Below are 72,089 nucleotides of genomic sequence, written 5' to 3' on the forward strand. Positions count from 1 at the left end.
GGTGATATAAACTGCTAGGTAACCGTCTAGCCTCACGCCCTTCCTGCTCCCATCCAAGCCAGCTCTATTACTTGCAAATTAATCCGCTCCCCAATAATTGGTTCATCACAGGTATTTAACGAATACACTGTCAACCAAACGGTTGACTAGGAATAACAATTTCAAGACAATAATGAAGATAACAACAAAGTAATGTATGCAATACAATGCTAATGCACAACCATGTTCATCACCCTCAACCTCAAGTTGAGTACACCACCACGAAGGTATATAAACGGTGTCTGCCAGAGTAAATCCAAATACATCACCAGAAGGCTTTACCACAACGTTTGCCAGTAAGTTTATTATCCACCACCCGAAGGCTCTAACCATGGTGTCTGCCAGTAAGTTTGTAATACATCACCCGAAGGCTTTTACCATGATGTCTGCCAGTAAGCTTATAATACATCACTCGAAGGCTCTTACCATGATGTCTGCCGGTAACTCAAATGACCAACGCTTATGCCAATGAATGCAACCATGATAATAATCATTAACCAATCATAAATAATAATAATAATCTATCCATCCAATGATCAAATATGCATAAGCTTATATAATCAAATGGAACCATTAAGACAGTCAAGTAGAATTGTTATCCTACCTTTTCAGCAATCCAATAAAGCAAGCAATCCAATATAATCAACTAAAAGCACTCTTCCGTAAATCCGTCACCTAATACAAACAATAACTATAATTACTAATTATTCAATTCATTTAAATACTTCAACTAATTATAATTTAATTACGTTAATTATATTTTCCGTTTAATATTAATAATACACAACCCGTTTTAAAATCAAAACCCAAATAACCCATTAAAACCATCTCAACCCGTCAACACAAAACCCACAACACCCATACCGATCACGGGTTGATTCCGTGTCCAACCAACCCTTCAAAACCCGTGTTATCTGACACCCTAGGCCATCACTATCACCACCCAACACATCCACTGCAAGCCACCAACACCACGCTCCCATACGTACCCCAATCACCAGTCTACCCACCACCGACAACCCACATTCACACACCCTAACCACCCTATTCACCCGACACCAACAACACCCTAATTCCCCTAAAACTGCCACCACGGACAACCAATGGCCACCACCGTGGTCTCCCTTGATTCACGGTTTTCCTACCTGCTGCCGTCAGCCTTGGGTCAAGCCACGGTCAAGACATAACAACCCTATACACGATTTTAAGACAACATAACACAAACACGAACAATAATTCAATTCTCCGGCAACCACCGTGCAAGGTGTCGACTTTAACCACCCTACCACCACCACTCCGGTCGCCCAACCACCAGGAGACTACCCTACCATACACAAGTCAAGTCGAAACAAACAAGGGTAAAAAACCCATCTTACCTATTCTCGGCTTCAACCCAACAACCCCAATAAAACAACCCAAAAGCCAAGCCCACGGTGGTCAACGACGGTCAAGGGTAGTCCCACTAGGGTCATGGTGGTCCACGGCAGGTCCAAGGTCAACAACACTGTCAATGGCAGGTCATACGATGATTTATAGGACGATTAAATTAAATAGAACGAGATAGATTATATTATAAGATAGTCTTGCCTTGAGGCGAAAATATGTTATGAAATTCCTCCACTTTCTCCCTTTAGTGACCACTGTTATGGCAGGTTCAGGACGAGCCCCTCCTTGCCCTATTTATAAAATTTGTGGGAAAGCTGCTCGAACAAGCAACAGATTGATGGTAGGCTGTTTTGCTCGTTGGAAAAGAAAAGGCGGGTTGCCCCTCCCCTCATTAAGGCAATAAATGACTGGCCAAAGACAGGTCAAAAGTGACAGTTTCTCGAGGATTTTCTGCATAAAGTGATTTTATTAGTGAATTGGGATTTTAAAATTTATTTTTTTTTATCAAAACCCGCGATTTTTCAACAAGATCTCTTCTCCCTTTATGTTTAGTGAATTATTGTGTTTATGATTGTATATGGTTTATGTGGTAGGTCTACCTTGTATATATAGTAGTAGAAAGGAAAGTGGAAGGAAACTTCCTATTTCAAATTACATTTATTATTATTGCATATTACTATTATTTACATATTATTATTAGTATCGTATTATTGTATTACCGTCACTATATACCCAAGTTACACGTGAGTCACACGTGAGCCACAACAAATCCTGACTCATTATTATTTAATTATTCTATTTCCGTCTCACAACATAATTATATAATTAATATAATTATTAAATACCTTTTAAAATACATTTTAATATAATTCCACCGCCTCACTAACCATTAATACTCGATGAACCGGCAAAACTGGGGTACTCGGTCGAGTATTGGAACTTAGCAATTACACACGCCTACTTCAACTTGATTGCACATAATATATCGTATCTCCATTAAAATCTATTCACAACTATCATATCACGTACACACATTACTACTCAGACTTGAATAAATTATCAATGATATCATATGCATATAAGTATTCACTCAATCACTCTATGGAACAATACCACATATCATTCACGCATATTATAGACACACCATGCATCAACCGTTGACATCCTCTAGCGACACTTATACCATACCATCACGCATAGATCTCAAAACTAACCACGCAAGCTCGTTTACGTGCACATTCACATATCATTCCCGTGTATCATAAGCGTTCCAACTTTCATACCAAAATACAATATAAAGACCAAAATGACCTCACATCACACAACCAACACAGACACATACACAAACACACACACACACACACACACACACACACACACACACACACACACACACACACACACACACACACACACACACACACACACACACACACACACACACACACACACACACACACACACACACACACACACACACACACACACACACAATCCCGCACTTTTACCCGACTCGGAGTTGCTGGCTTAAGCATGTTAGGGCGGGATTTTGAGATGAGGGCGCCTTCTCACCCAAAACCGACATAAAAGGGATCCCAACACACATAAACCAGGTTCATTTTAATTTGACACCTTACATTCATTTGGTTTATAGGTTAGGTTCCAATATTGTCAATCTGATACCACTTTGTAACACCCGCACTTACCAAGGAGCCTTAACAAGACCTTCCCTTATAAGTAAGGGCGTTACCATCTCGGTTGCCCAAAGTATGTATATAAAATAGACCATAAAAGAACAATTAATAATCTCTTTACAACTTACTGCAGAAACAAAAGAATAACAACTCAACTATGACAGCATTAAGAAAATACAACTGGTGAAACTACTTTCGACCAAAGACCGACTCTATGTCATGCGACCTCTCCAACCCAGCAGCTACATTGAGGCAATAACCATAGCAACTTGAAAAGTCTCACTGCTCACCATTTGCCGGCAATATCAAATGGATCACCGCAGACACAGACAAAGAAAAGAAACACACAACCACACCACACAAATCAAAACTAAGATATAAGGACAATAGAATAAGGCAACTTAACATAACAGTAAAAACTTAAAACCAACGGTTAGCGAGCTCCACCACTCTAACTACATAGTATCCAATGGTTCCCATCCCAACGGGTAATCTTCACTGCCAGTGGGAGACCGAAACCTTGCCACCTAAGCCCCGCTCATCGCAATGAGCGCACCCAGATCATTAATGTGCACATCCCCTTGTCACGGGAGCCACAAGGAGCGAACTTGGGGGTGAAGACCTTCTCCCGATAATGGCTCCATAATTCAATACCAGTAACAACAACAACACCATCGTCACCATCTCAATACTGTAACTGAACTAACACATCAAGGCACTCATAACAATGATAACCACATAACACAATTAGACAAACAACCATGAACTGAAACTGAGTAGGTAAACCCTACCTTTTCGCTATTCCACATAAATGCATCAATCATATCACGCCAAGCAAGAATCTGCATATTTCCTTACAACCACGATTACGTCCTATTACTAGACTATTAAGATTGACTAAATGATAAGCAAATATCCACGAAGTCACCTGGAAGAATAATTTGATACCGACGACGACGACGACCCAACTCGATGACTCATGCATAACCTATTGATACCGTCGTTTTAGTATCAAAAATAATATTTATAAAACCAAATTACTAAAAGGTAGTAATAAGGGTCGATCAGCAGGGAGGCAAGATATCTGTTTTAACGGTTCGCTTATTTGGTCACAAAATAGGGGTTTTAAGTTTGTTTTCTAAACTACGAGATTTAAGGGAGAGAAATAGAGAAGAGCAGAGAAAGAGAGAAATATGCTAGGAGTCGGTCTGCCGTGGCAACTAAAACATCGGGTCAACTGAGTCGATCTAATTAATTGATAAGAAGAGCGTGGTCGTCACCTTTCGGTCCTTAAACCTACGATTATACCCTTTCGGTCTCTAATCGCTCTAGGGTCTCCCTAATTTAGCTTTCGCCCTAGTTAGGTATCACCTATTGTAATTAAGCAAGCCTTCCCTTCCAATCTTTCGATCTAGGTCGGGGGTAACTAAATTGATCGGTCTCCTACATGCATTCATTCAACCTAATCACAATTAAAATGCTTAATACAATTCTTATCGCAAAACTAATCTAATCAAGACGATCCTAACATATTGCTACCACGGCTTCCCTAATCCTAACATATCAAAGGGGATTAGCTACGCATAATTAAATAACGAAGCATGAAAGAAGAATTTAAGGGAAGAAAATACCAATTGAATTAATAGCAAAAGTTGAATCCGCGAAATAAAGGAAGGAGGGTCGAAACTGGAGAGGAGCTCCAGTCCCGTCTAATGTCACCTCTCTAATACTGGCGTGCAAGCCTTATTTATAGTAAAAACATAACATAATAAAACCTAATTAACGAAACAGGCCAAGCCCGTCGGGCATTTCTGCTCGATCGAGCAACTAGGGCTCTCGATCGAGTGATTATCTTTAGCATTCCTCTCGATCAGATCTTTAGTTACTCGATCGAGAGACTCTTTCTTGGCCATGCTTCGATCGAGCACAGGACAGCTCGATCGAGGTCTTCTTGACTTCTAAACCTCTCGATCGAGCATAGCAAGAGCTCGATCGAGGACTTCCTCTTGGTTCCAGCTTGTGACGACTTCTAACTTGTCTTTGACTTGATTATAGGACGGTTTCACGCTTCCCGATGCTCGAGTTAGTAGCTCCGACTCCTCCATCTCCTAAATGTGCATGCTTAGAACAGTTTTGGCCGGTTTCCGCTACTTCACAGCTTGTACCTACAAAATAGCAATAGAAGTACAAAGTAGCATATTCGGGGCATAAAGCGACATAATATCACTTAAATGACATAGAAATGCGTGCATAGATGGACCGTAAAGTCTATATAAAATGCACGCATCAAACTTCCCCAAACCAAACCTTTGCTTGTCCTCAAGCAATACTAAATGCAGATATATGGACCTAATGGAAAGGAGTAAACCTCAGAACTAGCTATAAGTCAATGCCAAACCGTTTAATGCACAATTCAACCATCGCAAAGCTCAACACATAAGTGAACAAAATTTATGCATATCTTGAAAATAAATTGGACGTTCGACCTTGCAAGACTCATAAAAATTGGACTCTCTCGGGTCACTCTTCTCTCAACAAGCAAATGGTAAGCAAATATGTATGTGAAAGAGAGAAAAAGGAATAGTCGCTCACCTAGACTACGACCTACATAATCATGCATGCAATATAATATGATAGATAATTCTAGCTACCGTACACACGCATACCACCGTTCAAGGACTATCACGTGCCGAACAATTGCAAAAATATGGGAATGTGAGGCTAATTGGTAAGAAAGGGTAAAATAATTATGGGAATGTGAAGGTAAAAAGCCGAGCTAGAACCTAATCAAAACCATAAATAAACGCATCCCGCTCTTCCAATCATCAAAAATAAGATCATTGCCTTTATACGATTGGGCAATTACAACACAATTCCACCAATATCCACCTCGTAAAATATAAATAAGCATAGGAGGTGTGTCAACAAAATTTCCAGCCACTTATTATTTTTCTTTTTTTCTGATTTTCTTTTCATTCATTTCTTTCTCTTTTTTTTTTTATTTTTTTTTTCTGGCTGACACAAGGGACTCCCTCTCGATCGAGCTGAATGAGCTCTCGATCGAGAGGATACCCAACAACACACTTCTGCAATTCTCATGAATACGCACTCCAACAGTGCAGAAACGAGCCAAAACTGCTATATTTCAACAAATTCCTCTACTACTACCTAGCTCGGCACAATGGTAGGCTAAGTATGGGATGTAGTTAAGGGCAACTGGCAGATATGGCTTATAGTGGGGTTAAATGGGGTAAAATGAGAAAGGGGAAAATGCAAAAGTCCTCCAAACACGTGATACCGACCACAAACCAATGCGTGCAGGCAATAAGCAATTAAATATCATACTTGTGCAATTTAATGTTACATGACATGCAAGGAGTAACTACTCACAATTCTACATGAAATTGGTCATGAATGACACCAATTTATTAGGCTCTAATCCTCAGAAATTATAGGTAGGTTGCCAAAGTTCTAAGTCAAGTCTAATTGTCCAAAATATTTTACAAGACGAAATTCGAGAAATCACTTTTGTTTTGCAAATTGAATCGTGAAAGTGCAAGGAATAGCAAAAATTTGACTTATAGTGCGAAATCATCATTGTAAATACTCCAATCCGACTCGACTATATGCAAAAATAAACGTGATATTTTTGATTTTTGAAAATTTTTTAATTTTTATGTGAATTTTTTTTTTTGAATAAAAAAAAAATGCATACGGGAATAAACGTGGTAACAAGAATGCAGTAAAAACAGTATGCAGACAGATATGGATGCATAACCTCCCCAAACCAAATTGTACAATGTCCCCATTGTACAAAGCAAAGGAAAAGAAATGCAAACTAAAGAGGGAAGTCGGAAACTTACAAGATTGCGCGCACCATGAACTTCCCCAAACCGAACCAGAATGTGAGGTGCTCGATCGAAAAGGAGTCCAGCAGGATACTAGTCGATCGATCGTTGCGTTAGGGAAGGGCACTCGATCGAGAAAATGAAAGTGGTCGATCGAGTGATTCGTCATGGGGGCCGCTCGATCGAGTAGAACAGGCACTCGATCGAGTGATTCAGGTGACTTTGTCGTTCGATCGAGTAAGTAGAGACTCGATCGAAACCTTTGTCGCATCAGCAAGCGACAAAACAGCGTAGTTGTACCTGCAATCAGCTAATAACGTCCCAAAAATACGACCAAAACCAAGTCGAAATTGTTTGCAGTCCATCGATCACAAAGCTAATTATTAAGCATACTAAACGAAATGAAATAAAAAGTCTTTAAAAGTTCAAATAAAAATAGTAAAATGCAACGGCTTCTGACTGAATGCAGTTATTTCAGCCATTAAGAGCTTCATCACCGTCCTCCATAGCACACAAGAAATGAAAGACAATGACCTATCAAAGTATCCATCACGACTTTATCGGCCTTTGTCGTGCTTTCTTCTTGGGGATAGAGTCTTTAAATCCTATTCCGGGTCTTCAAACTCACAAGGCCTGTATAAGAAGAAACAAAGCGATATTCCTCCAACTCGCTCCCGTATAGGGGCGGAGGCGTCAAATCAACAGCAGAATATGATTCAACGGAAGGTATAAAATTAACCGTATGGAAATCAACAAAAGGAATGATAGTACCTTCTATTGAACAGGAACGATATGCGTTTACCTTCTCATCGCTAGTCGGGACAGAATCGGGTGATAAACCATCGCTGTCCGCAGCCACTGTGGTCGATCGAGCAATTGGGTCACTCGATCGAACTCCCTCTTCACCAGAAAGTACTCGATCGACCAGAACATCACTCGATCGAGTACTTCCCATGTACAAACAATTCGATCGAGTAGATTTAGTTAATCGATCGATCACTTCCTCCTCGAAATCGGTCGATCGAGTATTTGAACCTCTCGATCGACCTCTTCCTCTGCTGTATCATCCGATCGAATGTATAGGCTTTCGCGATCGAACTTGTCATATGCAGCAATGTTAAAGACCTCCTCTAAATCCGAGTCGTACATAACATCATCTGGCTCGGTTGTAACTTGAGCGAATTGATGCATAAGACCCTTTATCGAATCATTTCTTGATTCTTCAACTTGCTGCGACTGAAGAGTTAATGTCGCTATTAACGACTTCAATTCATCAATCCCGTCATCAATGACAGCAGGAGGGGAGTGTTGTTGTTGTGGCGGGTAAAAAAAAATAGGAGGGCTCGTGGAAGCCTCGTTGATAGTACGGATGCGGTGGTGCATAACTGCGAGGTGGGGACGAAACATAGTGACTTTGTTTATACTGTCGATAAGCATAAACTTGGTCACGATCTGCAAGGCAGTGAACTGCATCGTGTCCCATAGTACCGCATCTCTCACAAAATACCTCCTGAAGCATCGCCATAGGACCTGTAGGACCTATCAAACAACACTAGCAAGGAAGATAAGAATTGTCTCAGGAAATAAAATTCCCTGAGACGGAGGGGAAATAAACGAAACAAAAAAAACAAATAGGGCAATTGCCACCCCGGCAACGGCGCCAAAATTTGATACCGTCGTTTTAGTATCAAAAATAATATTTATAAAACCAAATTACTAAAAGGTAGTAATAAGGGTCGATCCGCAGGGAGGCAAGATATCTGTTTTAACGGTTCGCTTATTTGGTCACAAAATGGGGGTTTTAAGTTTGTTTTCTAAACTACGAGATTTAAGGGAGAGAAATAGAGAAGAGCAGAGAAAGAGAGAAATATGCTAGGAGTCGGTCTGCCGTGACAACTAAACCATCGGGTCAACTGAGTCGATCTAATTAATTGATAAGAAGAGCGTGGTCGTCACCTTTCGGTCCTTAAACCTACGATTATACCCTTTCGGTCTCTAATCGCTCTAGGGTCTCCCTAATTTAGCTTTCGCCCTAGTTAGGTATCACCTATTGTAATTAAGAAAGCCTTCCCTTCCAATCTTTCGATCTAGGTCGGGGGTAACTAAATTGATCGGTCTCCTGCATGCATTCATTCAACCTAATCACAATTAAAATGCTTAATACAATTCTTATCGCAAAACTAATCTAATCAAGACGATCCTAACATATTGCTACCATGGCTTCCCTAATCCTAACATATCAAAGGGGATTAGCTACGCATAATTAAATAACGAAGCATGAAAGAAGAATTTAAGGGAAGAAAATACCAATTGAATTAATAGCAAAAGTTGAATCCGCGAAATAAAGGAAGGAGGGTCGAAACTGGAGAGGAGCTCCAGTCCCGTCTAATGTCACCCCTCTAATACTGGCGTGCAAGCCTTATTTATAGTAAAAACATAACATAATAAAACCTAATTAACGAAACAGGCCAAGCCCGTCGGGCATTTCTGCTCGATTGAGCAACTAGGGCTCTCGATCAAGTGATTATCTTCAGCATTTCTCTCGATCGAGATCTTGAGTTACTCGATCGAGAGACTCTTCCTTGGCCATCCTTCGATCGAGCACAGGACAGCTCGATCGAGGTTTTCTTGACTTCTAAACCTCTCGATCGAGCATAGCAAGAGCTCGATCGAGGACTTCCTCTTGGTTCCAGCTTGTGACGACTTCTAACTTAGCTTTGACTTGATTATAGGACGGTTTCACGCTTCCCGATGCTCGAGTTAGTAGCTCCGACTCCTCCATCTCCTAAATGTGCGTGCTTAGAACAGTTTAGGCCGGTTTCCGCTACTTCACAGCTTGTACCTACAAAATAGCAATAGAAGTACAAAGTAGCATATTCGGGGCATAAAGCGACATAATATCACTTAAATGACATAGAAATGCGTGCATAGATGGACCGTAAAGTCTATATAAAATGCACGCATCACCTATCTCCCTTCCCGGATTGGGGTTCAAGGCTAACTGATGATTGGGTAGTGAGAGGTGAGAGGATTGAGAGAGACGGAGAGAATTAGGTTTATAAATGATAAAACACACCGCGGAAATGAATTACGTCGTAACCTCCCTGTTATATAATAACACACTGTCAAATTGCGTTCTCGGCCGACCGAGTGCAATGTACTCGGCCGAGTATGGAACATACTCGGCCGAGTACATTGCACTCGGTCGAGTACATTGCACTCGGTCGAGTACATTGCACTCGGTCGAGTACCAACGCTACTCGGCCGAGTGATCCTTACTAGGCCGAGTATTCAATAAAGAATGTGGTATAACGCCCTCTTCCATCTCTACCAAGAGTCTCACATGGTCAATAGGTCAATCAATGAGTCCCTAATAGGGCGGGTATTACATTCGGAGTACGCGAGTAATCACCCTAATTTTTTTATGAAGTCATATTGTAAAGGTAGAATAATAATAAATCATAGTTTATCCTACCTCGATTATGGAAAGGGAATATAACTTCCATAATAACTCTTTCCATGTTTGGTCGTCTCCCTCAATTCTCCCTGATCTCCCTAACATCTCTCTGACTCCCCCTTTTCTAATTCCAGACGCTTCCTCTGACGGGCTCCAATCTTCTCCTGCGTGCATGCCGGCCCAATGCTTTATTTGATTACGGGCTCCTTTCCTCCTTGTCACTCCTCCCATTATCCATTATTTTATCAAGTGGGCCTTCTCTTTATTGTGCTATTTTTAGCCCAAACAGTTTGCCCCAAATTTCTTGTGAAGTACGCTTCGAGGTGTTGAGCAAGGAATTTACTTAACCGAATGCTAAAACCCTAAGCCGTCATTTACACTCCTTTTCATGCTACACCATCAAGTCAGCCGCCCCACTCCTGTTTTCTCGCACCCTACTCCCTCTCTCTTCTTTATAACCCCAACCCCCACTTTGTACTTCCATTAACTCCAAATCATTTCAAAAACTCCCCCTCTCTAAACCCTCAACCTTCCTCTTCTCTTACCTCGCCGGCTTCACTGTTCCGCTCTCCGTTGTCACTTCCAGCAGGTATTCTTCCTCTTTTCTCCTTTAATTTCCATTTTCTCTTTCTTTACCATGGGTAAAACCCGAAAATCTTCATCAACCCTTGCACCCGTTGACCGCAATCCTGATCCAACCTTTCATTCTCGGGGACTCTTTACTTATCCCCACGACTGCGACTCTGCTTTGACTGCTGCTGACATTCCTACGATCAAGGGCATGCTTGGTCTCGGTGACGGGGTGGATATTGTCATCCCTGGACCAGGACAGAAAGCTGATGCCTTTCGTCCAGGATGGGTCTGCTTTTACCTGTATCCTTTTAAATATGGCCTCCGTTTTCATTTTCCCAAACTCATCCAAGATTTTATCTTTACCAATAATTTCGCCATGGCACAAATTTCTGCTGCCGTCTGGAGGGTTCTTCTTTACTCTCTGGCCGCTGGTCAAAACACTGGTAACTCTATCACCCTGGGCGATCTAGCCCATATGTACAACATCAGGTCCCTAGGTAGGGGTCAATTCTCATTCTGGGGCCGTGGAGAGGCTCCCTTCAGGCATGTGTCCAAATCCCGTGATGAGAAATGGGTTGAGGACTTCTTCTTCGTGAGGAAGGACTCTATCCAGCCGCCTGCTGATTACATCTTTGAGAAATGGGTCATAACTTCGAGTAAGTAGTCTCCCTGTCACCTGATTTATTTATCTCGCTGCTTACTAGCTTACTTCATCGTCTTCGTGCAGGCCTCTGTGACCTGACTCGCATTGGTGCCAAGATCCCTGCCTGCAGCAAATTGTTCAGTATTTCTGAATCTGAGAGAAAGTTCAGGACCTGCTTCCTGGTTTTTCACATGCTTCCTCTTCCAACCCTCTTCAATCAGCTCACAGCATGTCTTCTGGTGAGCTGACCACAATCATTTCAGTTTGCAGCTTTTACTAATGTTTTAGTTGTCCTGACGCCTGAGACTACATCTGCTTGCAGGCTCAAAAGTTGATCCTTTAGAAATCATCCTCCAAAGCGCAAAAAGGAAGAGACCTTATGCCAGTCCTGACGTGGGATCCGCCTCCAAGAGGAGTGCTCCTGCTGCTTCCTTCCAGACTCCTCCTACACATTCCAGTTCTGCTGCACCCGAGCCCTTGGAGGTTGACCCGTTGTCTCGTCATCCGCCTACTCCTCCTGTCAGTCCTCGTGCTTCATCTAGCGGAGGTATTACTGCTCACTTCCCAGAAGGTTTTGGGAATGTGGACAAGGTACCATACTGGCCGGAGATCGACCAGCTGCTCTTCCCTCCTCTAAAGGAGACGTTCTGAGAGTTCTCTCTAGAGGAGATGGCTGAGAATGATGTGCACAATGCCTTCATGGTGAATGATCTTCGTCCTCTACCTGCTCTTTTTTATTTTACCCTTTAATTTCTCTTGCCGACTTCTGATTGTTCCTGCCCCAGACCCTCCAGTCTGCACTCTATAATAGGAAGATGATCAACATAGTGCAAATCACCAGTCGTGCCACCAACACCAAAAACCAGGAGCTAAAGGGGATAATTGCCGACTTGGCGCAACAGCGGTCTGATCTGAAGGAACGCGTGGTGGAGTTGAAGGCTGAGCTTGCTGTCACCAAGAAGAAGCTGAAGGAAGGGGCTGATCAGCTGGCCCGCACTCAAGAGGTGTGCAACACTTTCTCTGACTCCCTCAAGCGTTCTGATGAGAAGATCAGCGAGCTGATCTCCCTGGCCACCAATGTTGTTGCCTATGCTACATGGCGGGGAAAAATCAGCGGGATGCGTGCTGCCCTTGAGGAGGTTCCCACCCAGCAAGCTATAGAGGAGGAGGAGAAACAGCTAGAGATGCTCTACCCCACCCAACCTGATCTGAGTGCTTGACGCCTGAAGTTGGGGAGATGAATTCTCCTGCACTGGCTGAGCAAGCCGCTGGAATGTCCCAGGATGCTGCTGACGGAGCTCAGGAAGCTATGGCAGCTGAGGATGTGCAAGCTGGTGCGGTACCTGAAACAGGAGGTCAGCAGGTAGAGGAGGTGCCAGAGGTGGAGGTCATTAATATGACCGATAATTAAGTATTTTTATTTTTAATGAACTTTTTTTTGGCAGTCTGGCCCAGAGGTGGCAGACTTCTAAGTTTTTTAAACTCTTTTTTGGTTGCTCCGCCTAGTTGGCGGTTAAACTCAGGGGCCGTATTTTGGCCACACTTTGGAATATCTGTGCCGTATTTTTGGCAAGGTTTGATTTATATCTTGTGCTTATTTATTAGTTTCCTTAGTTTAGGAAGTTGCCGTGTCAGCCTGCTGGCTGATTTAGGCGAGTCCCGTCATCCTGAAAAGGCTGACTTTCTGACTCAGCTACCTGCCATTTTAGCCTGATGGCTGATTAAGGCATATGCCGCAATGTAAGGAGGAGTGGCCGTGTCAACCTAAGAGGCTAATTTAGAGCAGCCTGGTCAGCCTGAAAAGGCTGATCCAAACTAAGCTAGCTGCCGTGTCAACCTGATAGCTGATTTAGGCGTATGCCGCAATTTTGGACTACTTAACCTTGTTCATGACGCAAGGTATGTTCATCACGTTTAAAGCCAACATAGGCGTAATTTAGGCAAGTTTATCGTCATTCTAGGACCAATGGGACGCTACAGGATTCTGGTAGCGCAGAGATCCCTACGTTCCATGTACGTGCATGCATGCTGGGGCCCTGATTAATTGCGATTAGTGCGAGCTACGTCCAGGAGGTGGTATCAGGGGTAGCAGGGTAAGCGTGTTTAGTCACAACCAGCTCCTTTCGTATGTTCCACAAACACCGCTTTGGTGAGGGTGCTCCTTGTGGAGAAAATAGGTTAGGCATGTTGGTGTGCCATGTGCCTTGTCACCCCGCGTTGACAGTTGACAGTCCTTCTAGATATCCTTTCAAAGTACCATAGACACTAGGATTCAGAGTGTTGTACTTAGAGAAGTCTGAAAATAGAAAAATCTATTAAAATGATATGAAGTACCTGTCGCCATCTCATGGGATACCAGAGCAATTGTGGTCCCAGGACGCTGCCAGACCACACCATCTAATAGCAATTTAAAATTTAAAATAGTTAGAGATACCAGAAATAGGAGTGAAATTGGCAGTATGCCTACTACCGGATTTTTATTCTAATTTCGAAATGTTTTGGCTTTTCATAGTACATCATTCTGAAGGCTAAAGTCTACTTATTATTAAAAGTAATATCTCTTCAGGTGAAGTATGTTCCATGGGCATTGTATGATTTGACCGTCCATGGTCATCAGTTTGTATGCACCATGACCAACAACTCCTTCTACCTGGTATGGTCCTTCCCATTTGTAGGCGAATTTTCCTACTTTTCGATTCTTAGTGTTTTGAAACACCTCTCGGAGAACCAGGTCCCCTACCTCCAGGAGCTTGACTTTCACATTCTTGTTATAACTCCTGGCCACTGACTGTTTGTAGGCGGCCAGACGTATTTTTGCGCTTGCTCGTAGCTCGTCAATTGTGTCTAGGCTTCTAACCATCTCTGCATTGTTCACTTCCCCTGTTATATTTTCATACCTGTGAGTGGGAACTAGAACCTCTGATGGAAAGACTGCTTCTGCGCCAAACACCAGGCTGAAGGGTGTTTGACCTGTTGCTACTTTTGGTGTCATTCTGTCTGACCATAATACCAGTGGCAATTCATCTGCCCACTTTCCTTCTAACTCCGGTAACCTTCTTCTCAGATTATCCATGATGATTTTGTTGCTGGACTCAGCTTGCCCGTTGGACTTTAGAGTCCTGGATGCTGACTTTTTTAGGTTGATGTTCCACCTGGCACAGTATCCCTCGGTGTCGTTGGAAATGAATTGTGAGCCGTTGTCACATATGATTTCTGATGGGATACCAAACCTGCAAATGATGTATCGTTTTATAAACGAAATGACTTGTTTGTCCTTTACTTCTGTGAATGCTTCTGCCTCTATCCATTTGGAGAAGTAATATGTCATCACTAGCATCCACGTCCTGTTTCATGTGGCTCTTGGCAGAGGTCCTACTATGTCCATGCCCCATGCCATGAATGGTCAAGGAGAAATGATAGGATGCAAGGGTTCTGCTGGCTGATGGGTCATTGGTGCTGAGCGCTGGCAGGCTTCACATTTGTGTGCGTATTATACTGCATCTGCCTTCATTGTAGGCCAGTGGTATCCCTACCCGAGGGCTTTATATGCCAGACTCCTGCCCCCTGCATGGTTTCCACATTCGCCACTGTGGAGAGCATGTAACACAGTCTGTGCTTCTTCCTTGTCCAGGCACCGTAAGTAGGGTCCTGCCAGTGATTTTCTGAATAGTATATCGTCAATAAGTATGAACCTGGAGTCCCTCACTCTGAAAGCTCTAACTTCCTTCTTGTCATCTCGGTAGCTTGCTATGACGACGCAGCCTGCCTAGATAAGGTGTGCGCCAATCCGTCATCTCGCTGTTTCGGCCGTTTGGTCGCAGTTGGCCGCTCGTTGGCCGAGAGTTTCCACCTTCCTCTCAGAATCGCCCGACTCCTTCCCCACTCTGTGAATCCTCCAGTTCTCCTTTATCTACTTCATCTACCTTCTGGATAGAAGGCTCCAACATGTGTGCTATTGGAATGCTAGAGAGTTCTGTCGGTTTAAATGTTGCCCTTAGAGTTGCCAAGGAATCTGCTTCCACATTCTGATCTCTGGGGATCTGCTTAAGTTTGCAAGTTACGAATTTCTGTTTTAGTTCTTTTGCTATTTTCAAGTATGCAATCATCTTTGAATCTCTGGCTATAAACTCGTCATTCACGTGATTGACTATTAGTAGAGAGTCGCTGGATATGCGCAGGTGCCTGACTTCTAACTCCAGAGTTAGCTTCATTCCTAGTATCAAGGCCTCGTACTCTGTTTCATTGCTGGTTGCCTTGAATTCACTCCTCACCGCTTGTGCTATCAAGTCTCCCTGTGGTGACCGCAGAATTAACCCCACACCTGCCCCCCTCTGATTGGAGGCTCCGTCAATGTGCATCTGCCAGACCTCTGCTTTCTTGCTCCCTTCTAGAGTGAGTATTTCCCCATCCGCCAGATTTTGGATGGCTGGGCTGAAGTCACACACGAAGTCGGCCAGTGCTTGCGATTTGATTGGTGTTCTGGGGTCGAACTGGATATCATACCCACTGAGGTGTACAGACCATTTTGACATTTTTCCTGACAGTTCATGCTTCCTCATGATAGATTTCAGCGGGTAGTTGGTCACGACATGTATAGTGTGAGACTCGAAATAGGGGCGCAGTTTGCGAGATGCTACTACCAGTGCTAATACTAACTTTTCAAGGGATATGTACTGTCTCTGCCAAGCAGCGAGAGACTTGCTTACGTAGTACACCGCTTCTCGCTCCTTTTCCCGCTCTCGACTGCACAGCGCTTCGCCACCTCTGTGACGGCCAGGTATAGGAATAGTGGTTCTCTTGGCGTCGGCTTTGACAGCAGTGGCAGGCTACTGAGGTAGTGTTTCAGCTCTCTGAAGGCTTGCTCGTGATCCGCAGTCCATTCAAACTTCTGACTTTTTCTTAGTATGTCTTAGAACAGCCTGCACTTATCTGAAGATCTTGAGATGAAACTGCTTAAGGCTGCTACCTTTCCAGCTAGTCTTTGAACATCTTTAGGCTTCTCAGGTGACTCTAGTTGTAAGACGGCTTTGATCTGTTCGATGCTGGCCTCTATCCCTCTTTGAGTTACAATATATCCTAAGAATTTACCAGAAGATACTCCGAAGTTGCATTTAGATGGATTTAGCTTCATTTTGTATTCCCTCAGGGTGCTGAATGTTTCTGCCAGATGCCGCATGTGATCTTTGGCTCTTTCTGATTTCACCACCATATCATCAATGTATACCTCCATAGTTCTTCCCATCTGCTCTTTGAACATGCGGTTAACCAGCCTTTGATACGTGGAGCCGGCGTTCTTCAGACCGAATGACATAACTTTGTAGCAATATATTCCTCTTTCAGACATGAATGCCGTCTTCTCTTGATCTGCAGGATCCATCTTAATCTGATTGTATCCACTCCATGCGTCCAGGAATGTCAAGATCTCATGCCCAGCTGTCGCGTCTACCATTGCATCAATATGAGGCAGCGGGAAGGGATCTTTAGGGCATGCCTTGTTGAGATCGATGAAGTCCACACATACTCTCCACTTTCCATTTTTCTTAGGCACCACCACTACGTTAGACATCCATTCTGGATATTTTACTTCTCTTATTTTCTTTGGCTGCCAGCAGACTATCTACCTCTTGGTTGATCACCTTGTTTCTTTCTGCTGCAAACTTTCTTCTTCTCTACTGGATGGGTTTACACTTTGGGTCCACACTAAGCTTATGCGTTATGATGGACGGATCTATTACTATCATGTCATCGTGTGACCATGCAAAACAATCCATGTTATCCTGTAGGAACTTGATTAGTTGCTGTCTCAAGCTTCCTGTACATCCTGCTCCAATGAGCACAGTTCTTTCTGGGTACAGCTTGTTCAGGTTGATTTGATCTAGCTCTTCTGCTGGGGGTTCAATGTATTCGTCCTGGATGAGCTGCTTCTGTAATTGCTATGCGGGAGGGCTGGTAGTACACTTGAGTGCCTTCTTATAGCAGCCTCTAGCTTCCTCCTGATATCCTCTGATTGTCTCTACTACCCATGGTGTGGGGAACTTTATGCACTGGTGATATGTTGAGGGGACTGCTTTCATCAGGTGTAGCCACGGCCTTCCCAGGATGACATTGTAGGTGGAGGGGCCGTCTATAACCAGATACCTAACTTGCTTTTTGACTCCTCCCACATAGGTTGGGATGACTCTCTCTCCCAGCGAGTTAGCTGTTTCCCCACTGAAGCCTACTAGCGGAATAGTCTTCTTCTGCAGATCCTTCTCGCTGAATCCCATGTTCTCTATGGTCTTCAACATGATCAGGTTGACCGAGCTGCCTGTATCCACCAAGACCTTTCTAACCGTGCAATTGGCCATTGATAAGGTGATAATAAGTGCGTCATGATGTTCTCGTTCGTTGTATGTATCTCCTTCATCAAAGCTGACAGCTGGTAAGTCGCTGTGAGAAATTCTGCAAGAATTTGCTGGCCTATCTCCTTTAGTCTCGGTAGCATGTCTCTTAGCTGCTGAGTATGTCAGCCCGCTCAGGTCTGAGCCGCCTCTTATCACGTTTATGATTTTGGTGCATGTGGGTGGGGTTGCAGGCTTGGTGGAGCCTACCTTATCCCGTTGCTTGCCCCCACGTGGTAATAGGTGGCTCAGCTTTCCTTGCTCGTACATGCGCTTGATCTCTCTTCGTAATGTGTAGCAATCCTCAGTGTTGTGCCCAATATCACGGTGGAACTCACACTTCTTCTTGCTATATTTTCTCCATGCTTGCTCCCCTACTGGTGGGTTGGGCCACCTGACTCCATCTCCCATCTCCCTAAGTGCCTTCAGGATTCCTCCGATACCTGTAGTGAATTCATATTCTGCCAGGGTAGGGAGTTGCTGATTTTCCTCGATTCTATTGACTCCCCTTCCATATGGTCTGTATCTTTCGTCTTTCTTGCTGGTGGTTTGCTTTCTTCCTGATTTCTCCACGGCTGAGGTACTAGAAATACTTGGCGTGCTAAGTAAGCTGGCTCTGGCTAGTATATCTTCCTCCAATCTGATTGCGGCAGCTGCCTTCTCTTGCACTGCCTCGAAACTATGGCAGGGATACATTGTTAGCTGCTTGTATAGGTCGGAATCATGGTGGAGGCCTCTTCTGAAGGCTTCTACTGCTGTCGAAATGTCGCACTCTCGTACTGCTACCTTCTTATTGTTGAATTTAGTATTGTATTCTCCAATGGTCTCTCCTGCCCCCTGGACGATTCTGTATAGGTCTCCTGCATGGTTCTGCGGCTTCCTACTGCTTGCAAATTGCTGAGTGAATGCGTTCACTAATTCACCAAATGTGGATATCGACCTGTTGGGCAGGCTTACAAACCATCGGAGTGCCGGTCCTGTTAGGGTGGATCCAAATCCTTTGCACATGCAAGCCTCCTTGACTTGCCCTACAGCTGTTACTGTCATCATCTTCTGCTTGTACTGGCTTATATGATCAAAGGGATCTGCTGTGCCGTCGAAGAGAGGCATATTTGGATTTGTGAATCCTTTTGGCATGGTTGTGATGGATATGGTGTCCACGAATGGTGAGTCGGCATTGCTGTCTAGTGCTGCTTTCTCGAGTGGGGGTGGCAACCCTGGGACCCTACTCAGTATTTCTTTTAGCTCTAAGTACTGCTGATTTGTTATGCTGCCTGAATCTGGGGTCCATCTATCAGCTTCCTGCTGATTCAATATACTGCCTCCTGATCCGAGCTCTTGAAGGTTCTGATGTGTTCCAGCTGCTAGAGGTGTTGTTGTAACGACTGTCCCCTGCTGCCAGTTCACTTTTTGGTTCGACTCGGATCCTGCTCCAGGTGTCTGATCGATCGTTGCGGGGCTACTGACAGGGATGCCACCTGCTCGTGCTTCCACACAGCTGGCCGCAGGCCAGTTATCCGGCGTGAGGTATCCCAGCCCTTGTGGGGTTATCCTTCCACCTGATGGTATTGTGGACAGATCTAATCTTGTTATCAGTTCAACCGGTATCAGTTGAAGTGGATTCCTGCTGCTGATGCCCCCTGAGTCAGATCTACTAGTGGAGACCTTTCCTCCCCTGTCATGCTTGCTGGAGTGACAGACTGTTGTTTGAGAATGTCAATTTGCACCCAGAGCTCCCTGTGTCTCCTTCTTGCTTCACCTTCTGCTTTCCTCTGATCTTCTCTCATGTTTTCCATGGCTTTCTGAAGATTTTCTACGCCAGTGAGCAAGATTTGTGTGGGACTAGGTGGCGGGGTGAGGCCTGAACTTGCTGCTTGCTCCTTATCCGATCCGGCTTGGTCGCGACAGAGAGTCCTAGGAGGTAGAGAGGTTTTTGATGTTGGTATGATTCTTGAGGTGTGTCCGGGAGCCTGCGTTGCCACTGTTGATGTTGGATTTTGAGTAGAGGGCGGTGGTGGCGATGGTTGTCTGCTCCCTGACACGGCGTCCGATGCTTGCTTATCCATTGTGTATATAGAGTATCAACGATTGACGACCACAATGCCCCACGGTGGGCACCAAACTGTTTAGGTATTTTTTACCGAATTAGTTGATTTAGGTCAATGCGGTCTTACTCGTTGGATATTCGATTAATTGTATGTGTGTTGATGCGTAAATAAAGAAATAAAGTGCGAAATAGAAGTTGACACGTGAGATTTGGTGACGCGGAAAACCCGATGTGGGAACAACCGCGAGAGGGACGGTACCCTGCCAAATATTGCACTATACTCGAATAGGAGGATTATTACAATTGAGACGTAATGCTAATCTCGCTGGCACGAGGTATCAGGCCTGCAAGATCTTGGACTGATGTATATTTGGGTATAGAAATATGTTAATGCCGTGGTGTTAATGTGTTGTTGAATGTCCTTCTTTGATTGCTTCCTTGGCTATTTATAGGGTAAGAACCCTAGACGTCTCCTACCTCGATTAAGGAAAGGGAATATAACTTCCATAATAACTCTTTCCATGTTTGGTCGTCTCCCTCAATTCTCCCTGATCTCCCTAACATCTCCCTGACTCCCCCTTTCCTAATTCCAGACGCTTCCTCTGACGGGCTCCAATCTTCTTCTGCGTGCATGCTGGCCTAATGCTTTATTTGATTACGGGCTCCTTTCCTCCTTGTCACTCCTCCCATGATCCATTATTTTATCAAGTGGGCCTTCTCTTTATTGTGCTATTTTTAGCCCAAACAAATTTTTCTCCGAATTAACGCCCCTTGCAAACAGTTCCTAGATGACATGACGAGAATTGTCTCACTAAGACCTCGTGGATCTTCTGCAAGTGAGCTTCAATAAAGCTTCTTCTGGCAATGTAGAAATTATCACTACCCATGTCCAATGGTGCATTCTGTAAATGAAAATTTCCATTTGTGTATTACTAAAACATTAAAGAATAGTAGACGTTTCTTTCTAAGATGTTAAAATTCTGGCAAAATCATTGAGTGGTTTAACTCATGAGTTATGATTTATGACCTAGGTTCGAACCCGTAAACATGCTTGTGACTCCATATACCCAAACAAAAGAGAACCTTATAGATGAAAAAACATTTTTTCCATAATGTTACAAACCTCAAATCTTGTGCGAACAACATCTGACACATCAGCAAATATAATATCCCACATAAGCAGGCCATAAATTATCAACCAAGTATCACTTTCAGAATGAACACCCTGCCAACCACCGGCTACTCTAGCGTAGAACTGTAAAGCAAGCTCTTTGTAACCCCCCATCTACCGAAGTGCCTTACCAAGGCCTACCTTAGTAAATGGAAGTGCTACCATCTCGGTTGGCCGAGGTAAAGTATATCAAATAGACCATAAAAGAACATTTAGTTAAAGTGAATAAATGTTTAGTCGGTTATGAGCCAAAATACCCAAATCCAAAACTGAAATACAACTTCAATAAAAGTGATCATCTAATGTTAACACAACAGCGGGAGCTAGCCAGACTCGGCGATACTCTCATCTATCCCGCGAGAAGCTCAACCAATCAAAACCTGCTAAATATCTGTTCACTATCCTCAAATGGATCACCGTAGGTTTTGAAACATAAATAGGGGTCACTCAACTACACAATAAACATGAATTACAACAACAACAATAAACCATCCAATTCAATGCTACAACAATATAATCCTCACCTTCAAAGTACATCATCTGAACCGCAGCCCATATCTGCCAGGTTACCCATCGCAATAGGTACTTACACCGTAATACTCCACTGAACCGAAGACGTTATTCAGGTGGGGTAACCCCCTTGAATAGGTCCATTGATAGGCTTAAAATCTGACTAGTGCTTATAGAGATTGAAAGTACTACTCATATCAACAAAGTGCACTTTCTTTTTCTGGTTATCCATGCAAAAGAACTCCACAGTTAAGCGTGCTTGGCTGGGAGTAGTCTTAGGATGAGTGACCTCCTGGAAGGTTCCACGCATGAGTGAGGATAAAATGCGCTGGAAATGACCCGTGTTGATCTGTGGGCCATGCACACAGCCTGACGAACTACCTTGAGTGACTGCTCCCGACCCTAGGTTTGGATCGGGGTGTTACAAGTGGTACCAGAGCAACCCTGCGACCGTCTGGTGAGCCTGTGGCCTGGAGTACCCGAGTGACCAACCTAGCGGGAGAGGATTCTAGGTTTGGCTTAGCTGCGGTGAGATGCTGCCAGGCGCACTGAGGACGTTATTGTAATACTACGGTTTTATGTGTCTTGGGGTACTCTATCGAGTAAGGCTTACTCTGTCGAGTAAGTTGAATTTTATGCAAAACAGTAGTCTGCATGTAGGGTACTCGATCGAGTAAGCTTGGCACTCGATCGAGTAAGGGTCACTCGATCGAGTAAGTGACTTACTCGATCGAGTAAGTCGGTTAACGGGTGATTTGCGATGGGTTTGTTAATAATGCGGATTAATATATATTAAGTTCCGTCATCTTCTTTAAACACTTTTACAAAGCCTAAATCACAGTCAAGAGAGATTTCAAGTTACGTTGAATCATTCCTTCACATTATTAGCAAATCCCGGAGCTAGAGGTGTCGATTTTCGTTGTTCTTTATACCGTTGTGATCCTTGTATCGCAGGTAAGTTCTACATATCATTTTTTTATATCATTTGGTCAATGTTGGTTAAACCCTAATTTGGGGATTTGGGGGGTTTTTGTGATTGTGTGGTTACGGTAGTGATAATATGTATATATGTATAGGAGGAGGCTTTGTTGAGGAGAGATTCTGAGTAGATGCTTAGATCGTCTGATTTCGTGTTGCTTTCCAGGTAGAGTTTCCCTACTCAGTATTAGTTACATGATGTGTGTGGTGGTTGTATTGTGGTTATTGATTAATTATATTGCTGGTGATTGTGACGGTTGTTGGTTATATTGTTGATTAATTATATTAATTATATTGCTGGGGATTGATGTGTTGACTGAGCTGTTTGGAATTTGTTTCATTGTGGTTTGTATCGTGTAATTAGTACTGACCCCGTTATTTGTTTTAAAAACTGTGGTGATCCATTCAGGGATGGTGAGCAGTTATTGAGCAGGTATGATATGACGCATATGGGATAGCTGGGATGAGTCATCACGTGGCTGTTAGAAGAGTCTTCCGCTGTGTCAGACAATGTCTTATATTTGTGACAGTTTTGGCTAGTAGACATTTTTGAGTACTTTGTATTTCCGTTAACAGTTTTGGGGTTTGAACATGTAGTCACTTAAATCGTATTTTACCTTTAAATTATGTTTCTTCATTGTCTTATGATTATCATTGCCTCGGGTAACCGAGATGGTGACATTCTTATACCAAAGTGGTCCTGGTAAGGCACTTGGAGTATGAGGGTGACACAAAGTGGTATCAGAGCGACGATCCTGAAACCTGTAACCAATGAACCTAATGAACATAGGCAGTTAAATTAAAATGAACTTGGGGTAGAAGTTGTAAGAGCTAATGCAAAGGCTTGGGAGACGTCCTAAAGTCGCGAACTCGCCCTACAATTCTGAACCGATCACATGGGGTACGTGTCGGGGTCGTGATGTGTTATTTTCTTGTTTGCATATTTACATAATTAGATGTGGTGAATCGGTGGATGTATGAATGTGGAGGATAGGAGGTGTGGAATAAAAAGAGGTGATGAGTATGTGACTTGTATGTTGGATGAATGAAGCATGTTGTTTGTTTTATAATGTGGCATGTTAGAAATACGGAATTAAAGTTGTTTTATTTGAATATATAAACAGTGGTATATATCTATGCATTATTGTTGTTGTTATGTTGGTAGTATAAAGGTTGTATATAAAGTTGGGAAAGAAAGATAAGCATACGGGTAGTTATACGAGTCTGCTGCGTGACTCGATCGAGTGGGGGGCACTCGATCGAGTAGTTGAGAGGCTCGATCGAGTGGGTCTAACTCGATCGAGTATGTAGTGTTGTGTTTTCTGGGCAGAAGCAGCTTTTTGGGCGCTCGATCGAGTAGGTAGGGGCACTCGATCGAGTGGGGTCAGCTCGATCGAGTGGCTAGTAAGCTCGATCGAGTGTGTTTTTGGGAGATTTCTGATCAGGTTCTGGAGTCGAGGTACTCGATCGAGTAGGTGGGGTAACTCGATCGAGTGACCTCAACTCGATCGAGTAGGTGTGGGGGGCTCGATCGAGTAGGTTATATACAGGCCGTATGCATGTTTTGGGTTATGGTATGAGTGTTTATGTCTACCTTTTCTTATATAGTTACAAGATGCCGCCGAAAAGAACCGCTTTGTACGCTAGAGCTGAGAGTATGATGGTTGATGACATAGTGAAGATGTTGGAGCACTAAGATGCTCTTATAGAAGCTTTGAAAAGAGTGGGAAAGGATAAGGATGCTGATCACTCCAAAATCAGCATTCACATATCTAGGTTCAACCCTAAAGAGTATAAGGGAACTGGGGCGCCAATTCTGCTGGATAATTGGCACAGAGAGATGGAGAACATTCTTAAGTAAGTTCATTGCCCGGAGGAGTTGAAAGTGGAACAAGCTGCGTTCTACGTGAGGGAAGCGGCCGGTGAGTGGTAGGATAAAGTTAAGGTGGGTGCTAGAGAGATGTATATGAACAAAGGGCTACCTGCAATACCTTGGGATGAGTTCAGGAAAGCTATGAGACGTGAGTTTGTGCTAGAACATGTGAGGAGTAAGCTGAGGGAAGAGTTTGATGACTTTAAGATGACATCCGATATGACGGTAGCTGATTACTAGCGCAAGTTTTATGAGAAGTCCAGATATGCTGAGGACATGGGGCTGGGTGAGGAGAACTTAGCTTTGAGGTTTGAGAAGGGGTTGGCCCCCAAGATTATGGAGAAGCTACCGGTGGTAGTCCTTACAGATGTGAAGGAAGTGTATGAGCGAGCTGGGAGGGCTGAGAGGTTGGTTGAGATGACCAAGGAGAGGGGTGCTGAGAAGTGGAAAGATGAGAGCGAGGGTGGTGGTCAGCCCAGCTACAAGAAGAGTAACCATCATCAGGTGAGAGCATATTCGTCGGGCTCGGGGTTTAGTGCTGGAGCTTCATATGGGCGTGACCGTGGTAGTGGTGGTGGTAGATGGGGTATGACATGTTATAACTGTGGTGGTGTGGGCCACAAGAGACATGAGTGCACCAGGGCGGGGAGTGGGGGTTTTCAAAGACCGTCACATGGGAGTTTTTCACAGGGTCCTACACAGAGTTATGCTAGTAACAGGCCGGCTGGGTCATGGAACAACAGGGGAGGTCAGAGCAACAACGGTGGGGCTAACCGCAATGGCGGTAATTCTTATCAGAAACCGACAATAAACACCAACAACAACCAGGGGTCGGGTGCTAAACCGACTACCTCAGCTAGTACTATCCAGAGAGGTGGGCAGAAGACCAGTGGCAAGCTGTTTATGATGGAGAAGAAAGCAGCTGAAGATGATGCTGATGTTATCACCGGTACATTTCTTGTTAATGGTGTTTATACCTTTGTTTTGTTAGCGTCATAATCGTTTGTATCGTCGAGTCATGTTAAACAGTTGGGTTTGAGTGAGTATGAGTCTGTAAGAGAGGAAGTTTTTATACCTTCGGGGGAGTCTGTATCTTGTGGGAGGTTGTATAAAGGTGTGTCCATGATAGTTAGGCAATTTGATCTACATGTAGACTTGTTGGAGTTTCCTTTAGATGGTTTTGAGATGATAGTCGGGATGGATTGGTTGGTAAAGTACAAGGCTAAGATAGATTGTCATCCAAAGAGAGTTTCTGTGAGAGGTCCTAGGGGGATTAGTGTGTCTTATCCTGGGTTTGTTGTCAAACCCAAAGTTAAGTTGATTGCAGCACTGACCTTGAAGTCCTATCTGAGGAAGGGGTTCCCATTGATCTTGTGCCATGTGAGGGATCATAGAGTGGAGAGTCCGACATTTGAGCAGATACCAGTGGTGGGAGAGTTTCCAGATGTCTTTCCAGAGGCGATTCTGGGGTTACCACCGAAGAGGGAGATAGATTTCAGTGTTGAGCTAAAACCGGGGACGGGGCCAATCTTTAAGGCACCGTACTGTATGGGTCCTAAGGAATTGGGAGAGTTAAGGAAGCAGTTGGATGATCTGATTGAGAAGGGATACATTAGACCTAGTGTATCACCGTGGGGAGCACCAGTTTTGTGTGTGAAGAAGAAAGATGGGAGCCTGAGGTTGTGCATCGACTATAGGGAGCTGAACAGAGTGACAGTAAAGAACAAGTATCCTTTGCCAAGGATAGATGATTTGTTTGATCAGTTGAGTGGGGCAGCAGTCTATTCTAAGATTGATTTGAGGTCGGGTTACCACCAGGTGATGATTAGGGAAGAGGACATACCAAAGACAACTTTCACGTCGAGGCATGGTCATTATGAGTATGTGGTGATGTCGTTTGGGTTATCTAATACACCTGCTGTGTTTATGGATTTGATGAACCGGGTCTTCAGTCAATTGTTGGATAAGTTTGTGGTTGTTTTTATAGATGATATCTTAGTATTTTCTAAGACTAAAGAGGAGCATTTGAGGATTGTGTTACAGACCTTGCGATATCATCAGTTGTATGCCAAGTTGTCCAAGTGTGAGTTCTGGTTGGAGGAGGTAGCTTTTCTGGGGCATGTGATTTCAAAGAAAGGGGTAGTCGTGGATCCTGCGAAGATTGAAGCAGTTACCAAGTGGGAAGCACCAAAGAATGTGGCAGAGATCAGGAGTTTCTTGGGTTTAGCAGGGTATTATCGACGGTTTGTGAAAGATTTCTCCAAGATAGCTAGACCTATGACAGCTTTGATGAGGAAAGAGAACATGTTTCGTTGGGATGACAGTTGTGAGACGGCGTTCCAGACATTAAAGGAGCGTTTGACCACAACTCCAATCTTAGCATTGCCTGAAGGGAGTGAGAACTTTGAGGTGTATACGGATGCTTTAAAGAATGGGTTGGGTTGTGTGTTGATGCAGAATGGGAAAGTGATTGCCTATGATTCTAGGCAGTTGAAACCTTATGAGGAGAACTACCCTACACATGATCTAGAGTTGGGTGCAGTTGTGTTTGCTCTTAAGAATTGGAGACATTACCTATATGGGGCGATCTTTAAGGTATTTTCAGATCACAAGAGTCTCAAGTACATCTTCACTCAAAAGGAGTTGAACATGAGACAGAGGAGGTGAAAGGAGCTGATTGGTGATTATGACATGGATATTATATACCATGAAGGGAAAGCCAATGTGGTTGCAGATGCTTTGAGCAGGAAGAGTGTGCATTCTTTATGCACATCTATATCTTTGATGAGATTGAGAGATGAGGTGGGGAAGTTCGGGATACATATGATTCAAAAAGGGGATGCTATGGGAGATTTGACAGTACAACCAGACCTGTATGATGATGTTCGCAGCAAACAGGCGTTGGATCCTAAGGTTGAGGAGTGGAGAGCTGGGGTAGAGAAAGGGACAGTGTCTTGATTCTCTATTCATACAGATGGTAGTGGGAGATTTTATGGGAGGTGGTGTGTTCCTAATGACGAGGAGTTGAAAAAGATGATCATGACAGAGGCTCATTGCACACCATACTCGGTACATCCAGGTGGTGACAAGCTATACAAAGATTTGAAGAAGACTTTTTGGTGGCCTGGGATGAAGAAATAAATAGCTGAGTTCGTGGCTCATTGTTTGACATGTCAGAGAGTGAAAGGGGAGCAGCAACGACCACAAGGTAAGATTCAGTCTCTTGACGTACCCGAGTGGAAGTGGGAGTCCATTTCTATGGATTTTATCGTGGGTTTACCGAAAAGTCAATAGGGTAACAATATGATATGGGTTATAGTGGATCGACTAACCAAGTCAGCTCATTTTGTGCCAATGAAAGACACATGGACTAAGACACAGTTAGCTATGGCTTATTGAAAAAATATGGTTCGACTGCATGGGGTGCCTAAGGACATAGTATTTGATAGAGATTCGAGATTCATCTCACGGTTTTGGAAAGAGTTGCAGTAGTCTTTGGGAACTACCTTAAAGATGAGTACAACATTTTATCCTGCGACAGATGGCCAGACTGAGAGGACCATCAAGACTCTAGAGGATATATTGCGAGCTTGTGTTAAGGATTTTGGTGGTAGCTGGGAGCAGAGATTGGATTTGATTGAGTTTTCTTACAACAACAGCTATCACACCAGTATTGGCATGGCGCCATTTGAGGCTTTATATGGGAGAAGGTGTAGGAGTCCGATTTATTGGAACGACAGTGCCGAGGCAGGAGTTTTGGGACCAGAGATGGTACATGAGATGGTGGAACAGATTAAGTTGATCAGACAGAGGATGAGAGTGGCTCAGGATCGACAAAAGAGTTATGCAGATCTACATCGCCGGGATATCGAGTTTCAGGTTGGGGACAAGGTTCTTTTGAAAGTGTCTCTTATGCGTGGGGTCATAAGATTTGATAAGAAAGGGAAGCTGAGCCAGAAGTTCATAGGACCGTATGAGATATTAGATCGTGTGGGTGAGGTTGCTTATCGGTTGGCTTTACCGTCTGCTTTGGATAGGGTACATAATGTGTTTCACGTGTCTCAGCTGCGAAAATATGTTAGTGATCCGTCACATGTGTTAGAGGTAGAGAACATCGAGCTGGATGAGTCCTTGTCTTATCTTGAGGTGCCTAAGCAGATTCTTGATCGAAAGGTTAGGAAAACTAGACATGGTGAGACAGTGTTGCTTAAGGTTCTTTGGTCTAACCATGAGGTTGAGGAGGCTACATGGGAGGCGGAAGAGGCTATGAGAGAGCGGTACCCGTCTCTTTTTGATCAGGTATGTATGGTTACGGGGACGTAACCTTGTTTCTTTTAGGGGGGTAGGAGATGGTCGCATAGAGTTTTTGCATGTTTTACGTTGGTTTTGATATAGTTAGTAGTTGTTTTGAGTCGGGTTGAGTTGGTTTGGGAAGTATGTTTTGGAGTTTTATGTTGAGTATTGTTTGTGTTGTTGTGTCAGGAGGATGTTAGTCTGCTTTTGTTTTGGTGGTGGTTTGAACTTTGGGGACAAAGTTCTTTTTAAGGAGGGAAGACTGTAATACTACGGTTTTATGTGTCTTGGGGTACTCTATCGAGTAGGGCTTACTCTGTCGAGTAAGTTGGATTTTATGCAAAATAGTAGTTTGCCCGTAGGGTACTCGATCGAGTAAGCTTGGCACTCGGTCGAGTAAGGGTCACTCGATCGAGTAAGTGACTTACTCGATCGAGTATGTCGGTTAACGGATGATTTGCGACGGGTTTTTTAATAATGCAGATTAATATATAATAAGTTCCGTCATCTTCTTTAAACACTTTTACAAAACCTAAATCACAGTCAAGAGAGATTTCAAGTTACGTTGAATCATTCCTTCGCATTATTAGCAAATCCCGGAGCTAGAGGTGTCGGTTTTCATTGTTCTCTAAACCGTTGTGATCCTTGTATCGTGGGTAAGTTCTACATGTCATTTTTTTATATCAGTTGGTTAATGTTGGTTAAACCCTAATTTGGGGATTTGGGGGGTTTTGTGATTGTGTGGTTACGGTAGTGATAATATGTATGTATGTATAGAAGGAGGCTTTGTTGAGGAGAGATTCTGAGTAGCTGCTTAGATCGTCTGATTTCGTGTTGCTTTCCAGGTAGGGTTTCCCTACTTAGAATTAGTTACATAATGTGTGTGGTGGTTGTTGATACCGTCGTCAGGTACCAAAAATAAATACCTAAGTACTACTAACAGAAGTCAGCGGTAAGTAGGGTCGATCTCCACAGGGAGGCGGTCACTATCTACTTGTATATTCGGTCTGTCTACGGTCACAAGATGGGGGGTTTGAAATGTTTTGACTACGCTAATAAGATAAAGTAAGAGAAAAGGGAATAAGAAAAATTAACAAGGAAGAGAGAAGGAACTAGGATTTCGGGTCATCAATGAACGTCAATTAATTGCGGTTAAGGTCACAGATTAGTCGATGTGTCAGTCTAAGGGGCAACGAATATCTCCTTCCGGTCTCAATTCGCCCTAAAATGCTATTAGCTTAACTTCCGCCCTCACTAAAGCATCCTATTGCCCACTGCAGGTCTCACCCCTTCCAACCTTCCGGTCTAGGTCAAGGCTTACCATCGTTAAATAAGCTAATTGCGTCGACTCAACTAGCAGGATACAATTATAGCAGTGATTAACAACATAGACTAAAACAACAACGACAAATCTATAAACCTAATTAGCAATTAACAACAGTCTATCGAATCACCTAATCCTAGTAGAGAAATTAGCTAGACATAATAAAGGGAAGAGCAAATGGTAAAATAATAAACACTAAATAAAGAGAGGGAAAGAGAAAGGAGAATTACAGAGTAAAACCCGGAAAGCAGAGAACAGTAGAAAAGTAACAGGGAAAAAGTATTGTAAAGTAGTGTATGAGATAGGGAAGGGAGTTACAAATGACGTCCCTCTTTCTATTTATAAGAAAATAGAACTTTTATTTAACCTAATGACGGATCAAAGCTAAAAAGGCCCGAGCCCAATAGAAACCACTCGATCGAGCCCTTTTAAACTACTCGATCGAGTAAAATAAAGCTCAAACCACTCGATCGAATAGAAAATCTACTCGATCGAGTAAACCCTAAAATGCAACTACTCGATCTAGTAGAAAAAGGACTCGATCGAACATAATTGTACTCGATCGAGTACTTTCCAGCGCACAATTCCTGCTTCGCGCACCGAACGTCAAAAGGCTGCCATTTCTGCGGTACTTGGGCAAACAGGACGATTCCGGTGGAGTTGGAAAGCTAAGAGGACAAATTTCATCTCCAATTGGAATCACCTGAAAATCAGTTGTAGAACTCAAGATATGGCTCTTCAAAGTAGGCACTAGCAATTTGAAGTTCTTCCTTTGCTCGCCTAGCTATCTTTCTTCTTTGCGCATCTCAAAATAGCTACATTCCCGCTCCAAATTCACTCTTCCTCCAAATGCATGCTAAACGGACGGTAAAAAGCTCGATTTCACTACTTTATGGTCCATTCCTGCAAATAGAACAAAACAAACCAAAGTAGCATATTCGGGGCATTTCGTAGCATAAAACTACGATAATAGCATAGAAATACGTGCATAAAAAGGCCAAAAAGGACTATATAAAATGCACGTATCATATCTCTCCAAACCAAACCTTTACTCGTCCTCGAGTAAACTAAATGCAAACTAATGGAACGGAAAAGATAACTCAGAGCTAGCTACAAATGCCCACTTAAACCAATTTAATGCAAGCGAACTAACACTTATAGCAAAACAGTCAAATGCAAACGAGTTATAGGATGTTTATAATAAAGCTGAACCATCGACCTTGCAAGACCTTTAATAATGGACTCTCACGGGTCACTCTTCTCTCATGAAGCAAAGGTTGAACATATATATGTAAGAGAGAAAGAAAAATAGTCGCTCACCTAGACTACGACCCACATAAACATGCATGCAACAAAAATGATAGACGATTCAAGTACTACACATACATTCCAACCAACAATGTCCGTCACAGCCGAGGGCTTACAAATAGTATAGGAATAGTGAGGTTCAGGTGAGAAAAGGCAAAACAAATTATGGAAATGTAGAGGTAAAAGCGTCAAGCTAGTTCCTAAACAAGACCATATAGGACCATCCAAATCTCAGCTGTCTAGAAAATAAGGTACAGGTGCCCTTCATTTGGCACACAACTCACTAACCAAAAACACTATCTCCTAAAAAAATATGGAATAAGACGGAGGAGTGAGACCGTCACAAGATAGAAATAAGCACAGACGGACTCAAAATGCAAACCACCTAAGATACTTTGATTTCCATTCTTTTGGTTTTCTTCCTGTACACGTGATTCTTGATCTTTTTCATTTTTTTCTTACGTTTTTCTCTTTCTTTTTCAATTTCAATTTTTTTTTTCTCTTTTCTTTTCTCCCTCCTTATATACACCAACTCCAATCAAAATACACACGACCAATCTGCAGACGGAAAAATATACCACAAAAGACAAACTAAACTAGCTTGACTAGGCAGGTTGAGTTTTGGATGTAGCTAATGGGTCAAAAAGGCAAGATTTGGCTTAAGTGGAGCTAAATGGGTGAAAAATATAAGAAAAGGGGAAAATTTGTAAGCACCTCCCTGTATGTGACACCGACCACAAACCCGAATGTATGCATTTGACAAGAAATCGAATGTCATAAAAGTGCAAAAATGATAAACATGCTATGCAAGGAGTACTACTCTCAATTTCTATATAAACCGGTCATGAATGGCACCAGTTATATGAGCTCTAATTCTTAGAAATTATAAGTAGTTTGCCAAAATTTTCAGGTCAAGTCTATTCGTTCAGCTAAATTTTAACATAAACTCGTAGATATGCAATAAGACAAAACTAAAAAGAATAATAGTTTATGCAAGGCTTAAGCAAAAAGACAATTGCAGAGCAGTTTCATCATTGAAATCTACCGTTCCGACTCAACCTACATGCTAAAATAAACGTGAAAATTTTGAAATTTTTATTTTTATGGGATTTTTGAATTTTTTTTAAATAAATAACAATGCAAACGGAAATGCAATAAACGTGAAATAGAAATGCAATAAAAACAATATGTAGACACGGATATGGATGCATATATTCTCCCCAAACCGAATTGTACAATGCCCTCATTGTACAAAATAGCTAACAGCAGCAGCACAAATAGGGGAAAGGGAAAAATGCAAATTAAAAGAGAAAGAGTGTAGATGCGGAAAACTCACAAGATACACGAATAAGGGACCTCCCCAAACCAGCCAGCAACGTGGGAGGTCACTAATAGCTTCATAGTGGCATCATAGGAAGCGAATCAAAGCAAGAAAATTCGATCGAGAGAGTAGATTACTCGATCGAGTGAAATGGGCTGTGGAAGTGCTCGATCGATGGAATTAAAGAACTCGATCGAGAAGACCGAATATTAAACAAAATAAAAACTGAAATGTTCGAAAAAACAACTAAAAAGCTTAAACTCCGGGTTGCCTCCCGGACAGCGCTAGTTTCAGACAGGTCCCAGCTCGACCTTCTTTTCTTCGAGCCTCTATAATTAACCTGGTCAAAACAGCTCAAAGCGCGCAGCAACCGATCAAACAGCTGCGCATGTGCTACATAAAAATGTAAGTAGCACAACAGTGGAATAAAGATATAGGAAATAAAAATGTGCAACCGTTTAAGCCTAACAAATTTCCTATGACAGCTCCTAAATTTATCCACAAAATAAAGGAGCTCAGGAGCAATTACCAATAAATTAGGGTATCGTTTCAGATTAACCAAATTAAGATGACAAGAACGGTGAGATCGTTAAATTAATTGACCAACTAGGAGGGGGTATAGCATTAAAGTGCGAAGCATAAGTCAAATGAGGTAATGTACTACTCAAACAAACAATAATAAAATTATCGTTAACTACCTCAGGTGGGTTGCTCTCACAGTCGGAATCATCGACAAAAGAATATATTACCTCATCCGTCCTAGAAGCAATTACCGACTCAGCTGTCTTCTCGTCACCCTCCTCTGTGGATTCCGTCCCGTAAATCACAGCCTCAAGCGCATCTAACTCGGCTTTGAAAAGGGGAGACTCACCATAACCATTGTCATCATCTAAAATGTCGTCTAAAACGAACCCAAGTAACAAATCATTGCTCGCCCTGGCCAAATCAGTCGATCGAGTAAAAATGTTACTCAATCGAGAGCTTTCCTCATGATAATCACTCGATCGAGTACATAAATCAACTCGATCGAGTACTTCCTCTAAGCAACTGTTCGATCGAGTGGAATTTTCTGCTCGATCGAACCTTTCTTCAGGTAGTTCACTCGATCGACCAACATAATCCATTCGATCGAGTGATTCTTGCTGATCCGTGCATAAATCTTCATTTGAAGCGTCACTAACTGATAGAACTTCGCAATCCGAGTCATCCCAGTCATCAGCATTAGGCAGCACGGGTTCTTTATGGGAAAAACCGCTCTCTGCGTAGGTAACGCAAGCTTCCTCTAGTTGCCTAATTTTCGACTCAGCAGCTAGCTGAGCTATGTCAGACTCGAGCTTATCAATTTGCGCACAAACCTGTCTATCATATTCTTGCCTTTTGAGTGCAAGTGCCTTCATCAAAGATTTCAGCTCCGCAATCTCTTCTTTCTATCTATCAGGAGGAGGAGCTTGTTGTTGCGGTGGCCAGATAAATGGAGGCTTTTGATAGCCTCGCTGATAGGGTGGATGTCACGGCATAACAACAGAAGGTTGACTAGCTCGTCTACACTGCTTGAATGCATAGACCTCGTCGTTCTCAGCTGGGCAAACAGCTGCATTATGCCCAGCAGCACCACATCTCCCGCAGTAAATCACCTGCTGCGCCATATAATGGAACATAGGTAACGGGTCAAAGGTACTCAAGCCTTCCCTTTGACGATATTTTACCTAGAACTGTCTAGGTAGGACCTGTAGGGCCTATCAAAACAACACTCAAGGAAAAAGATAAGAACTGCCTCAAGGAATAAATCCCTTGAGGCTAAAGACAGACAAAAGAAACAAGTAAATAAATAGTTGCCTCCCCGACAACGGCGCCAAAATTTGATACCGTCGTCAGGTACCAAAAATAAATACCTAAGTACTACAAACAGAAGTCAGCGGTAAGTAGGGTCGATCTCCACAGGGAGGCGGTCACTATCTACTTGTCTATTCGGTCTGTTTACGGTCACAAGATGGGGGGTTTGAAATGTTTTGACTACGCTAATAAGATAAAGTAAGAGAAAAGGGAATAAGTGAAATTAACAAGGAAGAGAGAGGGAACTAGGATTTCGGGTCATTAATGAACGTCAATTAATTGCGGTTAAGGTCTCAGATTAGTCGATGTGTCAGTCTAAGGGGCAACGAATATCTCCTTCCGGTCTCAATTCGCCCTAAAATGCTATTAGCTTAACTTCCGTCCTCACTAAAGCATCCTATTGCTCACTGCAGGTCTCACCCCTTCCAACCTTCCGGTCTAGGTCAAGGCTTACTATAGTTAAATAAGCTAATTGCGTCGACTCAACTAGCAGGATACAATTATAGCAGTGATTAACAACATAGACTAAAACAACAACGACACATCTATAAACCTAATTAGCAATTAACAACAGTCCATCGAATCACCTAAACCTAGCAGAGAAATTAGCTAGACATAATAAAGGTAAGAGCAAATGGTAAAAGAATAAACACTAAATAAAGAGAGGAAAAGAGAAAGGAGAATTATAGAGTAAAACCCGGAAAGCAGAGAACAGTAGAAAAGTAACAAGGAAAAAGTATTGTAAAGTAGTGTATGAGATAGGGAAGGGAGTTACAAATGATGTCCCTCTTCCTATTTATAAGAAAATAGAACTTTTATTTAACCTAATGACGGATTAAAGCTAAAAAGGCCCGAGCCCAATAGAAACCACTCGATCGAGCCCTTTTAAAGTACTCGATCGAGTAAAATAAAGCTCAAACCACTCGATCGAATAGAAAATCTACTCGATCGAGTAAACCCTAAAATGCAACTACTCGATCGAGTAGAAAAAGGACTCGATCGAACATAATTGTACTTGATCGAGTACTTTCCAGCGCACAATTCCTGCTTCGCGCACTGAACTTGAAACGGCTGCGATTTCTTCGTTACTTGGGCAAAAAGGACGATTCTGGTGGCGTTGGAAAGCTAAGAGGACAGAATTTCATCTCCAATTGGAATCACCTGAAAATAAGTTGTAGAACCCAAGATATGGCTCTTCAAAATAGGCACTAGAAATTTGAAGTTCTTCCTTTGCTCGCCTAGCTATCTTTCTTCTTTGCGCATCTCAAAATAGCTACATTCCCGCTCCAAATTCACTCTTCCTCCAAATTCATGCTAAACGGATGGTAAAAGGCTCGATTTCACTACTTTCTGGTCCGTTCCTGCAAATAGAACAAAACAAACCAAAGTAGCATATTCGGGGCATTTCGTAGCATAAAACTACGATAATAGCATAGAAATACGTGCATAAAAAGGCCAAAAAGGACTATATAAAATGCACGTATCAGTTGTATTGTGGTTATTGATTAATTATATTGCTGGTGATTGTGACGGTTGTTGGTTTATATAGTTGATTGTTGTTGTATAACTGTCTGTGATATTCGGGGCGCGTCCCTGGCTGAGTGTAGTTACTTGCGGGAGTGGCTTCACGCCCATGGTTCGCTTCCTGTGGAACCCGCCACAGGAGGGATGTGCAGATTAAGGAAACTTGGGTTTATCGCCCAGTTGTTGATGAGCGGGGATTTGGTGGGTACGGCTGTGATCCCCCACTGGCGGTGTAGAGTACTTGTTGCGATGGGTACTCTGGCAGGACTACACACTTTAGTGTGTAGTCAGTTGTGTGGAGATTGATTATGGAGACTGGGGATTGATGTGTTGACTGAGCTGTTTGGCATTCTGACCCCGTTATTTGTTTTAAAAACTGTGGTGATCCATTCGGGGATGGTGAGCAGTTATTGAGCAGGTATGATATGACACATATGGGATAGCTGGGACGAGTTATCACGTGGCTGTTAGAAGAGTCTTCCGCTGTGTCAGACGATGTCTTATAGTTGTGACAGTTTTGGCTAGTATACATTTTTGAGTACTTTGTGTAACACCCGCGAATTTCCCATTTTTAGCATTTATAATTTAATTAACCATTCTATAGTTTTATTTATATTTTAAATTATTTAAATTAATTAATTTCAATTTTGAACATAATTTTTATAAAAGTTACATTGTTATGAGCTTGTTTATATGGAGATATACTTTTTTAGTCAGACAGTAATAATAATAATAATAATAATAATAATAATAATAACAACAACAATAATAATAATAATAATAATAATAATAATAATAATAATAATAATAATAATAATATCCCGTCTTAAATTATAGTAGATTTAAGACGTATTTATGTCTAACAAAATACCGTCACATTTTCACATGTGAGACCCGTTTAATTCCGACCTATCTCACAACACGCCACTAAGAGCACCCACAATAGAGAGGATGTATCATCCTCTTAGCACTCTCTCTCCTATAAAAGGAGGTCCTCTCTATTGTGGAGATGTATAGAACATCCTCTTAGCAAGAGGATGTTCTCTACTTCCTCTACTTTTAGAGGAAGTATAGCATTGGCCCTTGTGCCAACTATCTAATAATATTTTTCCATGTGGATTATTCCCCTTTATTTTTTTCTTTTGTAAAAAGTTAAAATATGTACATAAATAGGTAGAGGATGGATTGGAGGATCCTCTCTATTGTGGACAAAAATATAATGAGGAGGATAAACATAGTGGAAATGGAGGTGGGTCATAGAGAAGGTAATATGTCAAAGAATGAGAGAGTGAAAGAACAAATAAGAGGATCATACCATCCTCTCTATTGCTCATGCTCTAACTATTTGTACCTAACTAAATTAATAATTCTTTTATTCACTCCTCCCACTCTCACAACAACCATCGACCAACCCCACACCTCCTTCTTCCTTTTCTTTTGGAAAACCAACAGCAATAACAGTGAACAAAAAGCCTTTGTACACCATTTTTCCTTCGACCTTTCAAAATCAGATCTCGTCTTCGTTTCTCGACCATTAGCTTCCTCTTCTCGTTCTCCTTCCTTGTATGTAAGAAAGAGCCAAGCTTTCCTCTTCTCCTATTCTGACCGTGCCCTTATATAGCTCGAAAATCTCGTGCTAACCGTTTTCTTTGTGTTTTAGGTGTGCCATTGGACAACCCGGAATAGTTTTGAGTCGGAAATGTATTCTTTGAAGAGCGGAAAGGTAACGGTGATGGGATTACTCGACATTATGATGAAATTTATATGTGTTTGTGTGTGGTGTTACTCTTTTATAATACAAAGTTTCCTTCTTGCTGAGTTTATGTGATGTTTGTTTGAGACGGTTTTATACGAGTTTTACTTATCTATTTTGAGAAAAGTTAGCACCTTTGGATTCATGGTGGAGTAGGTAAATGAATTGGGTAATTTATTTGGATGGATATTACATGTTTCATGCTTAAAATTTCGTCTTAAGACGGTTTCACAATAGCCTTTAGACCGTAAAGAATTCGCCAAATACGAAAACACTTTCGTACTAAAGTCATTGAAAATTTTGAAAATTGACCCAATCAAGTGTCTTTGTTCCATCTTTCCGTACTGTGAAAATTGACCCAATCAATTTTCCCAAGTGTTTTCATATTAAAGAAGTTTGGGACAATTGAATCATTATTATAATGATTCAGCCGTGTTTATCGGCTCGTTTGGTCGACTTATTGTTGTTTATTTGAGCCAATTTTCTTACTTCCGTCTCATGTGTATATACATGTATGAATTGGGTAATTGGTATGGATGAATCCCGTCTTATTTCATGTTTAAAAATCCGTCTTAAGACGGTCTCACATGGGTTGATATGCTGCATTCTTATGCTACTGCTTTGTCCAACATTTCCACTGCAGGGGCATGTTCCATGTTGTTTCTATAGCATTTTAATTTGTGAATTCATTCTTTTTGTCTCTTTTTATTAATCAACATGGAAATTGTCAAATGGGTTGGTTGGCTATATATGCCATGCACAATCTATACAATGGAATGGTGAGTGTTGTATGGCTATCAAGACATACGGCCGACATAATTTGTTGAAGTTTTATATTTTATTAATTAATATGCACTTTAATCCGTTCATCCTCATTTATTTATCGTATTTCAAATACGAGTGAATTAATCTACTTGTTTAATTAAATTGGGACGTGTCCATGTAAATTTATCATTTTTCTATGCCTTTTGCTTGACTGATATTTACGCCCTACTTGTGCTGTGCTGGCAAGTGCGGTTTTTGGTCACTTGTGCTGTTCTGGCAAGTGCGATTTTTGGTCACTTGTGCTGTTCTGGCAGGTGCGGTGTTTGGTCACTTGTGCTGTTCTAGCAAGTGCGGTGTTTGGTCACTTGTGCTGTTCTGACAAGTGCGATGTTTGATCACTTGTGCTGTTCTGGCAAGTGTGGTGTTTGGTCACTTGTGCTGTTCTGGCAAGTGCGGTGTTTGGTCACTTGTGCTGTTCTGACAAGTGCGATGTTTGCTCACTTGTGCTGTTCTGGCAAGTGCGGTGTTTGGTCACTTGTGCTGTTCTGGCAAGTGCGGTTTTTGATCACTTGTGTTGTTCTGGCAAGTGCGGTTTCGGTCACTTGTGCTGTTCTGGCAAGTGAGTTTTATCATTGTCGCCCAACCAGGGAAATTATATTTAAGGAGTAGTACGGTCTTGCTTAGTTATAGATATTGTCAATTGTTTGGATGTAAGTGTCTTGGTCCTATCGGATACAAGAGGTGAGATGCAAGCCTCCTAGTTGCGATATGATCGCCGGGATTGTTGTTCCCATCCGTTCTTATGGTGAGATGCAAGCCATAAGTATGAATGTGACATTAGTAGCCACGTCCCGTGCAATGTTTGTTAAGAGGTTTCAAAGTAATGGCTATGGTTCCACTCATATATTTTGTGTTGATTGATCTCTTATTTACCTACTTCATATGATTCAAGTTCTGATCTCATATCTATGTCATGTTTTTGTTGGAATTCGTGCTCGTGATTACTTACCGGTATCCGTACCCTTTCCTTTATCTCATTTGTTTGAATATGCCTAGACATGTTCAATTATTGTTCCATTGAATACCCTATTGTTATTCTGTCATTACTCCATCTTGCTTTCTCTTACTACGCTAGCATGAATGCCCCCATGTCTAGAATAATTCCAATGGTATACGTCTTGTTTAATACTTGGACCTGTTTGCTTGTTTACGTTCTTTGTTATGTTCATTTTGACATAATGTGGCTGGGAGAACTCTGAGTTACTCCCCACTGACCGTGGCGTTCATGTTTCATGAATGACAGGTATTAGTTGGTGCTTATTTGGGGTGAAGACATGTGTGAGCTAGCGAGCACCTTGGACTAGTAGTCGTTTCATTAGGATTGCTTAAACTCACCTTTTATTGTATCGTCATTCAAGGGATATATTTTCCCCTCATCTTTGACTATCACGTTTGTAAAAACTTAACTTTATTTCCGCATTCTTTAATTGTGTTTTAGATTTTAATGAACCCACGCTTTAAACTTTAAAAGTTACAAAATTTCCGCATTTACTTATTGTATTTTCTTAGCAAGTTTGAGGGGCTTCACAGTTGGTATCAGAGCCTATGTTGCTCCCGACACACACACGTGTACCCCAAACTTAAATTTGAACTTGACCTTGAATAATGAATGAGAGATGGGTAGACTTCAGGACCTAAGGTGGTAGTCTGTAGTGTGTTTGCTCTTTGTTAGGTTCTAACATGTTTGTTGATTGTCATTTAATAATTGTTGTGCCCTTGGATCAATGACCGTGAACTTACCAGTGTGGTGATCAAGATTTGGTGCCTATTGCTGAGGATTGAGGATTTGTTCAACTTTGAAGAATGCTTCTACTTCCTCGAAGATGTTTCTCATTCTTGGTGTACCTTGTCTTATTCCTTATTTCTTGTGTTTATCCTTCTTCTAAACTCTCTTCTATTTTACTTTGAAAGCTACTCTTGTACTCCTAACTTGTCCTTTGTTCCTTGCTTATCCTCCCTTAACGCCTTTTTGATGGTACTCTTTCTTTTGAGGAATGTTGACCTTGGTTGGAAAATTGGACTTTTGAGGAGATTGTTGCGTTTGACCCTTAAACCTGGTTTTGAGAGAATTTGATGTTGGAAAGACTTAGGTAGTGTGGTGAGACATACTTGATGATTCTTATACCTAGATCCTTGATAAAGTGAGTATATTTGATTGGTGGATTCTGTGTGTTAAGTGTGAGTTGCCTATGATACTAAGGTTATGGAACTTGGCCTTGCTGGTTATACTTGGAAGTTTGAGTTGAACTCGAGGTTAGCATAGTCGGTATATTTTTGTGAGTGTTGTGATGGTTACATAGGAACCATGTTAGGTGAGAGTTGTTGCTAGTTTTGGAATCTCACTTGAGTATCCACTTTGCGGTAATGAGGATTAGTAGCCAGAGTTCTTGAGATGTGATTATATGTTGGGATCGATAGATGTTGAGCTGAGATGAGTTAGATGTTTTGGGTGGTTACCTCGTGATTTGAAGAATGTCACCATCTATGCTTTAGATTTCGAGAGTATAACAAGATCTCTTTGGGATGATAGAATATGCAAAAGAATTTTTGAATTTGGATTTTGATTGAGGGTTGTACCATTTTGAGAAACCCGTGGTTGACACTAATTGAATATGAGTATAGCTTTGTTGGAACTTTGACCCTGATCTTGTGGAAGTCGTTTGTAGATGTTTGAGGTTTTGCAGTAGTGAGATCACACTTATAGTGGAATACCTTGTTTCATGGAATTGCTTAGGATGAAGTAACATGAGTGTTTTGAGGAAATCCTTGGAAGTGTTGTGATTATGAGTTTTGTTGTTAGGAAGTTTTCGGAACCGTTTAGGATGATGTTGTTGTTCGAGGTTTGAGTACCTGACGTTTCCTTGTTGTCTAATTCATCCTCTTCTTTGACCATAAACGTTACCATTCATACCTCTTTTCCTTGCTTCATCATACTCCTCCTTTAATTTTGATGTTGGTAACCTATAAAACCATATCTTTTACATACTTGTAAATGTAATTACAATTCTTACCCTATGAAATTCATCGTAGCTCTTTTGATTAGTTAAGTTTGAATCCTTTTTGCATACCGGTATCTATGATGTCTAAGTTACGTTTCTTCTGTCCAATTCCTAAACATTTCAAGCTACCATTTTTGATTCGTTGTTAAGAATCTATATTGCTTTACAAAACTTTACCTATTTTAAAGGTTTGAAAATAAAAATTTGATTTAGTTCCCTATTTGTTCCTTGAGTATAGACTTCTTTATCATGATTTTTGATTGCTAAACCCGATGTTACTTTTAATTTTGCTCAATTTCTAACTAACTTTGACCTATTTATGATTCCGTTGTCAAAGTTTAATGTTATATTTTCAAGAACTCGACTCCTTTTGAATGTAAAAGTGAATCTTTTAATTTTCATTTGGCTTTTGCAAAAGAAAATTTGAGTGGATTATAATTTTCATTTGGTTTTAACGTTGATGGGATGTTAGGACTCGTTATTAAAGGCGTCTAATAACTTGTTCTACGCTTGTCGGCGAATGATTTTATTTTGAACTTGTCTGTGACTTGGGAAAGTTAGCGCTCTTGTGTGCACGATAAGAGCAATGTCGTTCCATGAACGAGACTTATACCTTTGTAAACTCTTCATAAACGTTTTTGGAAGTATTTTTATTTCTGCAAATGATTTAGTATTTGACGTTTCCTTTGATTTGGAATGTGATGTTCTTGAATGCGCAACGAGAATATTTCCGTTCCTTTGACGAGAGATTTGTGTTGTTGGAAAATTTTACTTCAAACTTTTGAAGGAATTTTAATTTTTACAAGGACAAACCTTTTAATGATTTAGTTACCGATTTCAAAGAGTTGAGTTTTATATTTATAACCTTTTATTTTCTACTTTCAAGTTTCGAGGACGAAACTTTTTAAAAAGGTGGGGTGATTGTAACACCCGCGAATTTCCCATTTTTAGCATTTATAATTTAATTAACCATTCTATAGTTTTATTTATATTTTAAATTATTTAAATTAATTAATTTCAATTTTGAACATAATTTTTATAAAAGTTACATTGTTATGAGCTTGTTTATATGGAGATATACTTTTTCAGTCAGACAGTAATAATAATAATAATAATAATAATAATAATAATAATAATAATATTCCGTCTTAAATTATAGTAGATTTAAGACGTATATCTGTCTAACAAAATACCGTCACATTTTCACATGTGAGACCGGTTTAATTCCGACCTATCTCACAACCTAGGTAGCACAGACACTTCTCCTAATCAGCCGTCCCGTGTCCGACACCGTGTCGGACACCGACACTCCTCGGACACACGTCGAAACGTGTCGGACACCTATAAAGCCGTGTCTCACTTTCTATATTTATTCGGACACGTGTCCGACGCGTGTCCATGGTATTTCGGCCGTGTCCGACGCGTGTCCATGACATTTGGACATCATTTTGGGTGAATGATGTTCTTTAAGCGTGAAATGAGATGTCGAAAGAGATTGATTAAAAGATTCGTTTGGATAGTAAATGAAAATGAGTTATAATCAAGGCAAGTTTTAGCTTCACTTATTTAAATTTAATATCAAATACTTTTATAAAAATAAAATCGAACGTTTATAATTATAAAATATATATTTTATTAAATTTAAATAACGTGTCCCGTGTCCTAAATTTCAAGGGATGCCGTGTCACTTGTCCGTGTCGTGTCCGTGTCCCGTGTCCGTGTCCGTTTTGGTGCTACCTAGCTCACAACACGCCACTAACTATTTGTACCTAACAAAATTAATAATTCTTTTATTCACTCCTCCCACTCTCACAACAACCATCGACCAACCCCACACCTCCTTCTTCCTTTTCTTTTGGAAAACCAACAGCAATAACAGTGAACAAAAAGCCTTTGTACACCATTTTTCCTTCGACCTTTCAAAATCAGATCTCGTCTTCGTTTCTCGACCAAATTCGCTAATTCTCGCTCCATTAGCTTCCTCTTCTCGTTCTCCTTCCTTGTATGTAATAAAGAGCCAAGCTTTCCTCTTCTACTATTCTGACCGTGCCCTTATATGGCTCGAAAATCTCGTGCTAACCGTTTTCTTTGTGTTTTAGGTGTGCCATTGGACAACCCGGAATAGTTTTGAGTCGGAAATGTATTCTTTGAAGAGCGGAAAGGTAACGGTGATTACTAGACATTATGATGAAATTTATATGTGTTTGTGTGTGGTGTTACTCTTTTATAATACAAAGTTTCCTTCTTGCTGAGTTTATGTGATGTTTGTTTGAGACGGTTTTATACGAGTTTTACTTATCTATTTTGAGAAAAGTTAGCACCTTTGGATTCATGGTGGAGTAGGTAAATGCATTGGGTAGTTTATTTGGATGGATATTACATGTTTCATACTTAAAATTTCGTCTTAAGACGGTTTCACAATAGCCTTTAGACCGTAAAGAATTCGCCAAATACGAAAACACTTCCGTATTAAAGTCATTGAAAATTTTGAAAATTGACCCAATCAAGTGTCCTTGTTCCATCTTTCCGTACTGTGAAAATTGACCCAATCAATTTTCCCAAGTGTTTTCGTATTAAAGAAGTTTTGGACAATTGAATCATTATTATAATGATTCAGCCGTGTTTATCAGCTCGTTTGGTCGACTTATTGTTGTTTATTTGAGCCAATTTTCTTGCTTCCGTCTCATGTGTATATACATGTATGAATTGGGTAATTAGTATGGATGAATCCCGTCTTATTTCATGTTTAAAAATCCGTCTTAAGACGGTCTCACATGGGTTGATATGCTGCGTTCTTATGCTACTGCTTTGTCCAACATTTCCACTGCAGGGGCATGTTCCATGTTGTTTCTATAGCATTTTAATTTGTGAATTCATTCTTTTTGTCTCCTTTGATTAATCAACATGGAAATTGTCAAATGGGTTGGTTGGCTATATATGCCATGCACAATCTATACAATGGAATGGTGAGTGTTGTATGGCTATCAAGACATACGGCCGACATAATTTGTGGAAGTTTTATATTTTATTAATTAATATGCAATTTAATCCGTTCATCCTCATTTATTTATCGTATTTCAAATACGAGTGAATTAATCTAATTGTTTAATTAAATTGGGACGTGTCCATGTAAATTTATCATTTTTCTATGCCTTTTGCTTGACTGATATTTACGCCCTACTTGTGCTGTGCTGGCAAGTGCGGTTTTTGGTCACTTGTGTTGTTCTGGCAAGTGCTGTGTTTGATCACTTGTGCTGTTCTGGCAAGTGCGGTGTTTGGTCACTTATGCTGTTCTGGCAAGTGCGATGTTTGATCACTTGTGCTGTTCTGGCAAGTGCGGTGTTTGGTCACTTGTGCTGTTCTGGCAAGTGCGGTTTTTGGTCACTTGTGCTGTTCTGGCAAGTGCGGTTTCGGTCACTTGTGCTGTTCTGGCAAGTGAGTTTTATCATTGTCGCCCAACCAGGGAAATTATATTTAAGGAGTAGTACGGTCTTGCTTAGTTATAGATATTGTCAATTGTTTGGATGTAAGTGTCTTGGTCTTATCGGATACTAGAGGTGAGATGCAAGCCTCCTAGTTGCGATATGATCACCGGGATTGTTGTTCGCATCCGTTCTTATGGTGAGATGCAAGCCATAAATATGAATGTGACATTAGTAGCCACGTCCCGTGCAATGTTTGTTAAGAGGTTTCAAAGTAATGGCTATGGTTGTAACACCCCCTCATACCAAGGTGCCTTACCAGGACCACCCTACCATGAGAGTGCGTTACCATCTCGGTTGCCCGAGGTTAGTACATATCAAAAGCGTCTGAACTGAGCACATTTATTAAAGTAATGTAAATTGCAAAGTTTACAATATCCAAAACCAAATACTGTCTAACGAAATACAACTTCAAAGTCTTAATAATAAAAGAAACTCGCTAAGACTCAGACGGTGATGCTATGACTCATGGTGGAAAATCTCCCAAGATAATTCCCAAGCTCTCACTAGCAAAACCTGTCAAGCCTGCTCACCATCCCCGAATGGATCACCGCAGATTCCACAAACAACAACGGGGTCAGTATTATGCAACAAACAAGACAAACAAATGCAATACTCATCTGATCATCATCAACTCCCAATCACCCAAGCTCACATAGTAACCGACTACACACTAAAGTGTGTAGCCCTGCCAGATTACCCATCGCAACAGGTAATCCTCGCCGCCAGTGGGTGACCGCAGCCGATCCCACCTAGTCCAGCTCCTCAACGAGCGACAACGATCCCTGTCCCTTAATGTGCACATCCCCTCCCGTGGCGGGTTCCACGGAGGGCGAACTAGGGTGTGAAGCCACTCCCGCAAGTGACTCCACCACAAACACAAACACATGACATTACTTGTCATCTCAATCCCCTCACACCAACACTTGTCACAACAATCTCCGTACTATGATGATCGGCGAGACAACGATAATTACAACAACATGTCATGTAAAGCATAGCAAATCGAGTAGGAAACCCTACCTTAGCAATCACAAAGAGATGCAAGCACGGACAATCAAAAACGCTCCTCTACGAAGTCTTCTCCTATACAATGATCATACAACACAATTACACTTTGTACAATTCCCAACATCCCCTTCCCATATAAATGTACGAAGAACCCAAAAAGATGCAATAATTACAAAGATATAACTTACCAACAATGCAACAAGAACTTATACGCAAGAATCACCGCAACTATCCACACAAATATGCTACGAAATGCTCAATGAAAGGATTAGGGAATGATTTGGGTATGATTAGGGTAACGTAGAAATGATAATGCTGTGAAAAGTGATATTAGAAACTGACGCGGAAATATAAAATACCCTAATCACTCCTTAATCAAACCGTCGAAATATAACTTCGCCAAACCGGACACTCGGTCGAGTAAGTGCATACTCGGCCGAGTGTCCAATACTCGGTCGAGTATTCACTATACTCGGCCGAGTATTCCTCGCGAACCAAAATAACACGCACTCGCAGCACTACTCGGCCGAGTAGGCTCTACTCGGTCGAGTAGGCTCCAAAGAAAATCCGTAGTGTTACAATCTTTCCCCCTAAAAAGAACTTCGTCCCGAAGTTCACACTCTACTACAAGCAAGCACAACACCACGACACAAGACTCTAACAATCACATGAGACAACTCCAAGGAACTATACAAGCATCACCACAAGTTACCCCAAACGCATCTCCCGACTCGAACCAAACAAAGCAGAAGAAACAACAAAACACCATCGCGACCATCTCCTACCCCCCTAAAAGACTACGGTTACGTCCCCGTAACCAAACATACCTGATCAAAAAGGTTAGGAAAACGGTCTCGCATAGCTTCCCCGGGTTCCCATGTGGCTTCCTCCACATTATGATTAGACCAAAGGACCTTGAGTAAGACCGTCTCCCCATTCCGGGTCTTACGAACCTTGCGATCAAGAATCTCCTTAGGAATCTCGGCATAGGACAAGGATTCATCAAGTTCGATGTTCTCCATCTCGAGGATGTGCGACGGATCACTCACATATTTCCGGAGTTGAGACACATGAAAAACATTGTGCACTCTATCCAAAGCTGGTGGTAAAGCTAACCTGTAGGCTACCTCGCCAACACGGTCCAGAATTTCATAAGGACCTATAAACTTTTGGCTTAGCTTACCCTTTTTCCCAAACCTCATAACACCTCGCATAGGTGACACTTTCAAAAGCACCTTGTCACCTACCGCGAACTCAATGTCTCTGCGGTGTAAGTCGGCGTAGCTCTTCTGACGATCTTGAGCTGCTCTCATCTTTTGGCGAATCAACTGGATTTGCTCAACCATATCTTGAACCAATTGTGGTCCCAAAACCACTGTCTCGGAACTATCATCCCAACAAACTGGACTTCGGCATTTACGGCCATACAAAGCTTCAAAAGGTGCCATCCCAATGCTTGTATGATAACTATTATTGTATGAAAACTCGATCAAATCAAGTCTGTCTTCCCAACTGCCTCCAAAGTCCATAACACATGCCCTTAGCATGTCTTCTAAGGTCTTGATGGTCCGTTACTTCGACCATCGGTTGCTTGGATGAAAAGTCAGTACTCATCTCCAGCGTTGTACCCATCAACTCTTGCAGTTCTTGCCAAAATTTTGATATGAACCTCGCATCACGATCAGAGACAATATCTTTCGGAATACCATGTAACCGAACCACATGCTTTCTGTAACCCAGTGCCAGCTGCATCTTAGACCAAGTATCCTTCATGGGGATGAAATGGGCTGATTTGGTTAACCGATCCACAATCACCCAAATCATGTTGTTACTTTGTTGTGACCTAGGTAACCCCACAATAAAGTCCATGGAGATCGACTCCCACTTCCACTCGGGCAATCTTGTTAGAGACTGAATCTTACCTTGAGGTCTCCTTTGTTCACCTTTGACCCTACGGCGGGTCAAACATCTAGCCACAAACTCAGCTACATCTCTCTTTATGTTCGGCCACCAAAAAGTCTTCTTAAGGTCTCTGTAAAGCTTGTCACCACCGGGTGAATCGAATAAGGAGTGCAATGAGCCTCGACAAGATCATTCTCTTTAACTCGCATCGTCGGAACACACCATCTCCCATCAAAACGAACACTCCCATCTGGATGTATAGAGAACCTGGAAGCTGCTCCACTCTCTACCTTTGACTTCCACTCCTGGATCTTAGGATCAAGCTCTTGCTTACCTTTGATGTTTTCATACAACTCTGGCTCGATCGTTAAATCCCCGATGGTATTCCCCTCTCGAATCATAAAGATCCCCAATCTAGACATCTCATCTCTCAACTTCAGCAAGGACATAGATGTACATAGCGAATGAACGCTCTTCCTACTCAAAGCATCTGCGACAACATTAGCTTTACCCTCGTGATAGATAATCTCCATATCATAATCTCCAATCAGCTCCATCCACCGCCTCTGTCGCATTTTAAGCTCCTTCTGAGTGTAGATATACTTTAGACTCTTATGATCAGAGAACACCTTAAAAGTTGCGCCGTAAAGGTAGTGCCTCCAAATCTTACGAGCGAACACAACTGCACCCAGCTCCAAATCATGAGTAGGGTAGTTCTCCTCATATTGCTTCAGCTGCCTCGAAGCATAAGCTATTACTCTCCTTCCCTGCATCAAGACACAACCAAGACCGTTCTTTGAAGCGTCGGTATAGACCTCAAAGTTCTCACAACCCTCTGGCAAGGCTAGGATAGGAGCTGTGGTCAAGCGTTCTTTTAAGGTCTGAAACGCCGTTTCACAACTCTCATCCCAAACAAATCTGACTTCTTTCCTCATCAAGGATGTCATAGGCCGTGCTATGGTAGAGAAATCCTTCACAAATCTCCGGTAGTAGCCGGCAAGGCCTAAGAAACTCCGAATCTCAGCAACATTCTTCGGCGATTCCCACTTGGTAACGGCCTCAATCTTACTAGGATCCACAGATACCCCCTTCTTGGATATTACATGGCCTAGAAAAGCCACTTCCTCTAACCAAAACTCACACTTGGATAACTTGGCATAGAGCTGATTTTCTCTCAAAGTCTGCAAAACTATCCTCAAGTGCTCTTCGTGCTCTTCCTTAGTCTTGGAATAGACTAGGATATCGTCGATGAAAACCACCACAAACCTATCCAAAAACGGTGTGAAGATCCGGTTCATCAAATCCATAAAAGCTGCTGGCGCATTGGTCAACCCAAAAGGCATCACTACATACTCGTAGTGACCATAACGAGATCGGAACGCTGTTTTAGGAATGTCTTCGTCCGCTATCCTCAGTTGATGATACCCCGACCTCAGATCAATCTTAGAGAATACACCCGGCTCCACTTAGGCGATCGAACAAATCATCAATCCTCGGCAACGGATACTTATTCTTCATCAGAACCCGATTGAGCTCTCTGTAATCAATGCACAGTCTCATACTCCCATCTTTCTTCTTTACAAAAAGAACTGGAGCTCCCCACGGTGACACGCTAGGCCTGATATAACCCTTGTCTAACAACTCATGTATCTGCTTCTTCAACTCAGCCAACTCTTTAGGTGCCATACGATAAGGTGCTTTAGATATAGGACCCGTTCCCGGCTTAAGCTCCACGCTGAAATCAACATCCCTCTTGGGAGGCAACCTCGGTATTTCCTCAGGAAAGACATCTTCAAATTCTTTCACCACGGATATCTCAGAAGTTGTCGGCGGCTCTACTCGGTGATCTCTCACATGACAAAGAATTAAGGGACACTTCTTCCTTAAACATGACTTTAAAGTCATAACCGCTATAAACCTACACTTAGGCTTTACCACAAACCCTCTATAGGACACCTTAACACCCTTGGGACCCTTTAAAGACACTCTCTTTTGTCTACAATCTATCCTGGCATCATACCTACCTAGCCAATCCATCCCGACAATCACTTCAAACCCATCCTTAGGAAACTCTAACGGGTTTCTTGGTAAATCTACCCTCCAATCACCATAGATATACCCTTATATAACTTGAGACACGACACAGACTCCCCCGAAGGTATGAACACATCATCTTTTACAACCTCAAACTTGCCCAAACCCATAGACACAACATGACTTTTAGACACAAAAGAATGTGTAGCCCCTAATCAAACAAAACAAAGGACAAGTACATTATTAACAAGAAAGGTACCGGAACTACATGAGCATCATCTTGTGCTTCCCTTGTCCATCATGAAGAGCTTTCCACTATTCTTCCTGTCCTCCACCCTGAAATCAAGCATTGGAGGTACTAGGCTTAGCTGCCGAATCCTGGGTGACACTGTTATTCTGGCGCTGGTAAGATCCACCACCACCACGGTTGTAACCGCCCTGGTTACCCTGTCCACCTCTGTTGCCCCATGAACCTCCCGGTCGGTTACTAGCAAAACTCTGAGTCGGCCCCTGAGAGAAATTTCCTGATCGAGCTCCTGAACCATTGCCGGGCTTGTAGCTCGTGCATTCCCGCCTTTTGTGGCCTATACCACCACAGTTGAAACACGTAAGGTTGGTGTTGTCACTCACAGCCCGACCTCCATTCTTTCCCCAACCACGAGAACCTCCAGAGAAACCAGCTCCACTAAAGAAAGCCTTGGAATGATTGAAATTCCCTTTCTTGTTGGTTGGCTGATTGTTGTTCCCGCTATCAGCCTTCCTCTTTTCTGTAGCAGTCCTCTCCTCGATCTCCCTTGAGAGATCCACCATTCTCTCAGCTTGACCCGCTCTCAGATACACTTCCTTGAGGTCAGTAGCAACCCCAGCCGGCATACGACTCACGATCTTAGCAGACAAACCCCTCTCAAATCGGAGAGCCAAACCTCTTTGTCCGAGCTGTAAATCTTCCACATAACGAGATAGCTCCATAAACCGATGATAGTAATCAGTGACTGTCATCTCCTCAGACATAGTGAAAGATTCAAAGTCGGATCTCATCTTGTGTCGGATATGCTCCGGCACAAACTGCTCTCTCATAGCACTCTTCAACCCAGACCACGGAATAGCCCCTTCCTCCTGGTAGTAAGCTCTAGCATCATCCTTGACGTTCTGCCACCAAACTGCAGCTTCTCCCCTTAGGTAGTACACTACCTGCTCAACAATCATATCCTCGGGGCACTTAACCATTTCCATGAGAGCTTCAATCTCACGGTGCCACTTCTCGGCGACTTTGGTTCACCTACCCCGTCATATGTGGGAGGGTGGAAACGAGCAATGTTGATGCTAAGCTGGGTTGCATCCATCGTCTTCTCGTTTCCTTTTCCCACATTTTTGAGAGCTTCAAGGAGAGCCTCTTGCTTCTCAATCATGCGAGCAACCTCATCAAGAGACATCTCTGAAGCTTGGATCTGCGCGGGAGTTCTTTTGGGCGGCATTTTGAGCTGATAAGAAAGAAAGAAACGTAAACACATGCTCAAAATTTAACACCCTTCCGCCATAAGAACACTCGGCCGAGTGTACATCATACTCGGTCGAGTAAAGATAACTCGGTCGAGTACCTTCCCAGATACTCGGTCGAGTATCGACTCCAGAGACAAACGCCAAAACACCAAAAAGAACACTCGGTCGAGTGTAACAACACTCGGCCGAGTGGCCTATACTCGGTCGAGTATACTCTCATACTCGGCCGAGTATTCCTCGGCAGAACCAAAATAACACGCACTCAGAGCACTACTCGGCCGAGTAGTCTCTACTCGGTCGAGTAGGCCCCAAAGAAAATCCGTAGTGTTACAATGGTTCCCCTCATATATTTTGTGTTGATTGATCTCTTATTTACCTACTTCATATGATTCGAGTTCTGATCTCATATCTATGTCATGTTTTCGTTGGAATTCGTGCTCGTGATTACTTACTGGTATCCGTACCCTTTCCTTTATCTCATTTGTTTGAATATGCCTAGACATGTTCAATTATTGTTCCATTGAATACCCTATTGTTATTCTGTCATTACTCCATCTTGCTTTCTCTTACTACGCTAGCATGAATGCCCCCATGTCTAGTATAATTCCAATGGTATACGTCTTGTTTAATACTTGGACCTGTTTGCTTGTTTAAGTTCTTTGTTATGTTCATTTTGACATAATGTGGCTGGGAGAACCCTGAGTTACTCCCCACTGACCGTGGCGTTCATGTTTCATGAATGACAGGTATTAGTTGGTGCTTATTTGGGGTGAAGACATGTGTGAGCTAGCGAGCACCTTGGACTAGTAGTCGTTTCATTAGGATTGCTTAAACTCACCTTTTATTGTATCGTCATTCAAGGGATACATTTTCCCCTCATCTTTGACTATCACGTTTGTAAAAACTTAACTTTATTTCCGCATTCTTTAATTGTGTTTTAGATTTTAATGAACCCACGCTTTAAACTTTAAAAGTTACAAAATTTCCGCATTTACTTATTGTATTTTCTTAGCAAGTTTGCGGGGGTTCACACTTTGTATTTCCGTTAACAGTTTTGGGTTTTGAACATGTAGTCACTTAAACCGTATTTTACCTTTAAATTATCTTTCTTCATTGTCTTATGATTATCATTGTCTCGGGTAACTGAGATGGTGACATTCTTGTACCTAAGTGGTCCTGGTAAGGCACTTGGAGTATGGGGGTGTCACAGTTGTGTTCTTCAAGTGTGGGTGTGTAATACTCCACTGAACCAAAGATGTTATTCGGGTGGGATAACTCCCTTAAAGAGGTCCATTGATAGGCTTTAAATCTGACTAGTGCTTAATGTGATTGAAAGTACAACTCATATAAAGAAAGTGCACTTTCTTTTCTAGTTATCCATGCAAAAGAACCGTAATACCCCCATTTATTCAGGAGCCTTTAGCTAGACATCCCAAGTAAATGAGAGCGTTACCATCTCGATTTCCCGAGATAGTGAATAACAAAGTACAACAAACCAAAGTACTTTAAATTAAAACTTTAGTGAATACATGTTTATTACAATTTAACTAACTAAAACTTAATATAAAATAATTACAACTCGCAGTGGAAATAAATAAAGTGATATAATTGTTCTATGTGATCTAGACTTCAACTATGGTCCAAGTCGAGCTCTCATCCGAATGCTCCCGAGTCAGCTAATCTATAGTACCTGTCAAATCTGTTCCCCATAAAATGGTTTATCGCAGGTGTTCACGAATACACAGTCAACCGCGAGGTTGAGTAGGAATAAATACTAACAACAAAAAGCATACGATAACAATCCAATTTCCTTGTTACATTGCACAACCCCCTGACAACGTGCTCCTTCCTTTTACTTAGCACATCTCCCTTAACAACGTGCTCATATTACTTTGGTACCCCTTCCTTAACAACGTACGACCAATATGTAATAGTACCCCTTCCTGACAACGTACATATTACCAACACCCAATGTACAAACTCCCTCAACAACGTACAACTGACTGTCACACAGCTTTTCACAATAATCACGTTCACAATCAACGATAACAATTCAAATCACCTCATCCCAATTTAACCAACACAAATCAATATAATTCACCCTTCCAACAATTACGATATCATCAATCAACATATGCAATATAATTCTACCTTCCAACAATTACAATAATATCAACCAAAACAATACAATATAATCAATTCCACATCAACCTATCCATCCATTATATACCAAACATTATCGAATTAAAAGTTGAGTATGATTTATCCCTACCTGACAAGCGATTCCAATTATGCAGCTTAAGCAATTTAAATAATTAAAGCAATCCGACCCGATTATAATTCTTCACAACCGTCACCTAATCAAAATATTATAATTCAATTATTTACTTGTTATTATAATTTATAATATTAATTATTTAATTATATTTTAATTATAGTAATTATTCCCGTTTAAATTATTAATACGTAAAAACCCGTTTATTAAAATCAAGACCCGATTACTTATTAATACCCGAGTAAACCCGTCTTAAAACTAAATAAACCAAAAACCCAAATCCCATGAATCCCCGTGAATACCCAAAACACAAATCTCGTCGAAACCGTGTTCAACACCCCCACCAAAACCCGTCCCTCACGACTTCCCTAACCACCATCAGCCCCGACCAATCCTACCACCTCCTAGCCCACACCACGAAGAACACCATCGACCAAAACCACCAGCCAAACCGCCACCAGTAGCCCCCAAACACACGCCCTAACTAACCACTTCGCAACATCCACAATAACCACCTTCATGCAACACCCAACTCAACCCCTCACACCCCATCACACACGACACCCCACCATCTATGGCCACCACCTTCATCAGCACTGACTCACGGTGGTTCCATAGGTGGTCCCCTCGTCCCGTCAACAACATTACACAGGCCACGACAGACAGTTTAAGACGGTCACACACAAACACCCTCATCACCCCTATTTCTCGCGTTTTTCGGCCACCACCACCACAAACCACCACCTGCCACCATACCAACACCACCACCATGACCGACCACCTACCCCCATCACAACCCCACCTTACCCAGGTCACGTCTCGGTCAATAGGCTGTTCAATTACCCCCTACAACCACCCACGACCTAAACCCGCAACTCCCTGACCAGCCACCTTTAACCGCCCTGAAAACCACCCCATCGCGGTTAACGACGGTCAAATAAGGTCAGGTCAGAATCTCGGCAGTCCAAGGTTGCTCTAGGTTCAAATTACGAGTCCTATGGTCGCTCCTAAGGTGATGAACGGTGGTTGTATATTACTATGTCTACAAGCTTTAAAAGAAAATAAATTAAGTTTAAAACGGTTTTTACCTTTTATTGTTTAATTGCACTTCCGTCTCTAAAAGCTCCTTATTCTTCTTTGTGAATTGTGAATTATATTTTCTGATTTATCATGGTATTTATAGTCTAAGATTAGAGAGTATGTGAGGCCAATTAGGAAACTATTTTAATTACCTTATTCGAATTATTTTTAGGAATTGCCATGATTATAATTACCATTATATTATTATTATTATTATTATTATTACTACTACTATTATTACTATTACTATTATTATTATTATTATTATTATTATTATTATTATTATTATTATTATTATTATTATTATTATTATTATTATTATTATTATTATTATTATTATTATTATTATTATTATTATTATTATTATTATTATTATTATTATTATTATTATTATTATTATTATTATTATTATTATTATTATTATTATTATTATTATTAGTATTATTATTATTGATGGGGCATATTCTGTACCCGCTGACCGAGTCAACATATTGAGCAAGGTCAAAGATATCCACAGCAAGTCAACTTATTAGACACCTAACAAGCGCGACTGTCGGCTGTCACACTGGGTCTCGGCTAGGCAACTAGCCAGCCGGGAGACATAACCGCGTACTCACATCCAGTCCCCTCGGCATGGAGTCAACCAGGCCAGCCGGCCTGCCATGGGTCCCTCGGCCGAGGGTAGAATAGTCTTTCCACCTGCTAGCCACTTGGCCACTACGTGACAAAAGGTGAAAGTCTATAAATACTCCTCAATCCTCATTGAGAAAACGATCCACAATTCATCCTAAAACTCACTATTAATCTGGTATAAACTCCTTTATCTCTCAACAATATACTTTGCCAAGTAACACACAACTTAATCTCTTTAAGTTTACTGACTTGAGCGTCGGAGTGAGTACGCTCGGTACCAAGCCGAGCCCTCAGTTTGTTCATCTTAAACAGGAAAGAGCGAAAGGAAGAGTCAAGCAAAGACATCATTCAACAAGCTTACGTGGTCACAAATCCTGCTCCAGAATTACACCCGGAACAATTGGCGCCGTCTGTGGGAAAGCCATACTAAAAGCTGGTCACCTACCTTACAAAAAAAAAACAACCAAAAACCATTCAAAGAGCTAAGAGGATGTCGAAACAACAAGAAATAATTGTGAGTGACGAAACCGCATTCTACCAGGATGACACTTTCCCTAATTCTGAGATCGGGCAGTCCCCCACCGGCCGAGTGATTGAGCCGGTGAAGTACGGGATGCCAAGAGAGCCAGAAACGCCGATGCCGACCGGCCAAGTCACTGTCATGGGACATGTGGTCGATGCGGCCAAATTGAAGCTATTCCTGGACCTGATGGGTGGTACGCCGGTTACTCCTGTCACGACGACAGGGGCGGCAGCGCCTCCACAGGTGACCAGGGCCCACAAAGTAACTCCGAACAACTTGACCAGAGTAATACAAGGAGCTGGGTATGCAAGGACACCGGCGGAGCCCGTGGTGCCGTGTGGCGACCAAAGTCCTTCCCCCACTCGCGGGAGGACAGCGTCGCCGCGGCAACAACGAGGCCACCCCCGAAGAAATGAAGAAAGAAGTCCGACTCTCCAAAGTCGGACAACAAGAAGCCCTTCCCGCCACGGGGAGAGAAGCCGGACTAGGGTTGCGAGGAGCCGATCGCCGCGTGTCATTCGGCACGTGGTCAGACAGCCCCTCAGTGCCTATGTCCTCGAAGTCCCAGTGCCGACTAAACTAAAGCTGCCGCCCCTATCATACAAAGGGGATAGCGGCCCAACCGACCATGCCGAGGCTTTCGAGTCGTACATGTCGGTATGGGAGCAACCCGATGAGGTGTGGTGCCGAGTCTTCCCAACGACCCTCCACGGCATGGCTCAGAGTTGGTACAAAGGGCTGCCTAATGGTTCGGTATACTGCTATGCCGACCTAAGAGACAACTTCATAGCCCAGTACGCCTGCAACAAGAGAAGGGCCGTGGAAACCTCGGATCTCCTAACTATCCGACAGGGGGAGGACGAGTCCCTTCGAAGCTATGTGAAGAGGTTCGATGCTAAGGTTCAGCAGATTCATGAGCTGAACACCGAACTGGCGGCCTTCGCACTGATGAAAGGCCTGCCGAAAGGCGAGTTTAAAAATGAGCTCATCAAGTGCGAGGACCTCAACCTCGACACCGCCAGAAAGATGGCCGATCGAGCCGTAAAGGTGGAGGACTATCACAAGACCTGGGTGGGCCACAGCGAAGCTGGGTACCCAGAGAGGAGGAGCCGCCGGGACAATGTAGACGAAGGACGCCATGACATGAATAGGTCACGGCCTGAAAGATTCAATAGGAAACAGAACTCGGCGGGCGCCGGGGGGAGTTCAGGACCATACACCCAGAAGCGGTACAGCGGTCTCACCCCCCTGGTCAAATCACCGGCCGAGGTCTTTGCCCTAAGTAAGAATGAAGGGCAGAAGTGGGCCAGGTCCCCCAAGGCGAGGGGGGACGGCGACACTAGCCAGTTTTGTGACTACCACGGCCAAACCGGCCATAAGACCGACAACTGTCGGCATTTTAGGAACGCTATCGAGGAGCTAATCCGAAAAGGGGCCCTCAACAAGTATGTAGCTGGAGGCCCGGAAACAAGCTCCGACGGGGCGAACAGAAAATCGGTATTCCAGAGGATGGGAGTGATCCAGGTTGTAACCGGAGGAAACGAGAACGGTGGGTCAGCTAACGAGCACAAACGGCACCTGAATGAGCTATACCAAGCCATCAACTTTGTGCCCAAAACAGCGATCCCCGCTTCCACCGTCCCCGATATAACCATCGGAAAGAAGGACTACGAAGGAGTCATCGCTCCGCATAGCGACCCACTCGTAGTCCACTTAGACATAGCCAACCACTTGGTCAAAAGGTGCCTGATTGACACAGGCGCTTACACAAACATCATGTTCAGGGAGTGCTTTCTCAATCTCGGTCTGAAGATTGAAGACCTGAGCCCCTGCACCAACCCGCTATACTGACTTCTCCCGGGCCGGCCTGTACCCCAGGGTCAATCGATCACGTGATGTTTGGCCAAGCCAATGCGGCCAAGAATGTTTTATCCGATTTCGTGGTCATTGATGGTTAGTCTGCCTACAACGTTCTCATAGGCCGAGTCACCTTGAGCGAGGCCGATGCAGTGATGTCCATCCGGGCCCTGACATTGATGTATGTCTCGGACCGGGGGGAAGCGCAAAAGCTCGTCTCAAAGGACGAAAGAGACGAAATTGTCAATATCCAAGTATCTGCCAGAGGGTGCAACATGCAATCCCTCAAAGTGGCGAAAAAATCAGAGAAAGGGAAGAGCCCATCCTTACAACAGGAGGGTGATCCGATGAGCACCAACAACGTCGGCATGGTCGAAGGAGCCCCGGGCCGAGAAGTGGAAATTGACCCGGGCGCACCGTAATCGTCGGTGTCGGCCAGGAGCACAAATTCAGAGCCGATCTCCTAGACCTGCTGAGGAAGAATAAAGACGTCTTCGCGTACTCAGCCGCCGAGATGCCAGGCGTGAGCCGGGAGGTGATCGTTCACAAGCTGAACGTACTCTCCACCGCTCGCTCTGTCAAGCAGAAGATGAGGAACTTCTCGGCCGAAAAGGATGAGGCCATCAAGGCCGAGGTAGACTAACTATTAGAGGCGGGCTTTATCATGCCTTGTACTTACCCTGAGTGGCTAGCAAATGTTGTAATGGTAAAGAAGTCATCAGGGGGGTGGAAGATGTGTGTTGATTTTACAAATCTTAATAAAGCATGCCCCAAAGATTGCTGTCCCTTGCCTCGAATAGATATTTTAATTGACGTAACGGCAGGCTACACTATGCTGAGCCTGCTAGACGCCTTCTCAGGATACCATCAGGTATTCATGGCCGAGGAAGACATGCCTAAGTGCGCATTCATCACCATACACGGCACATACATGTATAAAATGATGCCGTTCGGTTTGAAAAACGCTGGCGCAACTTACACTAGGCTGGTGGACAAAGTGTTTCAAGATAAAAAAGGGCGAAACATCGAGGCTTACGTCGACGATGCTATTGTAAAAGCAAGTCCGACAAATGAGCACTTGGCCGATTTGAGCGAAACATTTTGTTCACTAAGGAAATATAAGATGAAGCTTAACCCAATGAAATGCAACTTCGGTGTCCGGGCCGGCAAGTTCCTCGGCGTACTTGTCAGCGCCAGGGGAATTGATGCCAATCCAGAGAAAGTCCAAGCAATATTAGACCTACCGGAGCCGAGGAATCGAAAAGAGGTTATGATGCTGACCGGGAGGATGGCGGCTCTCGCCCGCTTCATCTCTCGGTCGGCCGACAAGAGCACCACATTCTTTAAAGTGTTGAAGGGGAATAAAGACTTTTGCTGGGGGGAGGAACAGAGTGCGGCTTTCAAGCAACTGAAAGCCCACCTACTAACTCTCCCGACCCTGTCCAGGCCAACGCTGGGGGAGACGCTATACCTATATTTAGCAGTTACCTCGGCCACGGTCAGTGCCGTAATCGTTAGAGAAGAAAACAAGCAGCAACACCCAATCTACTTTATCAGCCATACACTGCTGCCCGCCGAAAGAAATTATCCACTGATTGAAAAAGCGGCCTTCGCCGTCGTTGTTGCCGCAAGGAAGTTAAAACCCTACTTCGACGCACATCCCGTGACGGTGTTAACCGACCAGCCATTAGAGAAAGCCTTAGAAAAATTCGAAAAATCCGGCCGACTTATCAAATGGGCAGTGGAGCTATCCAGCTTCGGCATTCAGTACAAGCCAAGGCCTTCGATAAAGGGGCATGCACTTACAGACTTCCTAGCCGAGTGCACATACCAAGAAGAATCACATCCCGGTGTGTGGGAGGCATACACCGACGGGTCCTCCACGGCAAACAGCTCAGGAGCCGGCATCCTTATCACCAGCCCTAACGGGGACGAGTTTGAGTACGCCTTGAAGTTTACCTTCTCGGCCTCAAATAACGAATCCGAATATGAGGCGGTGATAACTGGAGTCGAGTTAGCTAGAGCTGCCGGGGCGGAACATGTTGTGGTGAAAACAGATTCACTCTTAGTCACTAATCAAATTAGAGGAGAGTATGAGGCTCGAGACGACGGGATGGTGAGATACCTGGAAAGGGTAAAAGCCGACACTGCAAAATTGAAATCTTTCCAAATACAGTGCATCCCCAGGTCCGAGAACAACCGAGCCGACGCTCTCTCAAAACTTGCCAGTTCAAGCATCAAGAATGTCAGTCGAACCGTGCTGGTGGATATCAGGAATGCTAAAAGCATCACTGAGCCCGTCGGCATGGTGGGCGACATCGAAGCCGAGACGACGTGGATGACTCCGATAATGAAATACAAACTAACAAAAGAGTTACCGGAGGACCGCAGTCTCTCTTAGAAGATAAAGAGGATCGCCGCAAGGTACTTGGTGTTCGAAGGAGAACTATACAGAAGGTCCGTGATAAGACCACTTTTGAAATGTGTCGGACTAGCCTACGCGGAGCTCATACTGACAGAGATTCACGAAGGCATCTGTGGACATCACATGGGGGCAAGAACGCTAGCCCACAAAGCTCTCCGAGCCGGCTACTTCTGGCCTACCATGCTTGAGGATTCCAGAGCTAAGACCAAGAAGTGCAAGAATTGTCAGATGCATGCTCCGGTGATACACGCACCTTCCCGAGACTTGCAACCAGTACTTAGCCCCCTACCATTTGCACAGTGGGGGATGGATTTATTAGGGCCATTTTCGACGGCCTCCGGAGGAAGGAAGTACCTAATCGTCGCCGTTGACTACTTCACCAAATGGGTCGAGGCTGTCGCGGTACCTGCCAAGACCACGGCGGCCGTAAGAAAAGTGATTTGGGAGAACGTCATAACTCGTTTTGGGCTACCCCAAGTCATGGTATTTGACCACGGCCGAGAGTTTTGGAGCGACATGGTGATGAATTCGTTGGAGGAGCTCGGTATCAAATTTGCATATTCCTCCGTCTGCCACCCTAAGAGCAACGGGCAGGCGGAAGCAGCTAATAAAACAATCCTAAACGGGCTAAAAAAGAAGGTTGAAGATCTAAAGGGAAGGTGGGCTGATGAACTACCCGGCGTCCTGTGGTCCCTTAGAACCACGGAGAAAGAAGCAACGGGGTACAGTCCATTCCACCTTGTCTATAGGTCTGAGGCCGTCCTGCCAATTGAAGCGGTGCGAGCATTCGAACGCAAACCTTTGACCCGATTGAAAATGAGGAAGGCACGAGAGCCTCCTGACACTGGTCGAAGAAAGTCGAGACACGGCACGGCTTAACCTGGCAGTATATCAAAACCGAATGAGAAGAACATACAACCGTAGGGTCCACAAAAGAGACTTAAGAGTAGGAGATCTAGTCCTAAGAAAGTCGGCCGCAACCAACAAAGGAAACATCCATGGTAAAATGACGGCCAACTGGGAAGGACCCTACAAAGTGGTTGAAGAAATGAGGCCGGGGACATACCGGCTGACAGACATGGAGGGTGTTCCTCTAATGAGCCACTGGAACACAGACAACCTAAGGAAATACTTCGTATAGCGGCGGAGGTGTCCGAGACCATTGTGGGCACCTCAACGCTTGATTATACCTTATGAAGAGTGATCCAAGTTTTCCATTGAAATGCTTGTCCCCTCCGTAGTCGTACCAAGGTAGACGCCGCGGCCAAAGCCGGGCAGTCACCGCAATGGCAGTTGATACTCGCAAAAGTGACCAACATGCTTAGTAGACGCCACAGCAGTCACTACAAATGCAGTTGATACTCGCGAAAGCGACCAACCTTCTTAGGAACGTATAAGTACAGTTGAGAAACGCAAATCTGACCACCTCGGCCAATCCGGGAGTGGCAGAGGAAGCGATCAATATGTCTACAGATACGAACGCTGTCGAGCCGTAACCTCGATTGCCTCGGCCAAAGCCGGGAGTGATGGGGACACAACGACCGATACGCTAACATGTTCACAACGGCGGTTGGGAAGCGCAAATCTGACCGCTCCGGCTAAGACCGGGAGTGGAGGAGGAAGCGACCGACATGCCAACATGGTTAAAAACGTTTAAGTACAATTGAGATGCGCCTTCTAACTGCCTCGGCCAAGCTGAAAGTAAAAACGAAAAAGCACTCAATATGTTGAAACGTAAGAAGACAACTTAATAGAGGCAAAATAAACAAACTTTATTGAAAAATGTTTACAGGTGAGGCAAAACAAAATCGACGGCCGTCCCCATAGGGATAGCCTAAACACAACCTACCAAAGTTTAACAAAAACAAAAGTTACAACAAAAGGTTACAGACATAAGACTTGAAAGCGCCAAAAGGATGGCAGGGAGGAAAGGCTCAATAGTTGGCCCCGAGCAGTGAAGGCTCGAAGGGCCGGGTGAATCTGGTGACGACCGCCCGTCTCCCTATGCTTGTTTCTGCTCGCCACCGGCAGCAGTAGCAGCATCACCATCAGTGGGAGGCCCAGAAGCCGATTTGGCAGCTTCACCTGCCTTTGCCCTCTCAACTTCCTCCCTGGCCGCCTTCACCTTAGCATCCCGGGCCGCCTTCTCCGCAGCCTCCTCAGTGGCCTTCGCCGCCTTTGCCTTCTCTGCCGCCTTTGCCTCCGCAGCAGCCGCCTTCTCATCAAGAAGCCGGTCAAAATCTTTCCACGGGAAGGAGCCTTCAGGAAGGAGCTCTTTAATTACCTCCCTGGTAGCATCTTCGGCCTGGTCCCGGTACTGGGCACACATGTTAAGGATGATGACGGTTTTCAGCGTCTCGATGTCCTTCTCCCTCTGGGCAAGAATAGCCTTTGTGTTCTTGTGCTCCTTCGCCTCAGACGAATGCAGAGTCTTCCATCTCTCCTTCTGCCCAACCACGGCGTTATAGCCGCCCTCAAATTTGTCCCGCTCCTCCCGCAGCTTAGCGGCATCAGCCAATGCAGCCTCAACCTTGGCCCTCTCGGCTAGGACCGCCTTCTCAGCGTCCTCCCTAAGCTTTCGTTCAGCGAGGAAATCATTTTTGACGGCCTGGAAGTCCTCCTTCGACCTCTCAGCCTCCTTCTTAGCGGCGGCAAGATCGAGATTAAGCCGTTCAAGCGTGTTGCCAGCTCGAGCCATGACCTCTTCTTGCTCGATAATATGATTGGCGGCTATTTCAGTCCACCTCACCAGACTCTTGGACAACCTTCTGCCTTCCGCCACAAGCTGAGCAGGGGAAACCTTCTGGGATGAGGAGTCAACGGTGACGTTTTTACCGCCCGTCTGCACAGGCTGCTTCTCCAATTGCCGTTCAGTGAGAACGACAGCTGACGGCGGCTAATCTACAAAAAACCCTGACAAAGCATCCATGTCAACATTCATTGACATGTCGAAGCTTTGTCATCGGGAATGCCCAATGAACCCGCTAAATCCGAGCCATGGGTTAGATTCGTACCGTCTTAGCCTTCTTGGGCGGGGCTGGTGGTCCCTTTCCTTTCTCGGCCTCGAATAAAGAAGACGCGGCGAGGCTCGGCCTCTTTTCTCTTATTTGAAGGAGGAGGACCCTCCACAACGGTGACCTCCTCTTCAACATCAACGACCACCGCTCCTTTTGGACAACGGGGATTGCGATTGAGCTGAGTTGACGCCGTTGCCGCCGTGAGACGTTGTCTTTGGTCTCCGGCGCAAAGACGTTACCAAAGAATCTGCGCTTGAGCCGCCGCCACATCCAATGCCTTCAACTGCTCGCTCCATAAGTTCATGAGGGGCCGTGTCACGATCACGTGGCCGGCCTTAGGATGCGGCTCAACAACTCTCCCGTTCTCGTCAAGTCCCAACCTCTTGAGGACGGAGACAGGCGATTCCGGGCCAAATTGGTCCGCAAAAGAAACGAATCGGGAGTTAAGCAAAATAAATAAATCAAGGTTCAAATACGAAACATAAAAAGCAAAGATGGGCCTCATACCGACCCCACTCACCCGGCGAGGGCCGGTATGAGGCCGACGTGGCGAGCGGCTCATCCTGAAGAACGATCTGCGTCGGGGCATCCATCCCTTCGGCGTGCCATCCTTCTCGGCCTCAAACACCTCATTGCCCGCTTTTCGTCCTCATTAAGATAGACCTGTTTGGCGTCCATCTTAAGCTTACTCCGGAAGACATATTTGTCATGCTCCCCTTGATTCTCACACCGCAAATTGACGCGGCTACGAAAGGACCGGGCGTGAGTAGTCCTCCGAACCTCAACGTATACCCACCGCCCCTTCCAGTCCTTGCAAGATGTCAACTTGGAAACGGTAACATAACCCGCCTCGGTCAGATCTTTGTACCACCCCCGGGCCACCCGGGGTAGTCTCAGAAGATGGTGAAGCCGGCGGAATAGGTTCACCGTTGGGGCCTCCCCTTTAAAAAGACACAACCATACAAAGCCAATAATCGTCCCGATGGCCAACGGATGCGGTTGGGCCATGGCGATATTCATGGCTTTAATAATGGCGACAACGTATTCATTCGGAGGAAACCGGAGCCCATACTCCGGTGTCCGATGTATACGCCGATACAACCCTCGGGAGGGCAACGGAGACGGCTTTGACCCTCCTCGGGGATAACAATTTTATACCCCCTGCCGAAGGAGTAATGGTCTTCAAAAAGATCGAACCGGAGCAACTAGCGAACTTGTTCGTCCGAGCACGATCGATCGGATCGATCGAACAGGCGTCGCCGTGCCACGAGAAATGCGGCCTCTTTACGACAGAAGGGGTCGCCTCATCATCGTCATCATCAAAACCCTCCAAAAATTGCTCATTAATTTCAGGAGAAAGCGGCTTGGGACCCCCAAACCCTATCGGGGTGACAACCGTGCCTCCTCTTCATCGGGACGCGACGGTTCGCCCCCGGCGAGGAGTCTTGGGTTGAGCATCCACGAAAGACATAGTGACAACAAAAACTTAACAATTAAAAAGTTGGAAAAATTTGTTTGTTTACCTTGGAAAAAGTGCTACGCCGAGTAACGCTTTGAAGACTAGAGAGAAATTCCTTCGAAAAAACTAAGAGAGGGGAAATTTTTTGAGAAAATGAAGTTTGATGGCCAAAAAACGGGGCACACTGCTCTATTTATAGAGCAAAGCCCATGAGGCGGACCAATCAGGGCAAAGCCCATGAAACGTCCACCAATCAATGCCAAGCCACGTGTCAAGCATGCAGCCACGGAATGTCAATCGACAAACAGTTACAAACCTTCTTCGACACGCTCATTGGTATCTACTCGCCACCGTCCAGCTGATCAACCAAGCTTAGCAGCACCGGCCGGGGGCAATCAAAAGTACAAACGACACTCTCAACCTTGGTCTCGGCCAGCGCCATTTTCTTTTCCACATCGGACGTCCATTACACATCCATGTGGAGTGGGGGATACGGTACGGCCTGAACAGAACCAAGCCGAGGAAGAAGAAGCCGGGGAAGAAGTTCAACTTGCGCAGAATATGCTCAACACTCATCGAAGGTCCATACCACGGCATAGACTACGGCTGGGGCAAATTGATGGGGCATATTCTCGCACCACGACCGAGTCAACATATTGAGCAAGGTCAAAGATATCCACAAAGAAGTCAACTTATTAGACAACGGCCTAACAAGCGCGACTGTCGGCTGTCACTTGGGTCTCGGCTAGGCAACTAGCCACCGGGAGACATAACCGCGTACTCACATCCGGTCCCCTCGGCATGGAGTCAACCGGGCCGGCCCGGCTGCCATGGGTCCCTCGGCCGAGGGTAGAACAGTCTTTCCACCTGCTAGCCACTTGGCCACTTGGCCACTACGTGACAAAAGGTGAAAGTCTATAAATACTCCTCAATCCTCATTGAGAAAACGATCCACAATTCATCCTAAATCTCACTATTAATCTGGTATAAACTCCCTTATCTCTCTACAATATACTTTGCCAAGTAACACACAACTTAATCTCTTTAAGTTTACTGACTTGAGCGTCGGAGTGAGTACGCTCGTTACCAAGCCGAGCCCTCAGTTTGTTCATCTTAAACAAGAAAGAGCGAAAGGAAGAGTCAAGCAAAGACATCATTCAACAAGCTTACGTGGTCACAAATCCTGCTCCGGAATTACACCCGGAACAATTATTATTATTATTATTATTATTATTATTATTATTATTATTATTATTATTATTATTATTATTATTATTATTATTATTATTATTATTATTATTATTATTATTATTATTTTTTTTTTTTTTTTTTTTTTTTTTTTTTTTTTTTTTTTTATTATTATTATTATTAGTAGTAGGATTTCCTCATACTATCTTTATTAATTTATTATTGCCATAACTTTATTATTATTATTGATATAATTATTATTATCTTTATATATTATTATTTCCATATTATTATTAATTCCCGATATAAATCCCGATCACACTCATACTAGATGAACCATAAAATTCGGTCCAAACAACAATGGAATACGGCCCAATGCTAATTTATAGCTAAGCCCAATTCCCGACTCACTTTTCTACTTTATTATTTACTTAACGTCTCATTCATAATTATTATTAGAAATGCCTTTAACTAATTACTAAATTACATAAGTTATTATCATAAATTATTAACAAAATACAGAGTATTACAGTCTTCCTCCCTTAAAATGAACTTCGTCCCGAAGTTCGCCTACAAGTACTACCACAACACTTATAAACATTTACATAACTAAGCACCATCCAACACAATTGTCCATTTACGATTATCAATCATACCAATATCCTCACAAGGTATCATGATAACTCAAAACATTTGTAGTATTACATTTCTTCCCCCTAAAAATAAACTTCGTCCTCGAAGTTCGGAATAACAAACAATAGAAACAACCAAACCATTTATGCCAACCTCTCAAGAACATGTAATATACATAAGACAACTATTATTTCCAACACAACATCAATTGATGAAATAATAAAAGTTACTAAATAGAAATTAAATAACTACAACCTTTAAATTAATTTAGATTTATTACTTGCGCTTTATTTCTTACTAATGACATCTAACTTAAACGTGGATGCAGTTATTGTGAACATATATATGGCTTAGGCCAACACATTCCGCATTTCACTAGACATATCATCCTACTTCACATAATTTACAACATCAAAATACCAATGTGCAAAAGATAAGAAGCAAAACTTACATTTTTCAAGCTAAGAAAACATGTTACAATTTCCAAAAATCATTTATAAATAATAACATAATTAATTCTTGAGCATTTATACTTTTTAGAAAATAAAGAGAGTTAATAAACCATGAGAAAAAGAATCAAGTCAAAACTCATAAGATCAATTTATAATGCATTTTACAAACTACTTGGTCGAAACAGAAATTTTACAGCAACTTGTCAGAAACTTAGGTCAACTTGTAAAAATTACTATAAATTATCAAAACATTTCCTTGTAACGTAGCTTATCAATTTAGAAACATATATGAATATTTTAAACACTGGAGTTGGAATCATGCCTAATCAATAAATAGTTTTTAAATGGCAATTTTTACAAAAACGTGGCGCGGAAACATCACTGTACAGGAATATTTCGACAACTGTCTACTAAAATATTTATTCCTCTTAAACCGTATATTATTTGAATATTATACCAGTGTCATATGAAATTTAACTTACAAGGGTATCACACATAAAACTCTCGTATAAGAATTTTAAACAGGCAGTAAATGGCAGCCAAAACAATCAAGGGTAAAATCTTGTAAACTCAACCAAAATCGCATTCTTCACAATTCCACACAATAATTAATACTTTACATGTTTGATAATATTCACACCTTCTACATACATGCAAAGATACTTCTTCATATCAACATGCTTATAACAATGCTTAAAAGAAATCATATCACATCCCACCTCCGTAAAACAAGGTTACGCCCCCGTAACCGCAATCATCAATGAAAACATGTAAACAAGGCAACAAGAACTTTCAAGACAAAACAAACAATATTCATTTTAAACTACCCCACACTCTCAAGTATTCTCTCAGGGTTCCTGGTTCAAAACTGAGAGGGCCATGGTACGAATTAAGGACGCTTTCTTAACAGCACTAATAGGGGCACCTAACAGTTTCTACCCGGGGTTCATTTTATTTAGACACATCCTAAGTTCATTTTAATTCATTGGTTAGGCCCGAGGATCGTTTTTGCTACGATACCACTTTGTAACACCCCCATTTATTCAGGAGCCTTTAGCTAGACATCCCAAGTAAATGAGAGCGTTACCATCTCGGTTTCCCGAGGTAGTGAATAACAAAGTACAACAAACCAAAGTACTTTAAATTAAAACTTTAGTGAATACATGTTTATTACAGTTTAACTAACTAAAACTTAATATAAAATAATTACAACTCGCAGTGGAAATAAATAAAGTGATATAATTGTTCTATGTGATCTAGACTTCAACTATGGTCCAAGTCGAGCTCTCATCCCAATGCTCCCGAGTCAGCTAATCTTTAGTACCTGTCAAATCTGCTCCCCATAAAACGGTTCACCGCAGGTGTTCACGAATACACAGTTAACCGCGAGGTTGAGTAGGAATAAATACTAACAACAAAATCATACGATAACAATCCAATTTCCTTGTTACATTGCACAACCCCCTGACAACGTGCTCCTTCCTTTTACTTAGCACACCTCCCCTAACAACGTGCTCACATTACTTTGGTACCCCTCCCTTAACAACGTAACGCCAATATGTAATAATACCCCTCCCTCACAACGCACATATTACCAACACCCTAGTGTACAAACCCCCTCAACAACGTACAACTGATGTCGCACAGCTTTTCAGAATAATCACATTCACAATCAACGATAACTTTCAAATCACCTCATCACAATTTAACCAACACAAATCAATATAATTCATCCTTCCAACAATTACGATATAATAAATCAACATATGCAATATAATTCTCCCTTCCAACAATTACGATAATATCAACCAACACAATACAATATAATCAATTCCACATCAACATAATCCATCCATTATATACCAAACATTATCGAATTAAAAGTTGAGTTGGATTTATCCCTACCTGGCAAGCGATTCCAATTATGCAGCTTAAGCAATCCAAATAATTAAAGCAATCCGACCCGATTATAATTCTTCACAACCGTCACCTAATCAAAATATTATAATTCAATTATTTACTTGTTATTATAATTTATTATATTAATTATTTAATTATATTTTAATTATAGTAATTATTTCCCGTTTAAATTATTATTACGTAAAAACCCGTTTATTAAAATCAAGACCCGATTACTTATTAATACCCGAGTTAACCCGTCTTAAAACTAAATAAACCAAAAACCCAAATCCCATGAATCCCCGTGAAAACCCACAACACAAATCCCGTCGAAACCGTGTTCAACACCCCCACCAAAACCCATCCTTCACGACTTCCCAAACCACCATCAGCCCCGACCAATCCTGCCACCTCTTAGCCCACATCACGAAGAACACCAGCGACCAAAACCATCAATAACCACCTTCACGCAACACACAACTCAACCCCTCACACACCACCACACAAGATACCCCACCATCTATGGCCACCACCTTCGTCACCACTGACTCACGGTGGTTCCATAGGTGGTCCCCTCGTCCCCTCAACAGCATTACACAAGCCACGACAGATAGTTTAAGACGGTCACACACAAACACCCTCATCTCCCCTGTTTCTCGCGTTTCTCGGCCACCACCACCACAAACTACCACCTGCCACCATACCAACACCACCACCATGACCGACCACATACCCCCGTCACAACCCCACCTTACCCAGGTCAAGTCTCGGTCAATAGGGTGTTCAATTACGCCCTACAACCACCCATGACCTAAACCCGCAACCCCCTGACCAGCCACCTTTAACCGCCCCAAAAACCACCCCACCACGGTCAACGACGGTCAAATAAGGCCAGGTCAGAATCTCGGCAGTCCAAGGTTGCTCTAGGTTCAAATTACGAGTCCTATGGTCGCTCCTATGGTGATGAACAGTGGTTGTATATTACTATGTCTACAAGCTTTAAAACGAAATAAATTAAGTTTAAAACGGTTTTTACCTTTTATCGTTTAATTGCTCTTCTGTCTCTAAAAGCTCCTTATTCTTCTTTGTGAATTGTGAATTATATTTTCAGATTTATCATGGTATTTATAGTCTAAGATTAGAGAGTATGTGAGGCCAATTAGAAAACTATTTTAATTACCTTATTCTAATTATTTTAGGAATTTCCATGATTATAATTACCATTATATTATTATTATTATTATTATTATTATTATTATTATTATTATTATTATTATTATTATTATTATTATTATTATTATTATTATTATTATTATTATTATTATTATTATTATTATTATTATTATTATTATTATTATTATTATTATTATTATTATTATTATTATTATTATTATTATTATTATTATTATTATTATTATTATTATTATTATTATTATTATTATTATTATTATTATTATTATCATAAGTAGGATTTCCTCATACTATCTTTATTAATTTATTATTGCCATAACTTTATTATTATTATTATCTTTATATATTATTATTTCCATATTATTATTAATTCCCGATACAAATCCCGATCACACGCATACTAGATGAACCATAAAATTCGGTCCAAACAACAATGGCACACGGCCCAATGCTAATTTATAGCTAAGCCCAATTCCCGACTCACTTTCCTACTTTGTTATTTACTTAACGTCTTATTCGTGATTATTATTAGAAATGCCTTTAACTAATTACTAAATTACATAAGTTATTATCATAAATTACTATCAAAATACGGAGTATTACAAGAACTCCACATTTAAACGTGCTTGGCTGGGAGTAGTCCTACGATGGGTGATGCCTTGGGAAGGTTCCCGAGATGCGCACGAGTGAGGACAAAATGCGTTGGAAATGACACGTGTTCATCCGTGGGCCATTTACACAGCCTGTTGAGCTACCGTAAGTGACCGCTCCCGACTTGAGGTTTGGGCCGGGGTGTTACAATAGTGCCTAAAGGGATCGAATGTACTACTGTGGACATGGGCCACATGCCGGTCTATGGACACGGGCCACCTGCCGGTCTGTAGTCACGGGCCACCTGCACGCCAAGGTAATCAGTGGACATGCAGCAATCTTTTGAAAGTCACGCTCGGTGGCGTAAAACTGCTTTCGACCGGATCGCTTTAATTTAGATCGGTCGGTTTCGTCTCGGTAAAGGTCTCGAAACGATGCAGAGATGTTCGGAGATGCCACCAATAAATTATGGGATGCCCGGAAACCGTTCGAAACCACTTTATACCTAGGTCAATTAAGGCAAAAAGCGGGCTTGCCATAGATACTAAAGATAAGGACTCGTCCTCTTTTAGCATCCTATCGCTAGAATGACTTTCGTACACCCTGGATAAGGCCATCCACAATCCAAAGGTTTTGAGTAAGGGGTGAGGGTATGTATTGTGAAGCTCTTTAAACGAACACACAATCCCGCCCACGTTAGAGGCCTCTACTGATCGATCGTGGTTGTTTAAGTGCAAGAGTTGATAAAATGATTTAAATGCATGAATGCGCATCCAAAAGCTTAACTTAACATGTGAGAATTTCCTAAGTCGATTTGTTTATCCAAATATCAAGAAAATTATGTCGAGTTGGATTTAGATTGATTTGTATGGAAAACGGAAATTAAACATCCATTTACCAAATTCGGGTTATCATGCTTAACACGATCCATTTATTTGAAAAAGTGTGTTTAAAAGATAAAGTATAAAATGCAAACTTGTCAATCTGATCTGTCACGTATTCGGATTAACCGTAATCGAGATCATCCTAGAGAAGTGCCAAAAAGGAAACAGGAGCAGTGCCAGGCAGCCTCATTAGGGCGCGAGCCTATTGGTGAGAGAAATGGCTCTGCCCAGGTTTTTAAAATATGAAAACAGACAGTCGCTTGGGGCTCGAGTC

General features: G+C 42.7%; 1 protein-coding gene, 2 long non-coding RNA genes and 2 other non-coding genes across 6 annotated transcripts; 4 read left to right on the forward strand and 1 right to left on the reverse strand.

Annotated features, from left to right (window-relative positions):
• Positions 1-15,497: 15,497 nt before the first annotated feature.
• LOC141655250 (uncharacterized) lies at positions 15,498-19,816 on the reverse strand. The gene is made up of 2 exons (XM_074462338.1): positions 19,686-19,816; positions 15,498-16,071 (listed from the first exon to the last, which is right to left on the reverse strand). The coding sequence occupies exons 1-2, from the start codon at positions 19,814-19,816 to the stop codon at positions 15,498-15,500; spliced, it is 705 nt and encodes a 234-aa protein (XP_074318439.1).
• Positions 19,817-37,598: 17,782 nt separating this feature from the next.
• Positions 37,599-40,353, forward strand: LOC141656069 (uncharacterized). The gene is made up of 3 exons (XR_012548319.1): positions 37,599-37,765; positions 37,863-37,925; positions 40,024-40,353. It is a non-coding gene; the product is annotated as an uncharacterized LOC141656069 (long non-coding RNA).
• On the forward strand, positions 38,684-38,815 carry LOC141658351 (U11 spliceosomal RNA). Its single transcript, XR_012549242.1, has one exon. It is a non-coding gene; the product is annotated as a U11 spliceosomal RNA (small nuclear RNA).
• A 3,240-nt stretch (positions 40,354-43,593) lies between the features above and the next one.
• LOC141656070 (uncharacterized) lies at positions 43,594-52,747 on the forward strand. Of its 2 annotated transcripts, none has more exons than XR_012548320.1 (3): positions 43,594-43,785; positions 43,879-43,941; positions 52,455-52,747. It is a non-coding gene; the product is annotated as an uncharacterized LOC141656070 (long non-coding RNA). The 2 variants fall into 2 exon arrangements; XR_012548321.1 differs by having other exon boundaries at positions 43,594-43,781.
• On the forward strand, positions 44,695-44,821 carry LOC141658353 (U11 spliceosomal RNA). The gene has a single exon (XR_012549244.1). It is a non-coding gene; the product is annotated as a U11 spliceosomal RNA (small nuclear RNA).
• Positions 52,748-72,089: the final 19,342 nt, after the last annotated feature.

This window comes from Silene latifolia, chromosome 5 (genome assembly GCF_048544455.1).
Source record: "Silene latifolia isolate original U9 population chromosome 5, ASM4854445v1, whole genome shotgun sequence".
NCBI classification, from domain to species: Eukaryota; Viridiplantae; Streptophyta; class Magnoliopsida; order Caryophyllales; family Caryophyllaceae; genus Silene; species Silene latifolia.

Coding starts and splice junctions, on each gene's coding strand:
- LOC141655250 (XM_074462338.1), bottom strand. CDS start 19,816: ATGGAAAACATGAGAGAAGATCAGAGGAAAGCAGAAGGTGAAGCAAGA. Junction 16,072..19,685: donor AGCATGACAGGGGAGGAAAG/GTCTCCACTAGT, acceptor GTGTGACTTCAG/CCCAGCCATCCAAAATCTGG.